This window comes from Labrus mixtus, chromosome 4 (genome assembly GCF_963584025.1).
Source record: "Labrus mixtus chromosome 4, fLabMix1.1, whole genome shotgun sequence".
NCBI classification, from domain to species: domain Eukaryota; kingdom Metazoa; phylum Chordata; class Actinopteri; order Labriformes; family Labridae; genus Labrus; species Labrus mixtus.
The window spans coordinates 14,577,581-14,649,669 of record NC_083615.1 but is presented as its reverse complement, the minus strand read 5'-3'; the positions used below and the strand labels follow the sequence as shown (position 1 = coordinate 14,649,669).

At 38.7% G+C, this 72,089-nt stretch overlaps 1 protein-coding gene across 1 annotated transcript; it reads right to left on the bottom strand.

The window, feature by feature from the left end:
• Positions 1-38,842: 38,842 nt before the first annotated feature.
• On the bottom strand, positions 38,843-71,295 carry kitlga (kit ligand a). The gene is made up of 10 exons (XM_061035980.1): positions 70,887-71,295; positions 50,474-50,584; positions 49,372-49,428; positions 49,092-49,244; positions 47,966-48,146; positions 44,944-44,997; positions 44,003-44,100; positions 43,729-43,838; positions 42,211-42,275; positions 38,843-42,107 (listed from the first exon to the last, which is right to left on the bottom strand). The coding sequence occupies exons 1-9, from the start codon at positions 70,899-70,901 to the stop codon at positions 42,245-42,247; spliced, it is 810 nt and encodes a 269-aa protein (XP_060891963.1). The 5' UTR covers positions 70,902-71,295; the 3' UTR covers positions 38,843-42,107; positions 42,211-42,244.
• Between the last annotated feature and the right edge of the window lie 794 nt (positions 71,296-72,089).

Sequence of the window (72,089 nt, the reverse complement as noted above, 5' to 3'; positions counted from 1 at the left end):
ATATGCAATGGCAAGTAAATGAGGCAGAGCATTCAGCTGTGAGCATCCTTGTCGTTGACAGTCAGCATCAATGTAGGAAAAATGCACATACAATTTTAAGTACATTTTTAAATATTCAATCTTCTCTGAGCTGCTTTACTTTAAATGTTGTGGTTCGTTTCTCTCTCTCCTGTGATCTTATCATCAAGAGAATTCTTTTGGGAGGCAACTGACTTATATTGCTATCACACTCGCACAAATCTCCTGAAAACATCCTGCAATTTTAAGTCAGGGTAAGCTGTTGAGTGAACGCAGCACGAAATACTCATGAAAATTCAACATGAGAGAGCAGGATGGGTTGATGATGTTTATATCCTGTAACCGGACCACAGACAGTATGTACAGTACGTGTCCGATGCGATCTTCAATCGGTCTTTGTCAGACACGTGATTTTTTAGTTGGTGACGTCACGTCGGTGCCATATTAGCGGCAGGTTGCGGTAGCAACAAAACCAAGACACAACAGAGAGCGAGAGAGAGAGAGAGAGAGAGAGAGACAAATAACGTTGGACAGTAAATGTATTCAATCGACCCACTTAATTGTCAAACTGGAGAAGAAGAAAGCATTGTGAGGAGATACCAGACCATATTTGGAGAATTTAGCGTCAATCAACGATATTGATCCTTACGACCTGGCCGCAAGATGTTTGAATACTGACCCGGCATTGTTCCCTCCGTCCTTGTACCTGGGCATTACAAATTACCTTGTGTATGGTATAAGTATGTATACTTTTGACCAGTTCAAGAACTATAAATCCCTTGAGGCCCACGGACATTTTACGAATAGGACGCAATGACTTTAATTACCAAATAATGTTATGTGTGTATAATAAGGGCCTGCTTATGGTTTGTTTGCTTTGTTTATTTAGCATGCACCAGCCAAAGATGACAGCTGGGTGTGTTCTTGCTCTTCAAACTAGCATAACATATATGCTTACTCACTATTTATATTATGTTACTGTTAACTGAACTATTCAAAACGACACACTACACACAGCTTGTAGCAGATAACCAAACGCAGATTGTGCACTTTGTTTATGTTTAGCTGTTCTCCAGTGTTGCTGCTATTTCTAAATAAAATAATCTTCAGCATCTTTTGGATCCCTTGTGACATTTATGGAGGGCAGGGTTCATGTATGAAAAGAATACATGGCTTAACAAATAAATAAAATGCTGGTAATGAAAGTGAAGATAATAAAATACCTATTAAACTTGGTAACCGATTACATTTTAAAATGTGTAAATACTGTTAAAAAAATCATGGATAACTAATAAGAACAACACATATACAGAAATGTCTTTATGTATACTTTATTATGTAACAAGATAAAAGAGCAAGGGCTATGTCTGGTGTTGTGAGTGTTTTCCTGGCCACTTTCTCCAGGGTCGCCCTCTTTGGTGCCCACTTTCCACATCTGAGCAAAGTTCTCAGTCTGAAGTTGGTCCCTTCTTCCAGCTTCATGTGCTTCCTCCTCATTGTGAGGCTGATTTCTTCAGCCTGGTAGGCATCCATCTCAGCTGTTTGCAGGCTGTTTCTCTTTTGCTGCTGGCGTTTACCCTGCCTGGCAAAGCGCGCAGGGTTGTTTGTCTGCGTAATGTCTGTGTGGCCCAGATGTAGAGATGGTGCCCAGTCTGGATCAGTCTCCATAATTTCTTAAGCAGGTTGGCCTGTAATGACACATAGTTTTTAAAAATATAGCACATGAGGATTCCCTGTCATTTTAAGATCTTAATTAGACCTGATGATCTGAAATCTGTTGTCTACTAGCTTGGCTAAACTAGGCATGACTCTGAAGTTAATTTAGCCAATTCTTAGGCTGATAAATAACTAATCAAGCAACATTATAAACAAAACAGAAACGATGTAACTTACCCTTACGCAAGTGTCGAGATCGAACATACATGAACGGAGATATCGTAGCGAACGTGATGTTTTTGCATCTCACCGCTGCAACCCAGGTCATCCGACGCCTCTTTGATATGTCCTCTACCTGCGGTCCAAAGCCCCTTTTCCAGGTGGGAAACTTTAAAAAACGTGCCTCGTTGTGACCTTTGTCTGCGAAAAGCGCTATATAAATAAACTTTATTATTATTATTATTATTATTATTTTTATTATTATTATTATTATTCATGCCTATTAGCTTTTTTTGTGTGTGAATTAATCTGAAAGCAGTTGACAGTGTAAGCACAATTAACTTATAATATCTGCTTATCTAGTGAAAAAAGAACAACTAATAGGATGTGGATTAAAGAGGGATTATGATAATGGAAAATAAACTCTAGTTTTGTTGTGGTTAGGGTTTGAGGAAACTGAACACTTAGCTCAAAAACAAACACTCATTATTGGTCTATAAAAGTACACATAAAGGCACTCTCTTTCCTGCTTTGGTGCTGAAGATTAGTATGAGCATGTACACCTTAAGGTGCAGTTTCATGCAATATGAAAGTAATTTATTTGGTTTTTAGGCTGTACGAGTCACAAACAGCTGGGGAATTTTTACTTTATTGACCTGGTACAAAGGCATTTCCATTATGTGGCTGGAAAGGGACTTCAAGCATGCAGATGAAAGTGCATTGTTGACTTAATTATTTTTGTTTGGTACATCTGTGAGATTTTTGAGCACAATGAAGTCCAAACCATCAGAAAGAGAAGATTTCTAAGGAAGTGTTTCCATAATTTCAAAAGCCTAAAACTGTTATGTTATGTACATCTGGTTATTTCATTAGTCCGGTATTGTGATTTTACTTTTATAATATAATTTATTTTTTTTTATTTATTTTTTTAATTTTACCCTTATTTTACCAGGTAGTCTCATTGAGATTTTGGAATCTCTTTTTCAAGAGAGACCTGGGTACATCAGTGGCAAATAAAATAATAAAAAGATTGAAGTAACAGACATCAAAAACACAAAGTCGATGCATGGCCAATACACACAAAAACATCATACAAACACATTAAAAGTCAAGTCAGGTGTACAATGCAGGGCTATAAACATTGTACATAAATGTAAATCAACTCCCAATTGATTTAAATTTGTGCTCTTTCAACATCCGTTTAAATTCCACTAGAGTGACCAGATCACTCAGACGCAAGTCAGCCTGTAGTGTGTTCCAAGAAGAGGGGGCAGAGTACCTAAAGGCCATCTTACCTAATTCTGTGCGGACCTTAGGTACAGATATTAATAACAGGTCAGACAAGCGTAGGCTATGCCTACCGATGTTGCGTGAAATTAGAGCGCATAGATAGGAGGGGAGTAGACCAAGAATGGACTTATAAATAAATGTGAGCCAATGGGTGTGCCTCCGCATAGCCAGAGAGGGCCAACCAGCCTTGGTGTACAAGGTACAGCAATGTGTCAAAGCTTTGCAGCCAGTCACGAACCTCAATACGCAATGATACACAGCATCAAGGGGTTTCAAGGTGGTGGGAGTGGCATGCATGTATACAATGTCACTGTAATCAAAAACAGGCATAATTGTAGATTGCACAATGGTTTTCCTACTGGCAGTGGAGAAGCAGGATTTGTTTCTGTTTAAGAATCCTATTTTTATTCTAATATTTTTAGACAGTTGTTCCACATGGGTGCGGAAAGAGAGCCTATTGTCCAGCCAAATCCCTAGGTATTTATAGGATTCTACTGTCTCAATTTGGGAACCCTGAAGTGTGTGAATACCAATAGGAACCTTGTTCACATAGGACCTTGAAAATGAAACACATTTTGTTTTATCAGAATTTAAGATAAGCTTGTGATTAATGAGAGCTATCTGAAAGGCATCAAAAGCTGACTGCAAAGTTTTAATAGCTAATTCACAAGAGGTGCTGGTGGCATACAGGATTGTGTTGTCTGCATAAAAATGTAAATCACAATGTGGGGAAGAGAGCACCATGTTATTTATATACAAAGAAAAGAAAGTGGACCTAAAATAACTTGTGGGACACCTTTGTTAATTTCAAGAGAGCTCGATCTGATACCTTCAGCAACAACAGCTTGAGTTCTCCCTGAGAGATAATCATAAAACCAATTAACAGAGAGCTTATCAAATCCTATTGAAGATAGCTTATTTATTAAAATGCTGTGGTCGACAGTATCAAAGGCTTTGGATAAATCAATAAAAAGAGCAGCACAATGTTGACGGTTCTCAAGATGATTAACAATATTGTTTATTACAAGTGTTGCTGCTGTGATTGTGCTATACCCTGTTCTGAAACCTGACTGCTGAGTTTGCAATATGTTGTTGGCCCCCAAGAAGCCCCTTAACTGAGAATTAACTAAAGATTCAAGGATTTTGGCTAAGCAGCTTAATTTTGATATAGGGCGATAATTATTTAAGTCACTAGGGTCACCCCCTTTATGTAAAGGAACAACTTGAGCTGCCTTCCATACCTTTGGGATTTTACCAGAACTAAATGTAAGGTTGAAAATATGAGTAAGCGGTGCAGTAATTATATGAGCACTAAGACGCAGGAGGCAGGGGTCAAGATCATCCTCGCCCTTGGACTTCTTTGTGTTTAAGCCTACAAGTTCATTGTAGACTTCATTGTAACTTACTGGTCTAATTGAAAATGTTTTGTTTGAGTGATAAGAATTGGATGAGTTCTCTGGACCAAGATCAGGATCTGGAATACGGTTAATTGCGATCATATCTGCAGAATGTCTATCAAATAAATGGCCAGAGGATATGAAGTGCTGGTTAAAAGCATTGCACATGTCTGTCTTGTTTGAAATTAAGTCATTTTCACTACCGATCCGAGAAGGTAGAGAGGAGGTAGGTTTGTTTTTTAGAGATTTCATGATTCTCCAGAAGTTGGTTGCAGCCCCATCGGAGTTTGCAAAAGAGGACAAGTAATGATCAGATTTTACCAGAGGCAATAATAGGCTTATTGGAATAAGCCTATCAGGTGAATCATCGTGACGTCACCAATATAATGAACGTCATTACCAAGCAATAACTAGCCAATAAAACATTTTTTTCAATAATTAGTGGACTCCTGCTACGTCTCTTGGGCCACACACACGTAATGCAGAAAATTAAATAAATATATTATTTTAATAGTAATTTAATACATTCTTGGTGTCATTTTACATAAAACAAAAACTATTTCACCATAAATTGTGGCATAAAATAAAAAGGAATACAGGAAATAAAGGGTTTGACACTCAACTTTTTCTGGGAGAGATTAAAAAATGAGAGATGGTTATGTAACCAATTGCAGTTAATCAACTGTAAAATTATTGATTATGAACATACAATCAATTTCCATTAAAGAAAAGTTCCAAAAATAATTTGTTTAATTGTCAAAAACAATGCTTTAAGGAGCACAATCGGAATTGGCCAAAATGGGGATCTGCAAGTCACACAATGAAAAAATCTGTAATCATAATCCAAGATATAGCAATCCGTGCAGCTCTGTCGCCTTGGCAACAGTGACAGACTAATTCAAAGGATTTAGAAATTGTCAATCTTGTCGCTGATGATAACTAGCTAAAAACTCTTCCCTGGAGCGCTAAAGTAAGGTTTTATAGGAATGAAAAGCACAGCCTGGTCAGTGAAGTGTAGAAAGGCACATTGCAAGTGAGGGTGAGCTGTTAAATAATTTTTACAACCTTACAAAATCAATCTTTCACGCACCTACAGGCACACATTTGGCTGAAATAACCCAATAAAATTATAATAATAAGACAAACAACGGCTACTATAAAATTGCATGTGTAAATAAAATAGTTTTACGAACACAATGAAACCATACATTTTGGCTTTAACTGAGCAGTCCCATGATTTTAATTACATACATACCAGCTGGATACACGCCAAGTACAGTTGGTATTATATAGAGCCTATAACAATGTTTAAGGCCAGGGGAGGGCAGGCCGTGTCCTGGTAGGACAGCCAATGAAAACCGCTCAACCTGTCAATGTAGAGGCTTGAAGCGTCAAAGTTAAAGTTTAGCAGAACTCTTGTGTGTTTAGCAGAACAAGCCATTTAGCACACTCTGCTAAATTCTCCTGGGATTAATCCAACATTTGTTTACCTCATGAGCTGAAACTTCCGCTTTAATATCGCTATCTAGCATTGTCTTACTAAAGGTGAATTATAAAATGGGGATCAGCATTACAGGTCAACTTTTGGAGAACTAAGATCTCTCCTGAGGTGCTCCTCATAGGTTTGTTCCCCGAGGCGAAATGCTTGACATGTCCTGTTAGTTAGATGTTTGCTCTTGCATGTTTCTGGGTGCCTTGGAAGTGTCCTTAAGAGAACCAGATCTCTCCTGACAAAATCAGAAATAAAATTGATGGGCTCTTCATAGGGGTACATTATATCACAATGCAAATACACCAGTAATCACAAACAACTGCTCTCTTAATTATAACAGAATTGATTTAAACAAAGCAACATCAATCCAAAATCAATGAACTTAATCAAACAAATAACTGTCATAAACTAATCTAAGCAACAAACATTATCAAGCAAGGCTTGTGGAAGAGGTGTATATGTGTGTGTGTGTGTGTGTGTGTGTGTGAATGAAAGAGAGAGAGGAGGGGGAAAAGGGGGAGATTGCTTCTTCCCACGTGGCGCACACCTAACAAAGACCTAGTGGTCTTACTGTCTAAAAGAGACCGAGTTCAGCCCGGCACGATCGGTGTCTCTGAGGCGCCTGGATGGCTGTGAGTGTACAGATCTCTATGTGTGTGTGTGTGTGTGTAGCCTATGTGCGTAATGGCGCGGTGGTGGAGTTAGTCTCCAGATGTGCGTCTACACTGGAATATGTGTGTGTGTGTGTGTGTGTGTGTGTGTGTCCCTTACGGCAAGAGCGGCTTTGTTGGTTCTCCGTTGAGTGGAAAGATGTCCGTTGATGTCCTTACGTTGCAGGACGGAATAAGACCGTTATCTTTCTGATAATCTGTTATAGTCTGATGCTCTCCGAGAAACTGAAATGCGTTCACTGGACAATCCGAGCTCGGAATTCAGAACACCAGGCCGCGGATTACCTGCGCGCCAAAACTTAGAACAAAGGAAGATGGTTGCAGAAAACAGGAGGTGAGCTTGTGTCTCCGAACACTTGAAGTCGGCGCATGGAAAGAGAGAGAGCAATGGAAGTCTTGGGGGGGATTTTGTCATGGGGGGTCTACCTCAGGTCCCCTCCAATGAGGAGAGAGAGGTTCCAGTCCCCCCTTACTTCACGCGCAGGTGTGAAGTACTGCAGGGGATTCTGGGATTAAGAGTCCTTTTAGGCCTCTTTGTGATCTCAGTGAATAACTCAAATGAGGCTTCTCACAGAGGTGCAGGCCCAAGTCCATTGTTTGACTGTCCTAAACCTGCGTGGCCCAACACATACATTTTGGCTTTAACTGAGCAGTCCCATGATTTTAATTACATACATACCAGCTGGATACACGCCAAGTACAGTCGGTATTATAAAGAGCCTATAACAATGTTTAAGGCCAATATAGAATATATTCATTAACTCTTAACAGTGCCAAACAGTGATATTATACTCTTGTATAATTAAATATTACAAAAACTCTTTCAATTTGCTAGACAACAGTTATCCAGTCCATAAAGTGGTTCACACAATGGTTGGAAAGATACTGACAATCTAGTTGTTGTGTCAGACGACGTACATTGTTGTCATGGATGCTTTCAAAAGCAACTCTGAGCGAGGAAACTTTAATCTTATGTCAGGAGGTTAGGGTTGACCTCTTTGCTAGGTATGGCACATTCTTTTAAAAGCTGTGATTGGCTGATCCAAAAAAGAGAAGATATATTTTGTCAGTTCGGTAGGGATGTAATAATATCAAGACCTCACGATGCGATAACATCACGATAACAAGTCCATGGTAAAGTATTAATTTTATTCTGTTTATAAGAAGTGGGCACATCCTTTAGAACACAAAAACAAAGTCAGGGCTTAAATACCTGTGAATCTGCATTCTTTCTAATTGTCACCCTGTTGGTTGCCAGAAGAAGTCTTATTGTTTAGAAACAGATGAGAAAATAACCCCACGTTCCTTATGACTTTAAGGTTGATACTAACATCTGAGTGCCATCTGGTTTTACACTCTGTTACTAAGAGACATGCTACTGATACACGTAGGCAAGATATACACACATGCACAAAATGACCTAAAGATATGCATTAATGAAGAGATAACAGAGTGAGGGGGCTGCACACATGAGGCACTCCTGAGCTATTGAAGGGGCAGTGTCTTGAACAAGGACACCTTGGCAGTACTCTGGAAGTGAATCAACACCTCTCCAGCAACCACACCAATTTCCATACTTTGTTCAGTACCAACACTTAAACTGGCAACCCTCTGGTTCCCAACACAAGTCCCTATGGAATGAGCTTCTTCCTCCCTTTACATGTCATTTGTAAAAGTACAGTTTTAGTTGGACTAGCATAATAAATCAGCTAATTTTAACAACATGTGTATGTACTGACTAACAAATGAGCGACTTTGGCAGATAGCTAGAATTCATCATGTTAATTTCTCAATCAAATGCATTCACTTCTCTGCTCTAAAATGTAAAATTCTATGCGTTTCCTCAGTTTCCTCAAAATATAATTATGTAATTATCTTGCTGATTGTTCCAAAACCAATTCAGCGTTATTGAGACGTCAAGGATCTTATTTTATTACAGACATTAAGTTCCATTTGTCCTTTTCAATTATGCAGGCTTATCAATATTCCTAAGACAAATGCTACAAATATAGTCATGTGAATCCCATCTTCATTTAAGATCAAAGCCTACTTAAAATGTCCTACTTTAAATCTAAACAGAGTACAAGCATATCATGAATACAAATATGTAAAGGAAAGCATGCTTTTCTTAAAGTGCAAGAACAGAGTGTAAACCAATAAAAATGTTTTACAACAGTTATTTTTAATTCTGCTTCAGAAAATCCCCTCATTCTGATGATCTGGATGGACTACTATTGATTTATACTTTAAGCCGGGGGTAGGGAGAAAGCTTGTCGAAATTGACAATAAATAGAGAGTTAATAAGCGTGTCTTGAAAGAAGCAGTCTTTGCTTTAGGCTCTATCTCTTCCGTTGTTTGTTAGGATTTATAAGTCTCATTAGGAAATGCTTTTACAGCTATAAAATCTGATGTGACTCCCAGCAGAAGCAACGTCAGTCGCTGTTGTAATTCTTGGGAAGTTGTCTGACTTCTGAAACGGTGACAAGGGTCCTTCACTGAACACAATCAGATGACGATATGTGATTAGATTCATAGCGCTCCCTATTGGTGACTGGAAATGTCATGTTGGTACTGTATTTTATTTTCAATTTTTGGAAAATGCAGAAACTGTTTTTTGTAGTATCGCATACGACTCACACAAGGTTGAACATATTCTCCTCAAATTTGTTCAGTAGCATCCTGAGATTAGTAGAAATCGACTTTATGAAGCTCAATGGCCTGCATTTAATATTGTTGCAACATGAGTAAAGTGGAGAATTTAGATGATTGATGTGGGTTTTGTCAGTTGGCATGGCAAAATGTCTGAGTGGCTCTCCCACAACGTTTCAAAAATTCTGCACCCCGATATCTGCCAAACCCATAGTTTGCCAAAACTCTGACATCTGCAAAGATACGAGGGCCCATTCAGTTCTGCTTGCAGCCCTAGTATTTGATTCTAAAATTTAGAAGGTGGTAGAATTAGTTTCTCCTTGAATTTGACTCCTACTTGTGTTTATTGTCGACAAAAGAAGCTCACAGCATCGATTAATTTCTTTCCAAGGCAAGGGTACAAAGAAAATTCTCGTCGACAGACCAAAGTCTCAAGTTTATTAGGGTACACTTCTTGTACAAACGCTAGTCTTCTTTTTGTGAAGACGAAATCATCAGTAAACAATTTCTTGACAAAGGGTAGAGGTAGAGTATTTGATTTTAAAGATTTCATTTTCTGCTCGATTTCACATAGTAGCCAAGAGGCCTGCCAGTTTGAAAACTGCTACTGATAATGTTAATGAGTTCTGAAGTAACCTTTTTTTCAGGTCAAAAGATAATGCCACATCACTCACCAGTTCAATCAATCACTTGATGTTAAGATGTTCTCGGTATGCTCTTGCGTGCTGGATGAATCCTCAGAACTGTCCTTAACGAAATCAAAGCTCAGATCTCTTGACGTATTCAGAGATAAGACGTATATGGGTTCCCCATATATTGGTTCCTGAGGTGAACTGTTTGACATGTGTACCGTGTTACACAAGGTGAAAAACTCAGTATACCACGTGGTTGCTCACAGAACACTGCGGGGAACAGCCAGGTGAAGACAAGGAACAAAAACAAACACTGGCTTCTGCCTGAAGGTGCTCGCTCAAACACTGAACAATAGCGGTTTAATTGACCACACATGGATTCGCTAGATTTTATCTCTGGAGGCATCAAGTCTGCTGCCAAAGACACAACCTACATAAAAGTTAGCAGAGCATCCTGTAACTATGTAGCAGACCAGACACGACTAGCCTATATGACTTAAAAAATGGAGAGAAAATAAAAGATAGATGTGTCTGGCAGACTAGACTCCGTTATAGCTATCAGGGGATGGAGAGTGGGTTGAGGGCTTTAACCAGAATATTGACTTAGCAGGGTCAAGGGGCATAGTGACCCAAGGGGATACTGTTTTGTAGAAAAGCCCAAATGATATGGCCTGTGGCTCTATTTAATTACAAGATTCAAACCTATACACTGATCATAAATAATGCTTTTGTTCATATTTGAAGTTTGCCTTCACAAATGTAAACATGTATTGTTATGAGGACATCTAGGCAACCTGTGCCTTTTAAACCCGCCCTGTCTGTAGAATTCTCCTACAATTTAAAACAAGTATATTCCTGTCTGATCACACCCCCTGTAAATACCAATAATTAGGCTAGTGATTCACAAAGTAGGGCCCGGGACCCCTGGGGGGGGGGGGGGGGGGGATTAGCAAAAGAATTGCACACAGTTTTTCTCTGCTAGCAGAGTATGGCAAATGCGGCAATTGTTTGAGGAATATGTCGATATAGGTTGATGTGTATGCAGTTTGGGAACAACTGCATTAGGCACATGCTACTAGGGCTGGGCATCTTTGAGTGTTTCACGATTTGATTTCGATTTTGATTCTTGGGGTCACGATTCGATTGAGAATCTAGTTTAGATTCAAAATGATTCTGGGTTCATGTTTCAAACTCTACTTTGAATTAGTACATATACTTCAGGATCTACTCTTCCAGTCATCTTTGAGACTGGCTGAACATACTACTACTTTCTGAGTATCACCAGCTGTTCCTGGATCGGTACTAAGCGCCTCTCCTATTTTCTAGCAAACATCGGCACAATAACTAGCTTACATAACCCACTTAACCTTTTATTTTAACAATAAATTAAAGCCTCAAGGCCTCTTTTGTTTTTTTACATTTGAATCGCTACTAGGGATGGGTACGAGTGCTCGGGCACTCGTTGACGTTATGACTAACGTTTCATAACTAGCCCACCAGTGCTTGGTTGCTATCAACTGCATTACTTCAACTTAGTTAGCATTACATGTATAACTTATAATTCTAACTTAACTTCTATTACTATACTTCAAGGAGTAAGGATCATTATGAAAACAACATAGCCCTAAAAGGTGAGTTTTACTTACCCATAGTCTACTATATCATGCATTTCAGGTAATTAGTAGCTCATTCATTAGTTAAAGGGATACTTCACCCGTTGAAACATTCATCTGTATTGACATTGGGTCATATATGTAGTAGAAATGTGAAATACATTTTGAAGTTGGTGCCTTCTTGGCCGAGAAAAGGCAGAAAGTGTCTTTTTGGCTCATGTGGATGAAAGACACCAAATCCCAGAATGCACAGCACCGCAGGCCACTCCCACTAAGGTCCGGATCAGAATCAGAAATACTTTATTAATCCCAGAGGGAAATTCGATCGTTACAGTTTCTCCAAAAAATACAATAAAGCAGTAGAAATATAGTAATAAAAACATTTACAGACATATTTACTTCAACACATACGGCCGTTTCCTCAACTGATTCAGAGATTTCTTCCAGAAGGAATTGTTATCTTGGAAATTCCTGGCAGAAAACAGACTCTATGTCTGTGTCTATAGGCAAACAGTGAGACACTACCAGTCCGCCCCAGCTCGAGCCGGCCCGGGATCCTCGTCCTCACCGCGGCCAGCAATATAGCAATACAGCCGCGAGATGGTTGTTGCCGACAGGCCGGTCTTGTGTCCCGGCGAGCGGCCAGCAGCTGCCCTGGCGAGCGGCCAGCAGCGGTACCGGTGAGCGGCCAGGGAAGTGGCCGACATGTCACTCCGCTATTCATCTCCTTACACTGATTCCCAGTTACTGCTCGCATCAAATTTAAAACTCTGCTGCTCGCTTACAAAACAGCGACAGAAACGGCTCCTCCTTACTTTAACTCTCTCATCCAGGTCTACACTCCCTCCCGCCCACTACACTCTGCCAATGAAAGGCGTCTGATCCAACCTTCACAACAGGGTCCTAAGACGCTGACTAGACTCTTCTCCTCTGTTGCCCCCCGGTGGTGGAATGAACTTCCAAACTCCATTGGATCTGCAGAGTCCCTCTGCACCTTTAAGAAAAAGCTAAAGACCCAGCTCTTTCATGAATACCTTCTAACTTAATGATGATGGTCTCAATATTATTGATGAGGATGATGGTAGCGACGATGGTTTTTGTTTGATAACGACGACTTATAAGATGGTTTCTATACTGATTAGAGCTCTCAAGAACTGCCGTCAATGTTGTGCTTTGCCTCTGTGCAATGCCTGTTAGCACCTGTGTGTCCAATCGGACTCAAAGATGATCGTTTGCTCTTACTGACATTGTTCCTTTTTTTTTCTAGATCCTTGCTTGTGTTGTACTTACTCTCTGATGTACGTCGCTTTGGATAAAAGCATCTGCTAAGTGAATTGTAGTAGAATTGTAGACCTGTCTTGTCGCTAACCACAATCTCCTGTTGTTCTATGTGGTGAGTGAACTTTTTATTTTCTCAATTTTTTTCAAAATTATTTTCATGTATGCAAGTAAACTAAACAGAGAAAAAAAAGGGAAAACTGCATATAAAAAGATTTCCACACAGATTAGGGCCCAATCACATCAAGTGCAACAACAAAGTAAGACCCAAATCAATTCAAGGCATCAGAATAAGATGACTTCCTTGAGAACCAAAGGTAAATTTGATGCATTGACATTATGTTTAGTGGCAAATAAAGAACAATTTTAGAGATGCATCAATTTTAATTTCTCGGTCCCATTCCGATCTTTACCCGGTCTGACCTGCCGACTGTCTTTAAAGCTCTATTATTGACTGCAAAAACAAACAATTTTTGGAAACTGTATTTGATAATTTTTTTGTTTATAATAAAAACAGACTGTTAAGTAACTTTTTGTTCCAAAAACCTTACACACAGCCGCAGGTTACATGACCATGATCTCCACTAGAACATTTTGTTCCGAGAAACAAACTATAGTACAACAATCACAGTGACTCTTTGTACTCGTCAAAATAGAATAAAGATGACTTAATCAATAGCTATCTAGGCAGATTCAGATTTAAGCTAAAGTGATCAGATTAAGTCATACCCTCGATTCTACGCTGCTGTGATTGGCTGAATAGGAAGGAGAGGAAGGCTACAGACAATTCCCTGCTGAAAAAAATGCATTTGTGAATCGAACCACAGCAGGGGAGTCTAAAAAATCCCACACACAAATTCAGTAGGGTTCACACAAGACAAACAGTTTGCAAATGCAGACTGAACATTTTTGATATAAATGTAACAAGATCCAAATTAGTTTTTGATGAAAACTGCAAATACTTTAAATTATATATATATATACATATAAATATACATATATGTCATATATTTGTTGATTTCTATTACATTTATATACAATGATAAATATTTGTGTGTGCATTTGAACAATATTTTTTTGGATAGTCATTTATTTATAAATCACAAAATACATTTGTGAATTGTGTGCATGAATATTGAGACTGATCTAACTCCAAAGGGAAGTGCCTTCATTAATTCATGCCAAAGGCACAGGCACTAAAACTTTCCTCTCTCTCAGATCAAACGCAGATAAAAAAAAGCATTGTGGGTGTTGAAAGAAACACCTAGGTTATTCCCACAATTCCCTTATGCCTCTGGCAATTAGGCATTACTGTCATAGTCGAGCTGCTATCAGAAATATTTATGATCTTCGTAAGAAAGCTATTTGCATTGTAGGTTGATCTCGGATGATAATATTTAATTTATCAAACAACAGTAGCTTTGACAGCTTTGTCTTTAAAAATTACAGTAGCTTTCCTTTTAAAAAAATATTTGGAAAACCAGCCCACTGCAAATGCAAAAAGTGTGGATTGAAAAACTGAGTTCATTACATTTTTCACTTTCTTTGAGGATTGCATGAAATATGTGACATGACCCTGGAAGGAAATAATTTCCCTATGGAGGGACCAGGATAGATCACATGATGACAGATTCAACAGGCAATTCAGTTTGTTATGTGTGCATGTGTCCACACCATTTCCCAGTGCCTACTTGTGTTAATGGCGGTAGTTTATACTGACAAGTGGAAAGGATAAGGAGCTCTTTACAGCTAATTTAAGCTTTGCCTTTGGACAACCCATAAAGAAACACATATATATTATTTTAAATGCATGTTCACTGAAAGTGTGATTTTGCCCTGCAGGAGTTATACACATGGTTTTTGTTACACTTTGATTTGGACAGGGAAGGTTGGAGGCCATTCAGTAGATAATGAAAGTGTCATGCTTTGTCAGTGCCACAGGCTGAAGACTAGATCAGGTCAAAGAAGAGAGGCTGGGATTTTATTTCAAAGACAGGGGGCAGGGTAGTTAAAAGCTTTATGCTAATGCTTCACACATTCATCTGTGATCTTTTCACTAAGATGAGGCATGTGTATTCTTGACAATGCCCTGTTCAATATAATTAAAAGTAAGGAGTAGCGTTATTTTTCTTTTATTCATGTAACGCCAAATGACATCAAAGTTATATCATGATGCTTTAGAAATAGAGCAGATATACCGTAAAATCCAGTGTATAAGACTTATATTTTTTCGTCTTAAAAGTTAGCTGCGTCTTATACACCGGTGCGACCAATATACCAGTATAAAATACTGAAACACAGCAGGGCAGCAGCCACTATTACTGCAACCTGAGGAGATTGAAAACCCATCCCCATTCCCCGTGTATTGAAAACTGAGTGCACGCTGTGCTGGGGAAGACAGCGACGCAGACCAGGCTGGCAGCACTACTTTTTCACATCCTTTCTCCCTCACGAGGGCAAAATCATGAATTTACAGAAAACGGTGGGAAATCTTTCTGTAAATAAACCTTGTCGAGTGTTCTTTTGACTAAAATAGTTTAACTAGTCAAACTAATCCACCCATAGATACAATCAATTATCTCTTTTGATTCTCAACATCATGAAAATCAAAACAAATCACTTTTCAGCTGTCTTCAGACCGTAAGTGGATGCTACATTGGAGCGGTACTAGTGGGGTTTGCCCAGTTTACTTCAACATACCAAGACTGGAAACCAGCCCACCATACTGCAAAATAACCAACGACTGGCTGTCATACTACTACTGTTGAACGCAGTAGGCGGTTTTGAAAATAGCCCATGACTTAAAAACTAAGGTACATATTTTATCATGAACTGACTGTATTGTTGTATCCCTAGTAAATATGCATTTGGACAGGTGTGCAGAGAAAAGCAGAGGTGACTGCCAAAAATGCAGTTTTTACAGCCTAAATCAACATGTTTACAACCTGATACAAAAAACTAAATTCAAAAGTTATTGTCATCACTGGCACACACTGTATGGGTGTACATTTTTTAAAAATGACTCCGTTTTGATTTTGAAAACGATACGTGTAACCTACAGTAAGGCGCGTAGCTGACATGATTGACAGGTGGGCGTGATGTAGTGGTTCGTCAATAGGCTTAAAACCCACATGGGTCTGGCTCTCAGCCTGTCGTTGGGTCGACTGAAAGTTAGGCTGAGACGACATTTCCAGCATGGCTGACGTCACTCAGGCTTCATCCATTATGGGAAAAACGCCAAGCAAATAGACCTCTTTCCAAAACTGGGTTGGCTTTCATTCAGCTGAGTTAGTCTGCTTTCTGTTGGACAAGCAAGTGCTAAACACCAGTGGTTTGCGGCTAGCTTTCTAAACTATTTTCTTTTCCATTAAAACAAATGTAAAAGGCTTATTCTCAGGTAACTTGCAGTGTAGCTACAGGCAGTAAACGTACACGCTTAAGTCCTGCAGTGAGTGTGCACCTCTTGTGGTGATTAGCTCAGGAGGAGGGGCCCAGTTTGAATGTTGTCTTTACAAGCTGCACTAAACATTTCTACTGACTCCACCTTTCAATTAAATAACTTCAATGCTGTTTGTGCACTCAAAACAAACATATGTCTAACATTGATGAATTCCAAGATGCACAAGTGATAATAAAGGAGGAGCCATTTGGGAACAGAAGGAATCAGTTTAATTGCTGAGCAGAGCCAAATAATCTGCTTTACTAAAATCAGGTGAAATTCTAGTGATTCTTAAGTGTGGCTACAAAACCTCCCAGCTCAGTGCTTACCTAGAGAAATGTCAGAAAGCACATGCATTGTTGTTTTTGGAAAAGAAGTACTTAGTTTGGTATGGCCATTATATAAGGCTAGCATTTTGTACAAATGACAGCAAGGTCAGTCAGCTATGACCATCTAAGGCACAACAATGATTTTATAAAAAAAAACAGCAATACGACAACTGAATGGCACGCCTGAAAACAGAGGGTTTTGAAAACAGGTGCTAGAGTGCAGACTTTTGAAAAAAGAAACTCTGTTGATTCCTAAAACAGACCTTCGACACATGTCCATTGCAGTTACAGACAGTCCCCGTGCGTGATAAGGCTATTCACACATGCATAAAAGTTCCAATCAATAGCCAGATGTGAGAGGGTGGACTGCAACAACAATGGCAGACCCCCGGCTGTTTGTTCTATTAAGCCGTTTTCACATATGCACTCTGGATTATATCTAGATAACTACAGGAGGACCACTCGTGCGGAAGTAGCACCCGAAGCAACAGAGTCTGCTATACAACGTTATAATGAGAATATTTGCCTTTATATCAATGCTATGTGTAATCCAATGGAATGACAACATCCACAAAAGAGAGGAGAACAACATACTGACGAACAGAAAACATAATGCAGCCGTTTAATAACGTGCACGGAGATCGCAGAGGTCGCGTGCAGACACTTTAGGCAGTCACTGTATATAAACGTCATTCTCTTCCCATTGGCTCGAGTTGAAATCTCCAGAGTATATGCTGCCGCGTTCAGACATCAGCTCACTTGTACTTTCTGTGGAAAAAATACTAGGGGTCTGGCCGGAGAAACTCCGGGTAAAGTCTGCGCTAAAAATGCGGCTGTTTGGGTTCACATATAGCCTAAAGTCCCTCCGGGTAGCCAAATCTCTGGAGTTTTTCAGGAGATTTCCGTATGTGTGAAAAGGGTTTTAGAAAGTCACACTAACTACAGGTCTGGCATGTGTACTTCACAGTTTTCAGCTGTTTTTGCAGAGCCGTGTGCATGGCAGTTGTTATCAAGATGTTGTTTTCTGAAAGCAGAAATTTTTTGTAAAAGATTAGAGACTCAGTTTTCAGAGGATTGATCTTGTGTTAACGTGGCCTAAAGGAACAACCATTACAGTGTTAATGCATGCACACATGAACAAATGGTTGGGATGTTCATCTAATGCATTAATTGCATTGTTGCATCTATAATTTTTTTTAAAGGTCACCTATTCCTGTCCTTTTTAACTTAAATAAGTTTAAATAAGTCTCAGAGCTCCCCAAATCATGTCTGTGAAGTTTCTAGTTCTAAATCCACTCTGATCCTGTTTTTGATCATGCCTATAAACCCCTCTATTTCAGCCCTGCTCAGTTTCTGTGTCTTTAGCTTAGTGTACTTTGCATTATATGTGACCTTTAAAGACACCACATAGGTAACAATAAGCATGGTCTGGTCTCTTTCAGAAAAATGTAGTTAAAAACAACAAAGTGAAAGTGAGACAGGAGGGAGTGCCACTCAAACTCAAACAAGTCAAGTCACACCCAATTTAGATCAACTGATGCAGGTGCAAACTGCACAACTATTGGCATCACTTCATGTTGGGGCAATTAGGAATAATCCATCAAGAGGTGAGAGAGCGATGTTTCTTGGAACATTTTTTCAACAAATGTCAGAATATTACTAGAAGCAAAGACAAAAAAAACAGTGATTGGCAGAACTTAGTGTTATACTCGCTGAGTCAGAAATTGAGGATTGTTGCCTGCGTAGTGTTGCCAGGTTAAATGGAAACGAGGTAAATAATTCACACCCGGGATAGTGTGTGTGTGCAATTATCATCAGGCAGATCCACTTTGCAGCATCACCCCAATTATGATATTTTTTATTTATTATATAGATTTGGTAAACTATCTTCAATGTGACAAATTAAAACGGATTAAAAAAGGATTGTTGCAGCACACATTAAATTAAGAATGTGTTCACAAGTATAACCATACTGCAAATAATGAGAAAATGAGAACAAATAATGCAATTATTCACCATAAAATACCATAATATATGCATGTATTTTATGACATAGTAGCTAAAAACATTTGTGAGAAAAATAACCTTTACTGGAGTTGACTGACGTTTGTAAGTTGCCCAACAGTGCATGCACCCTTAAGTGAACTCTTGAGTTCACAGTCTGCGACATCAATGAGACTTTTTTTTCAATACACTGCTTATTTAATCCACTGCGATGTAATCCCCGTCAGATTAAAGTGCTATGATCTCTTGATGATGGATTTTGTGATATGACATTCTGAGTAGTTCTCGGTCACCGTGCAGTTTGAGGGCGTTTCTATGTTCTAAATTGTTATCAGCTGCTCACTGACTCACCCGCTGACTCACACAGAGACTTGACTTAAAAAAATAAAAGTTTTGTAGCCTGAGGTGACAAAACAGAATGTGTGAATGTGGCTCCCTCGTTTTAACAGCTGCTTTGTTGATCCAGACGGTTAACTCTGCAGCGTCAGAGCTTTAGAGAGGCACGATAAAAGAATGACTGTGTTGCACAAATGAATTGTTTTAAGAGTATGCTCTTCTGTTTACTTAGGAGCTACTCTGTAATAATTTCTCCTTTAATGTCAGGAAATGAAATCTCTTGTTTTGACGTGTGTTTTGTGGCTCCAAATGGTAGACATAGTAACTGGTTCATGCAGTGTCAAGCATGTTCGCTAACAAACAGGTGCTGTGCCTGGAGGTGCAACACATTCTGTGTCCTGTTGCATTATCTTCTTCTAGTCACATTTTTTTTCCTAAAATAGGAAATAAGGATGTAGGGCTGCAACTAACAATTATTTATATTTATTTTTTTCTCGATTAACCTTTTTTATTTCCACCCCCACAAGCATGACATATTTTCTATGAACAATATGTTACGTTGATGTCCCTAAGCAGTTAAATTAACCTGAAATTAAAAATGTAAAAAAAAAAAAAAGGTAACAAACTAAATGTTGACAGGCTTTGCTACATCAAATAGCTTTAAGAGACCAGATACAACCACTACACAATGTGTGTAAAATAATGTTGTGAAATGCAACTCTGAATCTTTTAAGTACTCTGCAGCCCCCCCACTTGTTGATTATTGGGCTGATAATCAACAAGTTAGAGCCGGTTGTAATAACTTTTCAAAATGTGAATGAAAACTTAAATAAGAGGACATAATGTCAGTTGCCGAGAAAAGCCATTGTCCTTTGAAAGCTTTCTGTGGCTCAAAGTCAGAATCCCATGCTGTACCGCTATTTGAATAGATTTCTGTATTAATTATATAACAGGATTAAAAACATTATTTTTCATTTGGGATTCAATTTAGAATCCTTTGTTAATAATTAAAAAAGTAATAGTCAAAATTGCATTTTTTAAAGACATTATCAGTGTCATTTTTCCTATCATTCCATCCACTATCTGTACCACTTTTCCCGTTCAGGGTCACAGGGATCTGGAGCCGATCCCAGCTGTCATTGGACAGCCAACCAGTGATAGAGACAGACAATCAGCCACACTCACATTGACACCTACAGGCAATGTAGAGTCACAAATTAACAAGCATGACTTTGGAATCTGGGAGGTGGTGCCGGAGAGAGAACCGCCCACATGCACTGGGATTTGAACCATGAAAGGGTTGAGGCAACACAGCGAGGAGGATATTTTCTATGTTAACTGTAAGAGAGTTGAAAGTGAATCAGATTTTCATATTTTTAGAAAAATCTGAACATCTTAATAAAATGGTGTCCTGAAACCGGTACAGTGATACGTATCACATTGGCCCTCACTTATCAAACGTACGTACGGCAGAAAAATGGGTGTACGGTCATTTCCACTCAAAGTTCGGCACTTATCAATTTGGACGTGAGCGGAGGGTACGCTCAAATCCCACGCCAGGTGTCAGTTCGTGTACGCACATTTTCAACTCAGTGTGGACTTGCGCTGCAGCGAATCTGTCTGTGTCGGAGAATAATTAGATCACACTATAACAGTGCTTGTTAAGATGGATAGATAGAGGTTCACAGATTTACTGTTAGATAAGATATCTAAAATGTATTTTATATTACGCGCCACCTCAAACGATCTCTGTAGGCTACATTGCTTTTTAAATAATGTTGAGCAGCGCGAGCTGTCAGGTGATTTCTTTAGTTGTGTGTTTTATTTGATTAATTTTTCTTTGTTTAATCGATTTACTTTAAAGATTAAAGATTAGAGAGGCTGCTTTCAGTAAATACATGTTAAACGTTCAGCGCACAGGAATATCACTGCAGAAAATACTGAGACAAATTAAAACAGAAAAACTAAAAACAGTTACTTTAAAAGGACAGACAAACTTCCAGAGGATACTAAATACAACTTTTAGCCTCTGAAATATGAAATATTTAGAAATACAGAACATTAACATTAGATCATAACTAATCGGTATGTCCGGAGATTAAAATAATAAATACGCTGATGTGCCACATGCGTAACTGCGCACAGCAGACGCCCTGAGGCCAGAGACTACATGTGACTTAATAACGAATAAAGAAATCTTGGGGCTGTAAGACTCAGACTTCTTTTATGTAAGTGTTAAATTCTTATATTTGGAAAGTAGGTTAATCGGATGAGAAGTGCACATTGCACAGCGTTTGATCAAACACTTTATTCATGTGATGCAGGACGTTTCAGGTTTCTCTTCTCTTTTAAAGTCTCATAAATGGTGAGCTGCCAGTGCAGTCGACGTTATCCGACACAGATGCAGGTTCGCCTGCACCACTTGTGCCTGATATTGAGGCTGAACCGATGAAGGAAGCCACTCGCTCCACGATCTGGGATAATTTCAGGTGGGGTACGGCTGGCATCCTCCGGTCCGCTCCGGGAGCTACTTCTTTTAAGACCCGCAACACTAGATTACATTGTAGCGATCGTTTGGTCTGACCAGGTTTTTTAAACTAAAAGTATTTTTAAAAATTATATTATAGCCTATATTATGTACGTTACATATCACGGATGTTATATATTTTTTATATTTAAAAACAACGCTGTTGAGATTTCATGCAGGCGCATTTCTTCTGAAGCTCTTTAATCCTACATTTCAGGCTGCCAGACAACATAATGTTATTCCTCTTTACTTTTCTCTGTTATGGTGTCACTCAGGTCATATCTCGTTTCTCTTTTTTTGCCGTATTAAGTATCTCCTTGCCGTAAACTCTGGGGGCGAGGACGGCTGAACCGTGAATATATAGGGGCGTGGTATTTAAATGACGATCGTTTCCAGCCGCCACACTTATCAACACCCGGTCTTGCGTACGATCTTGCTGTGATCAGCCAGATACGCACGTTTCATAGGTCCCACGTGGACTCTGTCGTACGATGATTTCTACACCCAAATCTGCGCTGGTTTCTACACCAGATTGATAAGTGAGGGCCATTGTGAGTAAAATGTATCGTTACATTCGTAGTCAAATCTAAATATATGTAGTGATAACACTAAGCTCTATCACTCGGATTCTTTACAATATTGAATGTTTTTATCTTCTGCCCTTTGTCTTTCTTTCACGTCTCTCTCTGCTCTTTCCCTTATGAATTAACTTCTTGTCCCACAGTTTGTTCTTTACCACACAAACAGTTCCTTGGAATGTTTTTGATTGTTTTGGATCATGGTTTGGTTATCTGGCCTAATCACGGTGTTCTTATCCCATGTTTTGTGAAAAATCCTTGTTGCTTCGTCTGTTAGGCATGGAAAGATGAAAAAAGAACTTCCCATGCTAACCAAGGGTCTGACCTGCATATTTACAAAAACATGTTTGAAAATGTGAAGGAATTTGCTGGGAGGGAACATGTCAGGAGGGTGAGTCTATAATAGGGACTTCTAATCAATCAGTGCAGTCATTTCAGGAGGGTCAAATGAAACTTTGGGCACTGGATATTATCAATATTATCATATTGAAAAACTTAAATAGTTAGGTAGAAGTTTGCTGTCAAGAATTACCTTTCAGTACCACGGCCAGCTTAACGTGTATTTTTCGGTAGCTTTCCCCTGGGTTAATTTATACTTATACTACAGCTGTTCATCCATACATGTTTGAGACTGTCCTCCCCAGAAGAATCCAGAAGTGCCTCAAAAGGACATCGAGTACAAAACTCAGCTGTGGCCATCAGTTATTTCCCCTCTCTCCTCTTATTTTCTGTCATTCCCTGTTTGTCACAGATTGTCACAAATAGTTATGTTTATGTGACAGTGTTTTGTTCCAGACTCAACATGCATGCTTGGTATTGCCAGCAGCCGACCTTTAGACACAAGACAAACATAAGAATAAATCTATCCTGGCATCAACATCTTAAGTGAGATCTGAATGCAACAGAAAGTCCTCTGGCTGGTGCATGATGCAAAGTTTAGAAATCCACAATATACATTTGAAAATAAAGGTTTAATATGCATATGTTTTGAAAGCTGACCAAAAAGAAAACTCATTTAGCAGGCTCATTCATCCTACAGGATGTTAAGTTGTATAAGTTGTATAAAGAGTATTTTGCATGGTTGAAATCATGAAATGGGCAAACAGAATGAAATGTATTAGAACATAAGGGGGTTGCTTGTGTTTTGGTTTTGATGCCCATAGGCCACTTGGAACAGTGGCTTGGCCCTGACCCAGTGAAACAGACTGATTTTATGTCTCGTCACATAAGCTGTTCGATTGTGATAATAAAAACATTCAATTTGAGCATTGTCGTCAAAATCCGTACACTCCTTGTTTGAACTTATATTAGTTATTTTTCCTGGAACTTAATTATATTTTTTCTACAGTTGCCGCTTTTGATTATTTTTTTCCATGGGTCATTATTCTTTAGCTCCAGAGGGTCATCATGTGCTTTGGCCAATGTTATACAAGCATTGGTACGTGCGGTTGTGTGTGTGTGTATGTGTGTCATGGAGCAGAGAAACTCGCCTTGCTACTCAAACGGCAATTCCATTTTTCCAACAACTGCCCCAGAAAGAAAAGTGGGGGCTTACATCTTTAATATAGATCTTGGGGACATTTTAACTATCTTAGTAATTAACCTGTCATGGTACAGCTCTGCACCTCATGATTTACAGTGGGTCTGGAAAGTATTCAGACCCCTTTACATTTTTCACTCTTTGTTTCATTGCAGCCATTTGCTAAAATCAAAAAAGTTCATTTTATTTCTCATTGATGTACACTCAGCACCCCATCTTGACAGAAAAAAAAACAGAAATGTACAAATTTATTAAAAAAGAAAAACTGAAATATCACATGGCACAAGTATTCAGACCCTTTGCTCAGTATTGAGTAGAAGCACCCTTTTGAGCTAGTACAGCCATGAGTCTTCTTGGGAATGATGCAACAAGTTTTTCACACCTGGATTTGGGGATGCCATTCTTCCTTGCAGATCCTCTCCAGTTCTGTCAGGTTGGATGATGAACGTTGGTGGACAGCCATTTTCAGGTCTCTCCAGAGATGCTCAATTGGGTTTAGGTCAGGGCTCTGGCTGGGCCAGTCAAGAATGGTCACAGAGTTGTTCCGAAGCCACTCCTTTGTTATTTTAGCTGTGTGCTTAGGGTCATTGTCTTGTTGGAAGGTGAACCTTCGGCCCAGTCTGAGGTCCTGAGCACTCTGGAAGAGGTTTTCTTCCAGGATATCTCTGTACTTGGCCGCATTCATCTTTCCTTCAATTGCAACCAGTCGTCCTGTCCCTGCAGCTGAAAAACACCCCCATAGCATGATGCTGCCACCACCATGTTTCACTGTTGGGACTGTACTGGGCAGGTGATGAGCAGTGCCTGGTTTTCTCCACACATACCGCTTAGAATTAAAGCCAAAAAGTTCAATCTTGGTCTCATCAGACCAGAGAATCTTCTTTCTCATAGTCTGGGAGTCCTTCATGTGTTTTTTGGCAAACTCTATGCAGGCTTTCATATGTCTTGCACTGAGGAGAGGCTTCCGTCGGGCCACTCTGCCATAAAGCCCCGACTGGTGGAGGGCTGCAGTGATAGTTGACTTTGTGGAACTTTCTCCCATCTCCCTACTGCATCTCTGGAGCTCAGCCACAGTGATCTTTGGGTTCTTCTTTACCTCTCTCACCAAGGCTCTTCTCCCACGATTGCTCAGTTTGGCTGGACGGCCAGGTCTAGGAAGAGTTCTGGTCGTCCCAAACTTCTTCCATTTAAGGATTATGGAGGCCACTGTGCTCTTAGGAACCTTGAGTGCTGCAGAAATTCTTTTGTAACCTTGGCCAGATCTGTGCCTTGCCACAATTCTGTCTCTGAGCTCCTTGGGCAGTTCCTTCGACCTCATGATTCTCATTTGCTCTGACATGCACTGTGAGCTGTAATGTCTTATATAGACAGGTGTGTGCCTTTCCTAATCAAGTCCAATCAGTTTAATTAAACACAGCTGGACTCCAATGAAGGAGCAGAACCATCTCAAGGAGGATCAGAAGAAATGGACAGCATGTGAGTTAAATATGAGTGTCACAGTAAAGGGTCTGAATACTTATGACCATGTGATATTTCAGTTTTTCTTTTTTAATAAATTTGCAAAAATTTCTACATTTCTGTTTTTTTTCTGTCAAGATGGGGTGCTGAGTGTACATTAATGAGAAATAAAATGAACTTTTTTGATTTTAGCAAATGGCTGCAATGAAACAAAGAGTGAAAAATGTAAAGGGGTCTGAATACTTTCCAGACCCACTGTATGTACCATATGCAACAAGGCAGGATGTGTGAGGAGGACGTGAGGCATTGGTCTCAAACCTCTCTAAATATTCTACAGTTTAAGTTAATAAACTTAAAGAGTTAATGTTGCTCTGAATCTAAGCCACCCTTGTTTGTGTGAAATACACTTTTTCTAACCCCAACCTTTTCATAGTTGCCTATTTTACACAACATTTGATGTGAGGATGTTGTCTCTGATCATAGTGTGGGATTTAGACAAAGTCCTCCCAATAGAACTATTAGTATGTCGCATATGTTATTACAACAATGGGTAAGACAGATATGTTAAGGTTAAGAAAGCAAGAAAATAGAAACTGATCCCAAACTGGAACCTGACCCAAAATGTTTTAAGTAGTGTATGTTTTTCAAACCACAACCTCTGACACATATTTTTGTAGAGGTTAGGCATGTGATGTAGATAGTGGAGGTGAGGCTACTTCTCCTGGGAATAAACACAAGTCAACACCATTTCCTTCAAAGTGAAGACAAGTAAAAAGCGGAGAACATTTGCAGACAGCAAGTCTCTCATCATTGTATTTAAAGAACACATGTTAACATGTTTGAATGTGTTATCCCTAAAAACCTGTCTCTTCTGGGAACTAGCCTGGGAAACCAGAGGAATCTTTCACATCATGTTTGTTTGCTCAGATATGTCTCGCCAACCTCCTGTTTACACAAATTTGCAGATTAAATACCAACTAATTTAATATAAGTTGGTTTTGATACATTGATAGCTAAACAGTGTTGATGCATTTCCATAAGCAAACAAGATGGCTGCTGGGATGTGAATGTTATCCCATAAGATAAGTATCAAACACTGGGTGGTATTTCAAGCAAATGGGAAGTTTTAAGTCTGAAGTCATGTAATTCCAAGCTTCTGTGAATAACCATAGAAGATTCAGTTGGATATGTGAACGAGTCACCTTACCTTACAGCCTTCATCACATGTTCTGTTTCTCTGAATGGCCAAAGTGGGGTCCTAAGCAGAACTTCTTTTATTAGGATTGTTAAGACTTGTGCTTCAAAGTTCTGTGTATCAAGGCATGCTTCTTATTTTTTTTTATCTAAGCAGTAGGGCCCGACAGATATAGGATTTTTAGGGCCGGTACTGATATCGATATTAGAAAGAGGAAAAAATCATGTGTGCTCTTTAAACAGGCTAATATAACAGCTACTGCATTTGGGGGGGCGGGCCTCCCTCTGCTGGGGGGCTCATGTGTGCCCGCTGAACATGCCGGGTCCTGCAAGCGACAAGTCCCCTCCTGAGGGTCTGGGGGCTGCTGCTGCAGGACCCGGCCAAAGAAAATAAAAATAATAGCTTCGCCTCTCCCTCAATCCTCCTCTCCAATCAAATCAAATCCTCAAACCAAACCCAAAACCCCGGCTGCAGTCAACTTCCCCTAATACAGAATCATTACACAAACTCTCACCTCTCACACCACAACATTGTTTAACATATTCAACACATACCATACACACTGCTCAACTCCTCAACTCTCTTCTACCTCTCAAGTCCCCCTTACAAAGCACCTTCTCTCCCTCCCCTCTCTTTCTCTCTATCGCTTCTTTCACTTCTTGTATCCTTTATGTATTTCATATAGTTTTGTAGTTTTACTGGTTGTAGTCTGATGTGTGTCTATTGATGTCTTTATTTGTTTTATTTTATTTTTTACTGCATTTTTGAGTCGTTGTCCTGACCTTGTCTGTTTTTTTGTGCCTTGTTTGTTATATATATATCACCAGTTTCTCACTATATTGCACCTAATAAAAAAAACAAAAAAAACAAAGAGAAAAAATCTGATACCAATATAGAAGCCAATTTCTTTCTTTGATCAATGTATATATCACACACACACACACACACACACACACACACACACACACACACATTTATGGCGTTTATCCCTCAAAATACAGTTATCAAACACTTTTGGAAAAGATGTTTAATGAAGACAAGATGGTCCCTCAACTGGAAAGTAACTGCACATGTGTGCATCACCGCTTGACACTGGAGAGTGACAATGCTTGTAATTCAAAAACCACTGGTGAACTAGAACTGCTAGCTTAACGCAATAAATCTCAAATGAAATGGTATTTGACTGGTGAATACATCTAGTAATATCGGCTAATATCTGTTGTAAAATTAGCCGATACCAATGATCACTGGATTTACTAATATCGCCCGATATTATTGGCTTACTGATCAGGCTCTAGTAAGAACCATATGTATTCTCACATCTTTGCCAATCCTTTGTTCTGACAAGTCAACATGGAGAGTTTCATGTCCATCCATACCACAGAGTTGCTCCAACTGTGGGTCGTGTAACATTTCCTATCATTCCCTAAAATCATGAAATATCAACATATGTAGTCAACAAACTCAATTCTGTTAAGTGGTCTTCAGTTAATTAGCAGAAAGCTACTCTTCAAGATGTAGGATGCACTATAGACGTTAGCACCTCAAAGTCAATCTACCAGATGATGTGCTTATCTACAGTATTCATTACACATTTTTTGTGCCACATCTGAGAAAGAACAGGTGTCTTTCATGTCATAATACTAAAAGAGGGAGAAAGCTTTTGTGTGCATTTTTTGTCAGCTGGCTTTCAGTGTTATCATGTTTCCCCTTTGAATTGAGTCAAAAGGGGGACTGAAAGGGAAGCGGCGCGTTATTTAAGTCAAGATAATATGGCTACACCCATCCAACTCCTTTTATCGATGCATTTGCAAATAAAGTGTCTCTGGGGAGACATTTGGCTTTGATAGAACCATTTAATTACTCTTAAAATGTTGACATCTGTACAAACAGGAATGATTTCATTCGGGTTAATTTACTGAGTTGAAGACATTTCAAGGATACAGAATAATCAAATGTTTGGGTAACTTAACAAAATGTGCCTGAGATGCTTGTATTTGTGTCATTGTAGAGCAATACAGTATGCTGTATACCTCTGTAATTCCATATACAAGGGTTTGACACAAGAGAGCCAGTACAAAGCATACAGTATTGTACAACAGTATGTGGTTCACTTATCTGACTCTGATTAAAATAAAAGCTCCGATCAAACCTACGGGAGCCCTCGTGTGGGGGCGAGGCGCTGACCACTGTTCCCTTCGGAGCGGAACCTCGGCTGCATAGAAACGGGATCCTCTCCAGAAATAAAAGGCTGAAGTTAAGTGATTCATCCTCATGTAGAGCTGAAGAGGCCTGAAAGCAGTATTCAGGAGCCACTGAGTCACACTGTGGAGCGGTGACCTTAGATCAGATGACGGGGGCTGGAATCGTCGCGCACTCTCGCTCTGCACCGAGGTGACACAGAACAAGAGCTCTCAAGGCCCCCTTGTCTGACCAATTCATCCCCACACCTCCTCCCCCCTCGGTCGCTTCCTCCCACACATCCATCTCCCTTTATCACTGTCTGTCCGTCTTTCTGTGTCGACAGTTTTTTGTTCCGTCTCCCACTCGCTCTGCTTAACCATTACATTTACTCTGGCTACTGTATATTTCTGATCCTCATGTGTTGGTATTTGTCTTATTTGTATTTTGTGATGCCTATGGTTATAGAGCAGTATTCATTATTACTTACATTTTTTTTTTTTTCTGATTTATACACAATAACATTACAAATGCACAAAAAACCACACATAAAACAGACCCTAAAGGACCCCCACTATCCATCTCACAAACTGTTTCCCCTCCTACCATCAGACAAGAGGTACTGGAGCTTTTAACAGTTTTTTTTCTCCACAGGCTGTCAGGATCATGAACAAACGGTGCCCCTCTCCTGTCAAACTGATCTGTATCAGATGGACCTGAGCTGCACTTAGCACTATAACTGCACAAATAACTTGAATGACTGTGGCGCTAAATGTATGCTGCTGTTTTCTTTTAATTGTTTAGTGTTCTTTGAGAAGCAATTCAATTCCTCAGTAGGTTTTCTTAGGTATATTTAAAGGTCAATATGTTACATGTTCTTTTCTCTCACACTGCTTGGTGCTGGGAGAATAGCATTTTGTCCTTGTGCAGACACAAGGATCTGAAAGTTATCACTTTGAGGGTCAGAGTCTATAAATGCTTCCCACTGTTATTCAATACATCAAACTACTTTTTATCCCTGAAGAAAAATAGAATAAATTTAATACAGTTAAGATAAGATCATATTGCAATATGACGCCTCTTAAAGTCAAAGTTCCCTGAAATCACCGTGACAAATTAATCTCATCACTATTAGCCAACTAGCTTTACGAGTTACGTTAACCTTAATTTATATATAACATGTTGAATGTTTTTGATTCCAGATTTCCTTTACGAGAAATATTCACATTAGCTCTTGTATTTATAATTTAAAGTTGCACGTTATTCTTCCGAGCAACACAACATTTTGCCTTAAGTTAAATTTCCAGCTCAACTGATAACCATATTTTAATCTTGAACTTGATTGAGGCAACCCTTATCTTCAAAGTAAACTATATGTCAGGGTGATTTATCCAGTTAAACTTAATCTAAATACTTCATCTATTTGGATAATCTAGTGAATCTGTACCCCATTGGCATCATGTGTTAAACTGTGGTAATGCAAATTTTCCCTCGGGTACCGATAAAATATATTTATTTTTCTTCCATGTGTGCAGATTGTTCTGATACTACTTTCAGTAAAGCCATGCTCAGACTATATGATAATCATGACGATTTGAGGTCTGAATCCCCCTTCCCAACCATCGCTGTGGTGATTATCTGCCCAGATAATTTTTTTGTTTGTGTGGTACAAAGATCCAATCTTAACCTGGATGCAAACCTCCTGTCCACCCCTGCAGGACCAACCTTCGGTCCTGGGGGGACAGGGCCTTCTCCATTGCCGCTCCCACCCTCTGGAACTCTCTCCCTAAAAACATCAGAGACTCCCCCACACTCACTTCCTACAAGAAATCCCTAAAAACTCACCTTTTCATCACCACCTACAACCACTGACTCTCATCCTCTTCCCTCGACACTACTTCTATGTTGTATTGTTTTCTATGTTTTTGCTTTGTTTTTTGTTGTTTCCTGTCAAAGCGTCTTTGAGTATTTAGAAAAGCGCTATATAAATCTAATTTATTATTATTATTATTATTATTATTAACCTCCCTGAGCTGCTCAGAATGATTTCTATCAAACACGTCATGACGGTTACGACATGAAAGAATCTGGCGAAAGTCGGGCATGACTGCTATAACTGCAAGAGACAAGGGGGGATGGTATTCATGGAGATCAGCGGCAAGATAAAACCCGTACGGATGTTCCAGCCACCTGGAATGCATTAGATGGTAAAAATCTTACCTCCAGCTCCTGTTGAATTCCCCCATCCATTTCTTCACCCTCGTTTTTTAAAATGTTTTTTTCCCTTTCTGCACCAAACATTATAAAAAATGTATGAATTATCAAATTTAGCCGCCAGCTGCATTGTTTACGTTAGTTTATGAGAGTTGGTGCGGTCCTCAGCCGGGGCAATCATTTTAATCATAGTTTTTGAATATCTGATTCTCCATATGTGTGAGTTTAAAATACATTTAAATGATAATAATAATAAGGATCCAACTTGGCATTTTTTGGGCACTATAATCTGAAGGGTTAACACTTAAATGTGTTGGTAATATCAGTGTGAAATAGTAAGTGAAGTAAATTAGGCTCGATTCTACTCTGTGGTTTCAATGATAACAAAACTCTTCAAAACAAACAAACAGACATTTTAACTTTTATTCTGTTGAACTGAGGCTCAACAAAGGAACGATTATTACTCCAGGATATTAAACACCAACAAATGACAATGAAAGTGTTTATGTTGATGTTTAAATACAAAGTGGTTCATGCTAACCACTGGCTTTACCAGAACTTGATGTGCATTATTTCCTAGAGACGTGTCGTCTTTCAGACAATGTTAGATGCTGATTTCCGATAGGTTCCAAGATTGTGGTAACAATGACATTCGATCAAAGGAAGTTGAAACATCAGCAGCATTGTCGTTCTAAGTGGAGAAGGTAAAAATGAATTAAAACCACACAGACAGTGTGGTTTGTTTGTTTGAGGTTGTTAATCATAAAAGTAATTACACTTAGTTCATCTACAACCTGTGTTCAGTCTCTAATGGTAGCAGAAAGTAGTTGTGGTTGGCCAAGTGCTTTGTTTACATACATACAAACGAACAAAGCATTAACCCTTTATGGCCTACGGCTGGGTAAACTTAGCTATTCTCTCCTCTTGCTATCTCCACCACTCACCTCTCCTCCCCCCTCTGAACCTTCTATCTCTACCTGTGTCCTCCTCCTGCACAGCTCCTGTGCTTGTGAGGGGGGCCTTCTCGATTTCCCTCCTGCTCAGAAAAATCAATATTGGGAGGCGGCCTGACAGACCTTTCACAGGAGTATTACAGCACAGGCCGGCGCACCGATAAGCCTCCTGTTACGTCCTCTCGGGACGGGGCTGGCCGGCCCCGCACTCCCCACCTGGGGGGGAAAGCATTCTCCTCTGGCCGCAGGGAAGAGCGCCATAAAGGGCAAGACGTGGATCACAAGTCTATTGGTGTGGGCTATTAGTAACCTTAGAGCCCCTGACCTGTGACTAGGGTCCTGTGCTGATTCCCACACACACACTCACCGCTAGAATGGGAGGGGACACAAAAAAAGACAGTTTATGACGAAACAGAGCTTTGTCATGTATTCAAGAGCATGCATAATGCGTTTTTTTGTGTTTGTGTTGCCGATAATGTATGCATCACCACAGGAGAACGGTAAGCAGAGCGTTCATGCTGCCTTGTCACTGCCTTTGCCTGAAATTACTTTGTTGTTGCCTGCCTTCTCACACACACAGTGGGTTGTGCACCTCCACACCTGGACACACCCGAAAAAACTCACACCCACATACCATTCTCACTAGCATGACTCATGAGGACAAAATGTGAGAAAAACGGGCACAAACATCTGGCCAAAATTCAAATCAGTGTGACACATGCTGACACTTGTTGATGCATTGCTTAAAGGATTGTAAACTTACAAAGTTACAAGTGCATGAAAGAAGTTACACACGTCTGATCTGACTCAGTAATAATTCACTCTGTCTTCTGGCAGTTCATAAGTAATTTCCCCAAAGGTATTAGTATATTTTGATGTAAGATACCCAATAACACTTTAAAACCCAATGTCATAGAAGTAAGAAATCACCGTAAACTCTAAACATATTGTGAAATTGAATATGTAAGGGGATCTTGATCAAAGGGTGGTTGGTATCTCAGATACTCTGCCTAAGTTTATGATCCCAGTAAACATGAAAGACACTGGCATTCTTTGGAAAAACACTGGGTTCAAATCCAACTTTATTGTTATGGCTTACGATATCAATATCAAAACTGTTCTCCTCAGAGCACGTAATGCCAGAAACGTGGACTGTTTATTATTCAATGGCATGTCCAAACTTGCAACTCTCGTTAAGTTTTTGGTGAGGTTTTGGCAGAACTCTGATTGACTTGATAAACTTGATGTGGATTGTTGTTAAAGCTCAAGCCTGAGGACAATCTTGAAGATGGAAACAAATCCCTGTGTAAATAAAATTGCCCATTGGGAGCAGAACAGTGTGCGGACCTTTTCCTTTTATTCTATACTGTTTGGAAAATAACATTTATGAAGTGTTTTTTTTTTTTTTTTGCAAACTTAAATTCAAGACAATGAGTGGGCAGCGCGACTCTAGCCATACTGTTGACTTTTTAAGTGTGGGACAGGGATACATTTGGAGGCTGAGAAGTGGGGAGACAGGACACTGCTCTGTATGTGTAAAAGGAAGCCATTTAATAATGCCTGATGTTTTACTATAAAAACTGGTTAACCGTTCTTGGGGTGAATGGACGCAGCATATCATCAGTGCTTTTTTTACATGACAAGCTGTAATCTTCAACCATGGATGTGCAGCTTGGCATGACCATGACAATAAAGGTTGAGCAGGAGCAGAGTAGTTTTGTTGCACTTGATTGGGCGGGACATGCGGGTATGTTTTTATAATTGGTTTGAGATTCATAATGTGATAAATCATAGAGCTTACACAGCCCACTTAACATTCAATGTCTGTAAATGTTCAAAAATGTAATAGTGACACAATTTCATAAGCAAGATGCTTTAGTATATTTAGCAATTTCCACAGATTTAGACTAACGCAACAAGCCTTTATAGGCACCTGAATGCCTGAAGGTGAATTTATTGACTGCAGCTCATCACAGTTGAAACCATTGACGGTTTAAAACATAAAGGTAGTCTCAGTGACATCACCTTTTGGTTTCTGAAGAGGCGTTTTGAAGACTAACGATGGTAGTTGCCATATTGGCTACAACACACCCAGCCATGCCCCATATTATGCAAATGTGTTAGGAACTCTTAGTAAAAATCAAAACAGATGGTTTATTTAAAAAAAACGAATTTACCACTGTACAGTGGGATCCAAAAATGAAATGGCTCTAAACAAGTTTTTTTTCTTTTGTGAAAACGGGACCCTAATTCCTTGGCTTTAGCAGCTCAGATGGACACTCAAGGAACTGTAGTTTTTTTGCACTTCTGCTTTGGCTTAATTTTTCCACACCAGTTTGCCTCTTGGTTTAAACATAGCTTACGCTGCCTCTTTTCCCAAGGATGACACAGGTGATTTTGGTTTCATTCACTGTTTTATAGATATTAGAAAACTATAAAACCATTCAATACCAATGAAAATCACCCTTTTTACTTACATTTTATAAATGAATACTCAAGGAACACAAGGACTGGTCATTTTCTCAGCACAGTCATTGTGTTAACTATATTGTGTTGATTTGTCTGGCTAATACGCTACAGTCACACATGACTTTTTCTGGATCCATAGAGCCCTTTGCAAAATTACTCCAATTGACCTGCAGTTTGTCAGATCTTGCTGTTTTCAGAACAGTCATCTGAACCCAAACTGGTGTAGAAACACTTTGGCACATTTATCTGCGGCAGAGATAAAGCACAACTGAAATTACATTTTTCTAAAATAAAAAACAACCCCCCTTTTTAAAACACACATCTCAGATACATTCATTGTTACATCAGGGACTGATCCATCAAATGCACTCGCCTGATGAGCCAGCACACTGTGGCCCAAGTTCAGCTGGCTTATGTTCGCAAAAAACAAAAAAATCAGTTGTGGTTGCTAAATAAGTGTTGTTGATCTGTTAGTGCAGATCGAGGCCGTCTAAGGGTCAGGCTGGGAAAGCTGAAGCTTGTGACTGTGAGTTAGAAACCAACGAGGTTACGAAAGTTGGTGTCAGGAGAGAGTCCTCTAGGCCATGTTTACGAAAGCAGGAGAACTCCTTCCATCGAGGCTGTCTGGGGACGTAGATAATTTCCTCAGTGTTGAGCTGTGGATATGAAATATCCTGTACAATCCCCAGATCCCTTGGGTGTTGTATTCTGAAAGATTTCTTAATAGTGTTGGAAGTGTTTCTGTTAACAAGGGAAAAATCTTAATTGGCAAGCATGTTTTATTTTCCATCATACAACTGCCCTGACACATCTGTTGCTATGGGTACTACCTCATGACTTGCCTTTTTCGTTTTTTTCTCTTACATATTCTGGTGATATAGCCTACTGTGTCTAACATGTTACCACAAGGCTGAAGTTGTGTTCAGTTGTTGTTGTTGTTTTTTAAATATAAATGCTTGTTGCACTATTTCTTTGCAACTATGACCTTTATTATAACCTCTAGTTACGCTACTTCCTACAGTCACAGGGGGAAAACCTAAGATCCACATTCAAGAGCTTGAAGTTACAGAACTAAACCTGCTACCAGGACAAAACTATTTAAGGGGGAATTAAATCAAACATAGAAGAATAAGTGCGCTTTGCACCAATCATTTTTTCTGGGGGATTCCTTAAACATGCACGGGATGATAAAGGGGACTTGTTTGACCCTGGGAAACAGCTGAGCCACAGTTGTACATATACATGTCCCTGGCTAAAGTTAGTTGACTTGTTTATCTTACGTGTCACATAGCACTTATAAAGCCAAGCCTATTCACAGTCACACAATTGCACATTCATTGTACTGTGTCTATGAACAATGGACATTTCACTGCCTTCCTGTTGTTCCTGATAGCAAAGATGAAATCATAACTGAAGTCAGTGTGATGTACGTCCTTGGCATCAACAAAATGGTTGATAAACACCTTTTGTGGATATCCCACTCAACAGGCCAAGTGAAACAATCGTATGAGTGCCCACACTGTCCACACTGCATCCCATATTGAATTCTCTGCTATGTAAATCTCTTTGCAGAGAATAACATAGTGCTTTTGTACTAAAGGTGGACACATGAAATGTGCTGAAAATAATTTGCTTGGTGTCTCTTTAGCCAAGCCCAGCACAGATTTGCTACTCCTTTCACCGGGTCTACCTGCTGAAGGTGTGCTTCAATGGGAAACTGTTCACTAAAGTGATAAATCAAGTGAGAAGTAGAGTCATTTTCTCATGGACATCCATTCATTTATTATTATTTTTTGCATTCAGTGATATCACTCCTGATGACCATCAAAAACAATTAAGCTAAAGACACTTAAGCTCCGTTTCAAACAAGCGATCTGGTTTGGTTTGGTTTTGGTACAGTAAACCCTGATCTTGCTTCAGTTTCCACAGCCAACAGTTCCCCTACACATTACTAATTCACAGTGGCCAATATATTCAACAAAGAAGAAGAACGCACCAAATTAAACACAAATCAACGATTGCTAGGAAGGTCTGCATCTCAGAGGTGGCCCATGATGCGGAGCTACACGCTGACAATAGTCGCAAAAAAAACAAAATCAGCCCTGAAATGACTCTCTCCAAATCCACAAGATATGGTGCATTTTGTGTTGTCGTTTATTACTGCTGTGGAAGAGGAAGTGAAGATTCCCGGACTGCAGTGTGTCAAGCGCCAACCTTTAGGGTCGGTTCGGTACGCTTGGCACCCCAACAGAAGGGTACCAAAAAGTAGGACGGCATGTGTCAGTTATGTTGTTACCCTGCCCAACTTTTGACATTGGAAATACCAATAAATGTGTACCGAACTGGACCTGAATGCTTGGGGAAAACGTGGCTCCAAGTAGAGGCTTCACTTTCAGCCACAGAGTGTAGGTCCTTCTTAAGTGTAATTGATTGTCCTCGAGAACTTCATGTACCAGTGCGTATGCAGAGGGAAGACCACATCTAAAACTTTAAAATTCAGAATGGAATAACAAATTTGACAGAGCAAATTTAAAAAAAATGAGTCTCAATTCCAATTAATACACTGGCTCTAAAATACAACCTTGTAGTACTTCACACTTAATCAATTTAGTAGAAGACACACTATAAGACATAAAAATAAAGACTTTTTTTGTCAGTTTAATAACCCAAGACCCTTTGACAATCCTTTCATGACCAAGACACTAAAATGTGTCTACATTGGTGCCCTTCAGTAAAGGAGAAGTTATAAACATTACTGTTGTTCAACCTCAAAACTGTGCTGAAAAAATCCCAGCTCTATCAGAAGTTCATTATATGTTATAATTATATCCCCCTGTCCAAATAAATGGGTTTCATGTTGTGGTGATGATGCAAGTTGATGTGCTGATAATTTGGTATTCAGAATCTGTGTAAAAATAGTATAATACAGAGTTATATGACAATTTCTGTGAACTCATCCCTATGATCAAAGTAGGAAGTGTTGTTGCCACAAGCTTTTCCTAGAGAAAATCATCAACATTTCATGGTAGTGGTCTGGAAAAGCCATACTACAACTACATTTTCGCAGTTCTAAAATTGGTAGCAAAAACCCTCGCAACAAGTGGACGGTGTGTTCATTGGGGTTTTGCTAAGATTGATGTTAATGTGATTATCAAATCCAAATAATAAGGTAAAAATGATAGGTAATTGAGTCCACAGACAGTGTTTTTATCTGGTTGACGGAGCTAGACATGTAAGCCTCTTTGGAGCTGAGCTCCGTCCACCAGAAAGTTTAGATCTGAAGAAGCCTTTCGGAGGAGAAGTGAAACATTTTCAAGATCTTTAAACTGTCCAGTTGCCTTTGGAACAAGCTTAAAATTTACCTAGTCTGAAGTGAGGAATTATAGCAGTGTACAGACTTCAAGATTATCAACTACCCAATTTTGGGTAGATGGAATTGTCTAAAATGTATCGCATGCCGCTAAATCAAATCAAAATGGTATTGTGGCAGATTTTGGGATATCAGCCAATATTGTATCATGTCCAAAGAATTAATACATCTTATTGTGATCAAATTGGTGGTTAGAAAACGGCTTCCAATGCTGTCGAAGTAAACTGCCCTTCAACAAAAACATGTACTTTTTTAATAATCTCAAACTATAAAAACCCATTGATACCAATCAGTTTGTTTACGCTGAATATGTTTAATGTTGTCTTAAAGCAATATACTCTTGGCTGTGCTTAAATGTGTGATATTGACACCATTGAGAAGTGTGCAGAAAGATGTGGGTTAAAATACTCCCTGAGGGGTTATTGCTTCATTAAAACATAGTCTTGATGGATCTAATAGGGCCTGAATTTTATGGTTACACAAGGATGGGAAAAAAATGGGAGAGGTGGGGAAAAAAACATTCTTCAGAAAACCTTTTTCCAAGTTATCCATTTAGCTAAATCTAATTTAGTGGACAACATTTGATAACTTAATGGTGTTAAATGTGTAAAATGGTGCTAATTTTTCCTCAAAATGAAACCAAGAGCTCTGAATTGTCTTTATAGGACTTTAGCTCACGAATGTTTTTCCAAAGCATCACAACCCTTAAAGATGTGGTGTTGAAAGATAGAAATTCACAAATGCTTCAGGCCACTACTAGTTGAACTGGTTTGCTTTCAAATTGCTACAAACAGTTTGAAACTTGTAGATTTCTTTCCCAGAGGCATTTAGGTAATTACAGTCATCCAACATGTCTGCAGCTAAGATATGTTGTCAAGAGCAAATGTTTGCAAAGTGTGTGTGCCCCAAATTTGACCAAAGACCAACAGAAGTGTGAACAAAAGTCCTGACCAACCAGAACCAATGTTGGAGGCAATGTGGTAAATCATGGCATATCACTTTAATGTATTTTGGGGGTTTATCTCTGGTGCAGCCATTTTGGAAGGAAGTTGTTACTCTTTTATCTCTTTTTTTTTTTACTATACCTTGGCAAAATCCCGGACAATCTCATGTCACACGTTAAGTATATCTATAAAGTCCTTCTGGTTGCAACTAAGAAAGCCATCACATGGTAGTGGCTACAGGTAAACCCGCCATTAAAGGATGATTTGTTGACAATATGTTTTGACTAATATATGGCCCATGTTAGCACTTTTTTCCTTGATTTATTCTGAAAACATCAATAAAAAGAAAGTATCAAAAAACAACACCTGGCCAACAGAAAAGCTCATAAGTAACAGTTGGATACGTGTACTTTATTCATATCTCATATATGTTTTTTTACATTTATACAAAAATACAGAATACAGTAGAGTTTTCACCCAGAATATTAACTGGGCAATAATTACATTTGCTTTTTGGCACCCAGACTTATTTCCTGCCCAGAGCCATTTGATTTACCCACAAAGTGTGATGCATTTGATCACTCAAGCCTGTTCAAGATGATGCTCTGCTCACTCTCAGACCACAACCCACAATGGAACAGTATTGAAGGACGGTCATTCTCTCAACAAATGCATGAAATCACTCCGCTTTAGGTGTCCATGCATCAGATATGATGACTGTTTGTGGCTCTCGCATAGACAGGAAAATGGGAGACCTTGTTTTCCTTTTTTTCACAGCTTAGACCTTGCAGCTCATGACTATGTAAAAAGCAATTTTGACATAGCATCGTTTTGTTGAGTTTGTTTTTGGCTAGACTAGCCTGTGTCTGTCAGAATAGCGGACATAGAGCATAATAGTCTTCATGTAAAGAAGTGAAACGGTAAGATAATTGTATAGAAAGTCTCAGGTCTAAACTGCAATTGATAGTACAGTCCAATGTTCTTCAAAAATGCATTTTTGAATAGAAACAGTCAGCTAAAAGCTTTGAAATAGATTTACTTTACCACACATGTAGTATTTGATATTCAACCTTAAAATATATGAACACCAATGTGGTATAAGTTCTTTTACATAGTCGGGTCTAAACTGCCTAACAGTTTATAGCACAGGGAATGCATAGCTGTAATATAAGGATCTCAAAAATGCATGTTTGAATGATTAAATTATCTCGCAGTTCAACACAACAAACAATACTTAACCACACCAAAGAGTTCCAGCCATTGATGCTGAAAGGTATGGTTGCTCTTAACTATATATGAACACCAATGTGGTATACTTTTTTTTCTCAAACACAGATTCAATTTTGCACATTTTACTCTTGTCTCCTATTAGAAAAATTCCCAACGTTTAGTCCAAAATACACAAGAATCAAGCAGAGTTTAAGTGTTTTCTAAAGATTACAAAGGCTAACATGTAACGTGGACAGAAATGTCACAACCACTGCAGTTTATTCCGCCTATAGGGTTTAAGCACTGCCTTTTTTCAGAAGACTGAAATATAACACGGCACAGGCCAAACTAACTAAACTGTCATGGTTCTGAGTTCCTTTAAAAGGGACAGAGAGAAGGATCCTACATATCCTATCTGTTGGGTTTTTTGTAGTGAGACATTCTAATCTGCAGGCTTTTGACAATTACACACAGAGTCAATCACACTAATCAAACAAGGCACAAAACCAAGCATGGACATGGTATAATGTAAGACCACAGACATGATAAAAAATACTCAAACTAGTTACAGATTTTATGTCCTACCACATTGTCATTGTCAGCTTATTGCAGCACGGCGGCTTGATGGGAAAGGTCACAGCCAGCGTGCCCTGTTACCACTCCTAACTCTTTACAGACTTTCAAATATTCTCCACAATCATCTTAAAACCTGTAATCCATTATTTATCTACCTTGCTTTGAATTGACAAGGCTTTGTGGGAGTTTGCCACTCTTCAGATGGTTTTAATCCCTTTTCTCTTAACAGCATGTGTTATCTCTGGGAGAAGGAGAGCCTCCAGGTACTAATTTACAAGATCTGAGTGCATTGCAGAAAGACTAAACAGGGAGGGGCACATCAGTTTTACAACGGAATGAGTTTTAGGGCTTCTACATGTACTTTAACCATATACCTTTGGTTTAAATATCATCCTGTTTACAGTTTGTATTACGGTGCAACTTTAAGGCAAAGATTGATATTTAGGATGGCAATTTCATGTAGTGACCTTTTTGGACTTTGAACAGACCGATGCATATCTGTACATTTCATGGTGGTATAATCCTTTACAATTGATTAACAATAAAACTTTGATGGATGCACTAATCCAATTGTCCAAATTAATGTTTATTTTGCAAGCGCAACACTGGTGCTGGACAAAGGTCAATACCAGTAAAGACAGAGTGCACAGTCTAAGCTAATGGGGTTCGTTCTGTGAGTACATCAGGTCAGAGTAAACAATCATGAATGAATAGCTCAATTTAAAATTCATTACAATCCCTGCCCCTATTTATTTTTAAGCTTACTCTTTTTTATTTCTTTTTACACAACCGATTTAATTCTTTGTAGAATTTGAGAGATCTCCTTTAATAGGGGAATGGCATTCATAAATCTCTTCTGTAATAGCATTTGCTTTGCAAGCATAAAGTTGAGATAAGTAAAAAAACAAATAAAGGCATTGTTGAGCTAACATTAACTTAAAGAGTTGAACATATGAGTGACACATATGGTCTGAAATAAACGTATTAAAAGACAAATCTTGGATCCACAGAAGTCGTTCCTGTTAGCAGAATGAAGGTTTCAGTGGTTTAAATGTAAGCTAGTCAAAGCAGCATGTTTTGTCTTTAAGTGATTGTTCTTCCATGTAATGCATTACATATAAATCCCCGAGTCATACAAGCCAACATCAACATCATACAAGGAATTGAAACTTGGGCAGGAATGGTTTTTTTAAGGGGGGGTTTATGATGTGTTAGTATAGAGGTTATTATTTAATCCTGACCCATTTGTAAAGGTGCTTGTAAATGTTGATTGAAACATTTCAGTTGTATAGACAACAGCAGCTCAGTGCCACCACCAATAAATAAATACATCATACAGCCCTGCAGATACATGCCTAAACCAGACAAGATGACTATATCTTGGAACTACAATGTCCAACATTTTATTCTTTGGGAAATGGGATGTGGTTAACTTGAGGGTCACCAGAGGTAGTAACTCATGCCTTAGTCCATTCCAAAGATAACTAGTGTCAGTCACTCTTCTTTGTCAATGAAGTTGAACTGGTTGCCCTCCCAAAACACAGGTAGACTGTAGCAACTTGCAGAGCAGGGAGCAACGTTTTCTCAAAAGAGTTCATGAAGCAGCAGGTTCTGATGGTTGTTTCGTGGAAGCCAGAGGATCCATTCGGGGTGTGGTATGGGGAAGTCTCTCGACTAACATCTCACAGTCTTTTGAAAGCATGGGGTAAGCGCAGTCTTACAAGAAAGGCAAGCTTATCCATATGGGAGCAGATGTGGTTTAACCAGAATAATTATGGCATACTGTGAATCTGCCATCTTGAATCAGGATTCAGCTTCGTGTTTGTTGTTCATCACCTTTGTACATCAATAGGAAAAAAAAAGTAGATCCCTGTAAAGAGAAAAATATGTTCAGGCTGGTTTATAGAGCTTGTTACCCTGATATAAGATAAGAGGAATTGTATTTGTCACTAAAATTGAATGAAAAGTCTCACCAACTGTGCTGAAGAACATTGAAGGGTAGGAGGGTTACACTGTTTCAATGACGTTCAACTTGTTCCTGTAAGAAGACAGAGAGAACACATTTAAAACTCTGCCTCTTTCTTTGCAAGCTGACTGATCAGTTAAGACTGACTGGTTTAGTCATTCATTACAGTATAAGTGGACAAAAACAACAAATCAAAGGGAACTCAGGCCAAAAAAAAACCATTAATTTGTTGATGAAGTTGATATAAGAATTCCAGTCCCTGAGGTGTCGGTGGTGTAGTGCTTAATGAGTGCGTCCCATGTACAGAGGCTGTGGTCCTACAGGTGGGCGGCCCGGGTTCGGTTCCAATATGTCATTCCCCACTCTCTCTCTCCCCCATTTCTGACTATATTCACTACCCTGTCTCTAAAATAAAGGCACAAAAAGCCCCAAAATAAATCTTAAAAAAATAAGTCCAGTCCCTTCTTGATTTGATCAGTGGTAAAAGGGACATTGACGAGCATGGCAGTGTAGTCTTGGGTATCAACAACAGGTTCCAACCTTGATGACTGCAGTTTTCCAAAAGTTGTATTGTTTCATAACCGAGGGCGCTATGGGCACAGTGACAAAAATCAGCTGAGGGTGAGGGTGTTTCTGCTCGTAGGACCCTGAGAGCTGAAAAGGCTGAACTGTATTGGTATTAAATATAAAATGGCCACTACTAGCCCAAACAGTGTTAGTGATCATAGGCCACACTGAAAGTGTCACTAAGCAACATAATAATCTAATGGAAAAAAAATCATATAATACTAGTGTGAAACCCGAATGTTGCCAAGCAACCCAAACGTCTTCTTCCCTGCCTTGCTATAGCTTGGTTGATCAAGCTAACTCTGATTGGTTGTTTGATTCAGACCTGATAAGGCACTGACAGACACAGATCAGACTCACATTTATTTCAGGAACATTTCAATTTAATATTATCAGTGACATGAAATTATGAAATATTGTTATTGTAAGCGCAATTTTAATGAATAATATAACATAATTTAAACAGTTTTTAAGTTCTCCCTGAATATTTTAAGGTTAATTTGTATTAATGTTGAAGGAGTTTTAAATTCAGCAGTAAATAAAGTAAACTTTAAAACTTAAAAAAAAAACTTTAGATAAGTTGTATCTGTACTTTTTTTTAGATGTCCTGATTGATTAGAGGAGTTCTTAAAAAACATTCAGCTTTTTTTTCCATCCCACTCATTTCACGTTTCGATTTCTGACTAGAATTTAGTTTGTTAACGATGACATTGTGGTTATATTACATGTCTATTTATTGTGTGGTTTCCATATTAGCTCTTTACTTGTTTCTACCACATCCACAAGGTCTTTTCTTTATTCCTGTGTAGTTTAATGTTTTTTTTGTGTTAAACCAATAAATAAAACTAAACATTAATTGGATATTGAGCCACTCTGCATGGTGTCACAGGTAGTGGAAGAGTTGCCTGTCAAAGTCTTGTACTGACTTGAAATGCATATAAAGTGGTTAAAAACTCACTTTTCTGATATTTCAGCATCTAGTGGAGGCGCAGTCCCTTCTGTTCCTGTGAACTGTCCAACTTCTCCAGGATTCTGTTCAAGATCCTCCCCGTTCCTCCGTGATCGGACCTGTGAAAAAGGTAGGCAATCATATTTTATGCCACAGTTCTCAGTTCCAGCTGAAATCACCATGACTCAGTCTGCTCAGCATCTGCAGTTGAAAGGCTATTTGCCGGCTCTCATAAATTCCATTATCTCTCGACGGCAATGTCTGGGGTCAAAGATCAGCTCACCTTCCACACAAGCAGGAATACCAGAGCTAGGAGTGGAATGAAGAGTAAAGAGAGAAGGCTTCGCTCCACCAGCTCGTTCAGGGAACTCGGTTCATGATCTGGGGCAAAATGAGAGAGAAAAAACATTACTTTCCATTACCAATTCTGTTTCTTGTTAGAAAACAACAACAACAACTGATTACACAAATAAGATGAATGCTTTCTATCATTATTTTTCGGAGAAAGTACTCACTATCAGTAATTTTATTGTAAATATTTGTTTTCTAGCCAGTTCACCACATGGTGCATATTACATTGATTTATCATTTGTGTGTGTGTGTGTGTGTGTGTGTGTGTGTGTGTGTGTGTGTGTGTGTGTGTGTGTGTGTGTGTGTGTGTGTGTGTGTGTGTGTGTGTGTGTGTGTGATCAAATGTTCGTATTTTGAAGGAGGTTAAATTAAATGTCTAAATCATTAGCCCATACATCTCATAAATATCTCCTTTGTTCTCCATAACACAACATAACTATAACTATAACTTAGTTTGGTAGCAGCACTAATTAAGTTCAATTTGGTAAGTACTCTTCTTAATTACGCTCCTTCGAAGTCACAGTGTTTAATATATGACTTAATATATTTCAATGTTGAAATTATACTTTACAATATTTCAATATTTCCTGTCTGTCTTTGATACCTTGAAAAAAAGTAAGGAAAATCTTTCAGACTTGGTTACAACGCTTGTGTTAGTGTTCAAACACCACAGCTTTGACATCGTCATCAGTCGTGATGAGGAATTTGCTCTGCAGAGCATCAATAATGAAGTGACAGCAGCTCCGGGGGAAAGTTTTTGAAAATGTGTCAAAAATTATAGACGGCTAAAGCTGCCACTTTGACACACCAGCTGGACTGGTTTGAAACCTGATCACAGGTTTTTTTCAGAAATAGTAGGAATTGCGAACTTACGTGATTTGCAGCCTGTTGCACACTCTGAGACTTTAGTTCTTGTCGTGGTTGAATCTGTCAGAGGGAGAGACAAAGTAAAAGAAGAGATGTGTTGGTGAGTTTGGGGTTACGAGAGGAGACATGCAGAAAACGGGGGGGGGGGGGGGCAAGGGTGGAAAGTTAGTGCCGCATGATGAAAAAGTTTCTTTGTCAGGTGCTAAAAAGTTAACTCAACGATACCTTTTTTTTTTTTTTTTTTACCCCTCTCACACACATAAAAGCTCTGATCCGACCACTCTGGCAAAGAAAAGCTAGGCGCTTGGGAAGATTGGAAGATTGCTCTGTAATCAACACGTACACAATCAGGTTTCGGCCCTTTTCTTCCTTTTCATATGCGCCGCCTGGGGACATCTTCCCTCAGTCCTGTGACTCAGCCGCGTCTCAATGGGCCGTCTACGCACTGAGACCGTTTTCAGTTTTTATCTCGAAAGTTCTTGTGAAGGAATAATGGTTCCTGGATTAAAAGCTTCTCTAAACAGCCACAAGAGATCTGTCCTAAATACAACCTGTTCACAATAGTCCACAGGGGGTGGTGTGATTTATTTTTTACTGAAAAAAGTGAGCGTGTAACTGGAATGTTGCTGTTTTGGATTGTGTGTGAGGTTTGACCTACATCGTCAATTTCATTAAAAAGATTAAAGTTTCGCTAAACTAATTATAGATAGTTTTCCTATAACACTGGCAGTATTCACTTTGTGGTTTTCCAACCACTAAAAAAAGACTTCTCAACCGTTGAATTTCTCACCAGAAACTGTTTTCTAGTTAAACTACTTTTTCCATTCCAAACAGGTTCTCCAAAAACAAGTTTCAAGGGAGCTGAGATTATACAGTACAGAGAGTATATCAAAAACTGTCAAAGACTTGAGGTAAGTGAGAAAATGTGCATTTTTTTTAAAAAGCACTTCAGTTCCACAATAAATCTTGAAAGTTGAGCAAAAATCATTCAAATCATCTAACGTTTGAAGAGAAAACCCAACCCCGCAAATCACACACACACAGGTTGGCAGCCTCGCAGATGAACTTTTCTCTTTTCTCCTGACAGATTGCTGAAACTCACTGACTTGCACACATGATCATGAAAGCCTGAGTTAAAAATTGCTATCTTCATTGTAACAAATTAGAGTTGTGAGATTAAATGAAAATTCTGCAGTTTTTCCTTAGAGTGGGACTCAATTCCTATCCAAATGGTTGACACCCTGCACATTGTTCCCCCGATAAAAGGTTAAACACCACATGAAGACACAAATCTAAACTTAAAAGTGTGACATCCTGGGGTGCTGATAGCCTAGTGGGTAGTGAGCGCACCCTGTTAGGAAACAGTAAGGTTCTTCTTCTTCATCCTTATCTGTCTGTTTTGTTAATTACTTTGGACTGGTTTTCATGGGGAGAATAGAGAATGGGTTTAAGCTGTGTTCCCTGGTTTGTCCGATAGTCTTGAGGTGCGCTCAGAGTGGTGCTCTGTCGCTTTAAATTACGTAATAAGACAGGTGAAGTGGCAGCTGACGGGGGACCCGTATGGACGCCAAATTGGAAGCTGTCGGACCTGACAGATGACCCACTCCCGTGAACTTGTTGTAGAAACCAGCCGCATCTTATGTGATCCAACTACCACAAACAAAACTGAACTCAAAGACGAAGCTTGGGCTTGTCGCTCTAAAAGCCGTCCGGTGCGATCAGGCCGCCCGGTGCCCCAGCAGACCCGCGTATAGCTGAGCTGACCTAACCTTATGTTTTCCCTGTGTGAGAATCAGTCCTTTCCGTACCTGTCATCTCTTGACCTCTCTGTCACACTTCAGGTTAGTGCTAGCTCGTAACACGCACAATGTGCGGAGGCTGCAGTCCTCCAAGCAGTCACATGTTCAAATCACACATGTAGCTCCTTTCCCGCATGTCATTACCCACAAACAGAAGTTAAAACATCTGCTCTGTCCAGGTAAAGCTTGACTGACTGACAGATCTCTTGCCAGTCTTGTCATTTTGTTTCAGAATCAATCCCCCAGATGGGATGAGTTCTCAGCATGTGTGGATGTTAAAAATTTAAGCACTCAAATGTCAGTTCAAACTGTTATGTAGAAGCTTTTCTCCAAAAGATGTAAAATCACAGCTGTGTGTGGATTTAGTTTTTACTGTACTGAAAGTATTTCTTTTGGTGTCTGTGAGTGCACAGGGTTTTCTCAGACGAAGGCTTTACCTCATAAATCTGTTAAAATCAACCACCAATTTAACTGCTGATTCGGCAAAGAAATTTACCAACGGTGACAAAACAAGAGGAAACAAGATACATAAAAACAAATCCCTGTAAAATTTCAACATTTCAACAAAGTTTTTCCACATGCTGATTTAAAGTGTGCAAAACATCCTTAGAATAATATGAGCTGAGGAAATGATCTGCAGCGGCTCCTTCCTTCAATCCACTTTTAACACTGATGAATCAGGATAGCAAAAAGTGTGACCTCTCTTCGCTGCACCCACATTCATCTGCAGACTAATATACATAAATGTAGCAAGCTTTTGTTTAATGCTTCCTTGAACACTACATTAATATTTTCTTTTTTAACATGATAAAATCTTATCTATTTACTGAATATTTGAGGACTATAAAGTATTGTTTAGAACACTTAATTTAAGAATTATGATATGCCTGATTATCATTTGCTTGTAAAAAGACAGAAAATTAAAAAAAACGTTTAAAAAGATGACCATAAGACTTCCATTGTTCTCTCTTCTAAAAGAGTTTATAGTTGTATTCGTTGATAACTGTGCAACAGTGGAAGTGATAATTATAGATAACTGAGTTCAGACACGTACCAAGAGATAAAAAAACCCTGCTCTCTACCACTGATGTCATGTGACTCCTGTAAATCCAGGTGACTGTCTTCAATATGTATTGTCAATAAAGTTCCACCAACAGGCGTCATTATCAAATGAAAAAAACAGTTAAAAAGCAGTCAACAAAGAACATTATATATAAAAGAACATTCACCTGTTAAATATGTTTTTGTGGTTTCTGTGTATGGTGTGGTGGGACAGGTGGGAGGCTCACAGTCATCTGAATCTTCTCTATTCTGTGCGGCTAGAAGAAATTCTTTGACAAAGTCAAAGTATCGCGCTGTCTGCCACCTCTCTTCCCTGAAGTGGCACTCAAAGTCATACATGATCGGATCCTGCACAAACCACACAAAAAAACACAGTTCAGGGAGATTAAGTGTCGTCTTTGAGATCAGTTCAATTATTAACTTTTTATTTGAGCTTTAAATCTCTACAGGAAATACTGACACAGTGTGTTTGAAAAGCCGGCCAGGGTAAAAGGTAAGGCAAGGCACTCATAAAAACAAACAAACTCATAATATACAAGGCAGCCATGTGTGCAGTGTAGTAAAGGCCTGTGTCCACTAATGGCGTTTTTTATGCTAGAAATGTCCACAACCTTAACTTCAAAACACTTTTCAAAGGCGCCTACTGTTGCTAGGTTACAAACATTGGCTAGTGGCATTTCCCCTTGCCTTGATACTGAATGTTAAGTCAGTTTAAAATTACTCTGTATGTTTATTCAGAATAATCCACCAAGAAAACATTTTTAAAAAAAAAGTGCAACCATGAATCATGTTCTGGCATAGGCAACAGCTCTACACCTGGAAATTGTACCCTCCAAAAGACATGTAAGATGAGTTTCTAATCCACCTTTGTTGTCAACAAGTTGGTAGCAGAAGTCCAACCCCTTCTTTTTTGTTCTGATAAGTCGTTGTTGGAGTAGTTACATCAACAATCGGCAGTGTTTGAGCTATTTTCCACCTAGAGTGCTGCGAGCATCGCAAAAAAACATTTTTAAAAAACAGCTGATTCTTAAGATGTATTTGAGCTCAGGATGATGAGCGCTGACAACACTGAAGTACATCAAAAAGCTAGTGCAAAAAACGTCGATAGTGGATACAGGCCCCAAAGGTTTCCAAAAATGTGGTGTTTTTCATGCAAGCTAGTAGTATTGGCAGTGAAATTTCAGATTTCATACAGGCATGTTCAGTGTGATGGCTGTGTGAAGACAAGGTTGTGTTTGTTCTGTGTATGTAATTGGACACATTCAATACATTTATTGTACTGCACTGACTTACCACAGACCCCAAATTGAGCCGCAGTTCTTGGAGCATTTGGATGAATATGCTAATATCCTTTCTGTTGGATGAAATGTTTCCAAATTTATGTGCTAAATCTTGTAAACTCTCCTCCAAGTAGAAGACATTTAATTTTACCCAACACATCCCAGCCTAGAAGGAGAGAAAAGACAGAAACATGGTTTAAAAAGTTCAGTTGTCATTAATGTAGGATAATAAAGTACATTGTATGCAAATCAGATTTATTAGTTTGCAGTGAACAGATACCAAAATATCTTACCTCTTCTCTTGAAACGTAATGTACAGGAATTTTGTAATCTTTAGGAATATTTTGTCTCTGTAAAAAAAAAAAGAGAAAAGAGTAGAAACACATTTAATTGCAGACATTTTGCAGATAAATTAATAGTCTGGCTGCAATGACTAAAGGTGAATGCATTCAATCAAAGTTTTAAAGCTTGTTTTTGTCGCAGAAATGTTTTTTGTTAAGAAATGACCATACTTTACTGTTTATTTATCCTTTTAAAGGCACCAAACTACATGTACAAAGACAGTAGTTTACCTTTCAGAACATGGGGGCTGCTTGTTTACCGCTCTACTGATCAGCTTTTTTTGTTTGTGTTATTGTTAGGCTTTGGCGTTTCTAAATGGTTAGCTCAGTGCAAACACATTACCTACATAAGACTAACCCGGCAAGGCAGTAGTAGAAGAGCAACTCCTATTGTCTTGGAGTATATTTACAATTGTATTCAAAGGAGTCTATTGATTTTTAGGGAAGCTGTTAATTGGTTCAAAAAGCTAGTTGAAGTAGTTATCTTTGACACACTGTTTTTAGACTGTGAAAAAAAACTGTGGTCATACTTCAGGGCTAATCAGGCTCGACTGCTCAAAAGGATTACATTGTAGCGATTACAGACTATTTTGCAGCAACTGATACAGTGGAGCAGTTTCAACACTTTAGGTAATAATTAACCATTAAGAACTGAAAATGTCTGACCAGTTTTAAAATAATGACAATTCTCCTTTATGACTCCAGTGAGAGCTTGAGAGCTTTGTACTGTTTAAGTTCAGTTGGCCTAGGTTACTGGACAGGATATAATTATAACATTATCATTACCTAATGTGAATGGAAATTATGTAACACAGTCATACCTCTGTATGACCAGTCGGCCATTGGGTCTACCATAGTAAAATATGATTGCTTAATTTCAATGCTTGCAGAATGAATGTAGTGAAAGGGCTGCATAAACCAGGACTGTGTCTATTGAATATTCTATTTTTTAAAGTAATGTTTAGCCAGTGATATTAACTGTAACTGATGTATGATGGTTATTTACATAACAGTTAAATAATAGACTGTTACAACAATCGATTGTTGTCCTTACCAAAATCAAGAGTCTAGAGATGTCATCTGTCACTGGGTTGACGTCAAATCTACTTGAATGTACCCCAAGCGTGATGAACAGCAGTAAATGGACACAAATGCGTATCCAAATCTGTAAGTCAAAAGACACAACAGTTAGTTATGACACAAAGTCACATATCTTATATACAATATAAAATAACTCCCATTTCATAAAATGAATATTTAACAACCGAAAACTTAATATGTTGAAAAAGGAAGCCAATAAGTAAGTGCAAAAAATTGTCCTTCCAGGATTGTCCATTGGCGTCTGGCTCAAAAAGCCCCAGAAGTCCCATTAACGGCATGTTAAAATGCTCACCTTTACTGCAGAAATAACCATGTTTATAGTCTGATTAAATAAAATATATTTTGATATGTGTAGCTCGTGTTGTAGTTTATTTTTAGACACTGTGGGGAGGGGAGGGTTACATTTGTAATTACTCTTCGGTTTTGATTTTATGAGGCTAAGAGTTTACATTTGGGGCGTGGTTGAGCTGAGTGACAGCTGGTTGCATTGAGGCTGTTTGCCAGTAGGCCTTAGGCCATCTTCAGCTCCACCTCTTTGCCTGTTTCTAGGTGGGCAGAGAGTGCAATATGCTGTGACCACCATCATTGGGCTTTGAACCCCACTTCAGAAACCAATGGGTGACATCACTGAGCCTACGTCCATGTTTTAAATCACTCTGCGGTATTTTTCAGTTCAAAGATATTGATGATCATTATTTATTTTTCTTAGTCGCAAAATACCTGGATTACTCATTACATAACTTTCCAACCAGCTAACACATTTACAGACTGAATTACAAGTTCCAAGAAAATATGAAATCATTGAGACTTCATTTCCAGTGCTTTTAGTGCAACTGTTTGGCTTAGCCTGCAATAAAGTGTTGAGTAGAGTCTGAGTTAAGTTACTAAGTTACTGCTTATAGTTTCTGAGGAAGACACCGGACAATGATTTTTCAAGGACAAAGATTGATGTCACATCAGATATCACAACAGCATTGCATAGAGTGGTAATCAGTGTTGTCTAGGTTGTAGATTAACCCTCAGATATAGGCCATCACTGTCTTAAAAAATAGTCTGAAGTTGAAATCTGATAGCATGATGAACACACAACAAAATGCACATTTGGTTGTCAGCTTTCTCCATAAAAGGCTGTCAACTCTGGAACACATAACCCAGATTTTTAAAATTAATCCCAGATATAAATCCTTCTCAACAGTGTATTCAACAAATCCTCCATAAAGCAGCAGGTATTTTGGCTTCTCATTGACATTTTATCTATTGCATTGTTCTGTTTACACGCTCGTAAAGCTAACTGCTTTTCATCCTCTCTAATCCAACAATGTAATGCTCTTGCCATGATTTGGTCTTATTTAGTTTTGTATTTCAGTGTTTAGTGTTTCTTTATGGTCTAGTGTGTTTTGTTCATTCTTGAGTTCTGTGTGTCTTTAGTGTTTCATGATTTAGTTTTGTGGTTGTCCTCAGTGTTTCTTGTATTGTATTCCTGCCTCTGTGTGTTTCCCTCCATGTTGTTTGCCCTGATTGTCCTCACCTGTGTCTTGTTAGTCTCACATGTGTCTGATTACCCTGTGTCTATTTAGTCTCTGTGTTTCTTCCGCTCTGTGTCAGTTCATTGTCGTTTGTCGGTGCGTATGTTGTATGTCAGTTTATCCGTGGCTCCTTGTTTTCTACTGTTGGATTTTTGAAGTAAGTTTGTTGTTTGCCTTTTTAGTTTAAAGAATAAATAGTTTTTGTTAATTCTGCATCTGGGTCCTCCTCTTAGTTTTCTCGATCCGTAACAGCTCTAAAAGTTTTGTCATTTCTGAATTTCACAGCAGACAAAAACACAAGTGTAAATTGAATCATAAACAATAGTTTCTGTCATTTAAGGCCCTCAAGCAGGGGCTAGCTGGCTCTCTGTCCATTGTGGACAGATGGCTTTAATATACAATAACACTGAAACATTAGCATCCAAATGATAGGCAGCCATCACTCATTTTACTTATTTCACCAGCGCTTTCTTGAAGTGGCTTGTCAAAAAGTATTTAATGAAATGAGAATAAAAGACCTAAATCAGAAATGGGTTGGGTAGCAAGGAGTGCTGACTGCATTTTCTCTGGGCTTGGATCCACTGGGAAAGTTTTTTTTTGGGCAGTAATGTGGTCTCAACATTTTTGGGTTGGTTCAAATAAAACAGCTATACATCTTAAGATCATCAGAAAAAGAAAGACTTAATAGATTAGTGGCTTAATGATGTCAAATAAACACACAGATCCTTTCAGTAAACACACAGATCATTTCATACAGATTGCAGAAGCAGCCTGAAATGGACAAACCAACAGTTTTAACTGGCCAAACCAGCATATTTCAGACCACCATTGAGCTGACTTTGGCTGCTGACACGCAGCTGGCTCTCTGCCCACTCTCAGGGCTGTGAGAAATGTAATGCTAGAGCAGCTGATGCTGTGACTTGCAGGCTTTTGTTCTAAAACTATCAAATATTTGTGTTTACACAAGATGTAAAGCGATCGTTCTGACAGTTGGAATAAATATAAAAAAACATAATCATAACCTGGAAGTCAACGTGTGTACGTGTAGCATCTCGTATTCTGTTTACCAGTAAACAGCTCAGTCAAGGAAAACTAAGTTTATCAACAGCTCATCATGTTGTCTTTGTAAGGCCACTACCAGTTTGAAAATAGTAAAATGACAATTATTTTGTTGAGTTCCAGGTCTTTAATAACTTATTGTATTTATGTAATATAGATTAATTCTCAAAATATGTGTAAATGTTTGAATAATGCAAACACCGAACTGCTACATTATAACTACAAATGATGACTCAGGCAGTGACATTTGTCCCATAGAACTTTAGACCACTAACCGTACAATGGAGCAGTCATCCATGTGCACCGGGGAAAAAAATAGAAAAAACACATGGACTTCCTGTCGGTAACTTCAAGCCATTTTTTGGATTGACAGTTGGTGATGACAATAAGCCAACAAAGGAAGTACTGCGCCAACAAAAGGCAGGGAAGAAGACTGCAGAGCAAATATTAAGGGCTGTAAACAATGAACAAATCAAAAAATAGTTTATAATTGTGACTTTGCAAATGTTCCAGGGAGGAAGGATGACAATGCAGTCAATATTTTTCTAAAGATGGCGCACAATATCTTTTGGTAATGAACACTGATTTTAAGGATACTTTCCTTTGTTTACAAGAAAACTCCCCAAGGTGTCTTTGAGAGTCATTTGGGAATTAAGGAACTATTTGGTGTAGAAGGTTTTTCCCATGATTGCAGACATTTGATAGAACTGTAGATACATTGTCTTACTCATCAACAGTTGCCCTTTCTTTAGCTAACCTCTCGCCTCTTCTATTAACTATTGTTGCCATATTAAGCAATGGACTAACAACTAACAGTTCTCCAATTTTCCTCTTAACAGAGATTAGCTGGGTCAGAGCCCAACCCAAAACAATTCCACAAGCATGAAAGTGACCTCCAATTTTGCGAATAAAGCACTGAGTGTTTCACAAAAAGCACTCAGTGAAAGGGATAAAAAGATCATAATTTGCTGAGCCACGTCTAATCTCACTGCACTTTAACTAGTACGACAGGATTGTGCTCTATAGTTTATTTAAGATACGGTTTGATGTCCAATGCGCTCTGTTTTGCAGCAGCAATTACACACATTCATACCTCTGCTGCCCACATCTCTAGGAAACATTTTAGTTGAGATTTAGGTCTGTCATTTGCAAATCTCTGAGGCAAAGTCCCACTCCCACGTTCCTGCTGTTGCTATATATTTGTCAAACAGAGCTACAACAGGAAGAGAATGAAACAATGATCCATCAACAGCAGGAAAGACCGAAGGAAAAGCGTCCAAGTAAAGGGCAGATTAGATGTTATTCAATTATTTTTACAGAAACTCATAACTTATCATTTTTACATGATAGGGAGGATAAGAAAGCAATGTCTCAGGAGAGATTTGAAAAAGGCAAATGTGTGCATGAATTTGTAATTCATCATTATTGCGACAACCTTTGCCTGTCGTGAACCACATCAGAGACCCTGATTTAAGTAGTAGTACAAGCTGTTCAACCGTGTACAGCTTGACATTTGCCCCCAAAAATATTTACAAACTTAAATAGATTCTAGTGAAGTATTGTTCGGGAAAGAGTCAGCTCTGGGAGTTGTCTCCTTTTAAGTACACAGCCGAAACGGGGAGCAGAGGGTCTTTTTTTATTCTTGCATGATAACAGTATTTCAACCAGATCCAATATATGATTGGATTCAAATTAAATCATACAAAATGAATTCAAGTTGTGCAATCATTCATTTGTTAGCACACTTATTCTTGTAGTTAGCCCTCTTTCTAAGTCATCAATACGACCGGGTATTCCAATGTTGAAAAGAATTCAAATCTAGCAAATTTGTTTTTTGTAACAATTAAGACAATACACTTTAGTGATCCATAAAAAACATGTGATAGTGTTTGATTTAAGGTTTTCATACTAAATCTACTGTGGAATAATGGTATTCTTGAAATTATAAAGCTTAGTTTGGGAGCAGAAAAAGCCAGATCTTATCACTTAGATGAGCCAAAAGAACTTGCTCACTTTTAAAAGCAAGAATTCCCATCACTAATTGGTCCCACTACTTTCTGATATAAAGTAATATAAAATAAATGATGCACATAAATTAAATATAAGACCACATTAAAAATGGGATGTTCTGAACAACATGGGTTCATTAGTATGGAAGCACTAAACTGACTTGCAACAATACATTTATTGAACTCCTTTTTCCCGGAATTGTGAACTTTTCAGTTATTTTCTCGAGATCTCAATTTATTAATCTAATTTTCCTGTGATAACTAGCTAATGTCTCAAGATCTGGAGAATTTCACGCCTTATCAATGGAAAACCAGCGTTGTTATCCTGAATTAACAAGATGAATAAGCAGAGAGCTCGAGAAGACAGCTGAAATTAACTTGCAATCTCTGAAGAATGGAGAAAATAAAATGTATTACCATACCATATTCCTGCTTATGTTTTCCATGCATTTAAGCAAAGACGTGTTTTTATATAAATAGACATTGCAAAAGTCAGAAACAATCTCTTGTTATATTCTAACACACAAAGAGATCCTTGGATAAATTCACACTTTAACTTACTGAATGAGAATGAAGCATAATGACCCGCTTTGTGTACTCTGATCCGACACATGGTAGCCGGCCTGTCTCTTAACTGCTCTAGCAGATACTGTTTCATATTGAAGTGAATTACATCAGAAAGCCTGTTACTAATGCTCAGAAGCCTTGAGGAAAAAATTTATCCATATGGTTCCAACATGTGATGTGAAAACATCAGATGTTAGCCCCGCATCTTATGTCTTAATTCAGCAGAAGAGCTGTTTAAATTTGCCTTCAAGCTGCAACAAAGCAGCAGGGCTGATTTCAAAGCTTCAAAGACACTTCCAATTGCTTTCTATGAATGGGAATTTCACTCAACACTTTGTCGGACACTACCCTGTTTTATCCCTGCAAAGTTTGTTTAAACGATGACTCACTAGGTGGTGGCTGCTAATGCCTTCACGTCAAACACCATCACTTGCTGTCATTATTCTTTTTAAACCTTATGGTCATCCCTGTGGTTTTTTATCGTGAGAACAATAAGGGGGCAAGTAAACACAACAGTATACACAGCGGGCTATGATGTGTTGAGTTGGGACATTGATGTCTGTTGCCATTCCCAAAGTCTTTATGAGACAGATTCACAGCCCCTTAAAAACAAGCCAGTTGAATGCCGCTAATGTTAGAGGAGCTGCAAGTTTTCACTACAAGTGAGTTTAAATCTCTCTGGAGCTCTTGGTGCTGACAAGTAGCTTTTCTAAAACTTTTCAACACAACAGATTTCCATTTCACATGGTGGTAAGATTGGCCTTGGGGAACATCACAAGGAATTACATTTTTTCAAGTGCGGTTAGGATTGGACATATCTGCATGTAGATCTTTCCTCTGCACCGAGGGCCTTCCGGTTTTCAAATTATATCATGAGAGTCAAGTTGCAAAATAAAAGTAAATGTTATGCATACAGCTCAGTTGTGTGACTCAATTTATCAAAATTTTATTTAATTGATTTTAAAGCTCAAATTAGGTTTTTATTTCTGGTTATGGAATAGACTGAAATTAACAGTAATGTAATGTTAATGTATTTGATCTACAAAAGGAAACAATACCATCAGTGACATTGGTAACTCTAAGGTTTTTTGTAATACTTGGTGTCAGACAGGAGCTTTAAAATGTTTTTAAATTGATTTTAGACTTGTTTCCATTTTCTTATTTTCTTCATTAAGCAGAATTTCCATTAAGTATTTCACACAAAAACGTATGCCAACTCAGCACCTCCTTGCAAACGTTTGTCTATCTCAGTATTGATCTGTCTAGACTTTTGGACTTTGTCAAACTTTCTCCAGCCGTGGTATTGATTGTATCTGGCATGATGTTTGCCACTCTTAAGTTACTCTTAATGCTACTGCTGATTCTGACCTAAGGTAAAAGTTGTGATCTGACTTAATGTGCAACAAAATTGATTGGTTAAGTGATTGGTTAAAAGCCAATTGAAAAACCAAAGTCAATTTTAACGTAGCTCATGTAGCAAGAACTGAGGAAAACACATAAACGCTCTTCTAAACTTCATTGGAAAAACAGAAAACTGAGAGTAAAAGGAAGGGAAAAAACAGACGGAAGTGTGCACATTTTCACACACATTCCATACACAAACTTAAGAGTTGTTTAACTACATCTTACATCAGTACTCTTGATAAATGGGCTGGTTTTTCAAAATTAGCGAAACAGAAAAAACAGACCCAAGGGTAAATAACAAGGGTCAAAAATGTATTTTGTAATCAGTCAAGCTCCACTGGAAGCTTTTAATGCTGCTACAGGCTAAGTGCAGGCTTATTCACAGCTTTAAATTCTAACTTTGGATTATGTTTAAATATTATGAGGACATTAACAGAAAATAGCCAAAAGTAGAGCTGTTGGGGGAAGCATTATAAAGAGCTGCAGGCATTAGACTATGGCTGTTTAAGCAAAGTCATCATTCATCAAGTTAAGAAGTACTTGTTGCAAAACATTCCTGGACAAATAAAAATCCTTCAAATCAAACCAAAATCATAGCCTTAAAGTAATGGTTGTTTAATTGCTGGGGAATATGATTTGTACATTGATATGCATTACTGTTGCCCTTTTTTAAAAAGTAACAAAGTAAAGTCGACAATTTGGGCATTCACAACTCTAGCTATGATAATGACATATAAGCTAACAGGGTAAACACTGCACGATTAAACAGTGTTGGAGCAACTGACTTTGAGTGATCAACAAGTATAATGTTTTTGAGTTCGATCTCAAACACCTACCAAAATTTGCCTTCTTTTGATTGGCCAAAATTCCATTCTTAATTCTATTCCAAAATAGGAAACTACCCACTCTTGCTACAAGTTACATGGACTGTGGCTTCTGGACATTGGGCCGGTTGTCTACCAAATGAGCTAAATTGGCCCGCCCATTTTGTTTGTTTTGAAAGATGCATTTCACACCTTTTGTAACCTAGTGTGCAGTAATTAACATTATTGTCAATTATTAGCTAGCTGAGGCATGCATAACATCAGCAGCCATGTTTATTGGGTGCCAACGCTGGTATTTGATTATTCCTGCTGATATCATCGTGCATCTCAAGATGAAAGTGTGAGCATTTGTGTAGTTGGTTTCTTGCATGTATGATTGGCAGGGATGGACTAAGAAAACCAACAAGATCTTAGCTAACATACGATGTTGTAACACTAGAGGGGAAATATGTGTCCAGTGTAGTACAACATTACCATCAAGTTTAAATCAGGTTTTGGCAGAATAAATCCGACATGAATAATGTTGTCATTATTCAGTTATGATCGACATTGTACAACATTATAGATCAGTGGTTGTATATTACCTTAAATCTCAGGACTACATTTAGGATAGTTTATTGAAGGTGCTTACACTTCTATTTGGTTTGAAACTATCAGTACTCTGAGACTTCCCTTTGGTCTGAATTGTAGTCTTCTAATCTTACTCTCAGATTTTTCGATATACATTGCTTTCTGTAGTATAACATTATATTAATACTAATCTAATAAAGACAATAGTTATCTAATATAGCCAGGCAGACAAAGTGTAGCTCTTGATAAAATGCTTGTATTAAATGTATTTCAAAAGATTCACCTATTTTCATAATTACAATCAATACTTAATTGTTCTTCAATGCTGTCCACAGAAACTTAATGACTCTGACGAAAATAAAACAAAATGGAAAGAAAATTCCTTTCTTATCGTGAGCTGTGTTGTTTCAACAAGCTAATAGATGAGAAAACATTTCAGTTAAATAATCACCAAGCAAAACACACATCTTGTTCGTACAAGTTCCCAAAAACACTCAGTGACTCCCAACAACACAGCGCAGGCCAAACACATCAATGAAGAAGAGGGCTGCTGTGAGACTAGCCAGATGACTCCGACTCTCTCGTTGTGATGTTTGCAGAACACTTTGAGTGGCCTTATCACGATACAAAAACTTCAATTATTTCACATGCTGCAAACAGTCCCAGTTTCTTTCTGGAGCACAGATAGCAACACTGTTTGTGTCCTTCACAAAGGAAATCCAACCACTTTTATTCTCAACACAGCAGAACCAGCTCGTAGGTGCAACCCTTCAGACTAAAACCCTCTTATGTGTCATTGTCAGGTGCATCACGGCTCTCGAGGCCTGCAAGCCTGCTCTCCCTCATCATATTGATGCTGAGGATGATTACCCCCGTCTCATTTTCCACCACCACTTTGAACAGGAGGTGTCATTAGCTGAACAGGCTCTCCAGACCACCGGCCTAGTGGCCCTCTTAACCACATAATCTCATAAAAGCTGAACACGGGGCCTTGCATGACATTAGCCCTCCATAGCAACATGCTGCTTGTTTTGTCCGAGATGGATATTTCATCCTAATCTTTTGCTGAGATCATTGTTTAGAATTTTGCCATGTGATATTAGTTCCCATGTTTCATAATGAGGATTAAAAAGCAGGACAGATGACCCATAAAAGCTGTGCAAAGAAAATACCAGCCTGCTGTTGGTGTCCAGATGTTCTTTCATCTAAGCTAAGGTTGAGTAAGAGATTTGTCTTTGCCCCTTCATCTGATTTTTTTTGCTGATTTTTTCATTTTTGTGTAAATGTTTAAGAAACAAAATAAGGTATTAAAATGACATTGCTGTGTATTGGAAGATTACTTTTAAAAGTATTGAAATCCCTATCTGCTCCCAGCCTTGATGCTTCCCCAAAAAACATTTTCTACCACTTTATGCTGTTTATGGACTGGGAAATGAAATCATGCTTCTTTCTCACACCATACTGTTAAGAATTAGCGGTTCGCAGGCCATGAGGAAGGACCTTAGCCACATTCACATGTAAATATTTAACATCACAACCAATGAACTGCACAGAAACAGAGGCCTCAATATCCAAAGCAGTCCTCCAACCAACTGAGAAGACTATGGAGAAGCTGTTTCAATATTTTTTATCAAAATGTGTTTTATGTTGAAGTTGCCTTGAGTCAAACCATCACCAGATCCATCAGTGTGATTACTTATTAAAAATATGACTCACTTAATATGTGTACAGACCATCAAACAAAAAAGAAGTAAAGGAGCTTAAAGAACAGAGCCTTGACTCAAAACATACATTTCAGAAACCAGATTCAAAGGAACTAGAGCTCGCTGACCTCATAAATCAAATTAGCATCTGAGAACATTCAGTCTGCTGAGGTATGCTTACAGCTGTTGGCACTAACAAAATACACTTCAAGGTAATGGAGAAGACAATTAGGCTGCATTAGACACTCAGAGGAACTTGAAAGGCTCTGAAGGTTCTGAAAGTTTAAAATTGAACTGTAAAGGCTTTGTTTGCTTTTGAAGGAAGCACTTGTCAACAAAAACAACAATGAATGATTCAAGATAGGCACCAATTTGTAGACAATATGAGCAGGCTCAATTAATGTGCTCTCTTCTTCGTCTTTGCTGCTCGTCTCCTCCTGCTTCACAGAAGAGGGCCAGAGCTTTCTTCTGAACAGTGAGCAGATACACTGTGCATCCAACAAGTAGCGACTTTCACAACTATCTCGGTCTCCTAGCAACTTGCACCGATGATTAACACAATTTGAGCTTGTGCGTGCTCTTCCCCTGCTCTGCGCCCTACCCCGCCTCCTATCTGAAAGCTCTCTTATATTTAAGTTGTTCACCGTTACACTCAAATTCGGCTTTCCAAAGGAAAAAACTTTGGAATATCTCTAACTTCTATGAGGACGTCTGTTCATATCTGAACCTGATTCACTTGGCTTGATGTGTGCTTCCCCGCTGGCAAAGGGCTAAATGTTTGAGAGCTGATGAGGAAGAAGTGGGCAAAAGTATGACAGAGATAAAGACAGTGTTACAGTGTTGAATACCTTACTAAACGACAAATGGAAAATCAAGACATAAATTTCCAAGGGGAAGTGACAGGCGTGCTTGATGGGCAACTAATGACACCTACATAATGACATCATTCAGAAAGATCATCTTGGACACCTACTGAAATTCACTAACAGGATCAGTTGGGCAGACAGAGGCAGACACCCTGGGGCTGATATCACTTAAACCCCATAATGGCAGCAGTGATAATTAGCAAGTTGCTACACATAGCTATAGCTAACGGTACTTTAAAACTCTGGCATCAGAGAATTTTGACGAAAACCATTTTCTTTTTGGGTGAAGTTCTTACTAACAAACAAACCCTTTCAAATGTCCAATTAGTCCAGAACTCACCATGTTTTGTGTTATCAAGGGCTTGTTGCCTTTTAACCAAATATTAGCTTCAGTGGTCTGGAGAGGATTCGAGGTTGTTATTGGGAAATGCAAATAAAATGTTGCTAAGGAAACATTAGAAGAACTAAAAGTGGAAGTGGAATTTATTTCAGAAGGCATAAAGGAGATTCTTCTTTTAAACCAAGTGAATGTCTTTTAGTGCATAGAGGTGATGTTATCTTGTTTTCTTGAAGTTCCCGAGAAGAATTTCTTGTTTGAAAGGGAGAAAAGCTCGGTGCCTATTACTGCAAGCCTCAATGTGTTGTTCAAGAAATAAAATAACGGCCATCACTTTGTCGCCTCACTGGGCGAAAAAATATCTTTTTCACTGTGGTATTTCTCTGTCATTTGAATTGAACTCGTGGGTGAACCCAGACATAAATTAACAAAATAAATCTCTGTTGTCCAGCAGGAAATCGGATCTTGCTACCGAGAGCATATATGAAAGAGGGAGGACAGAGATAAAATGCATGTATGCTCTCTGTTGTTTTCCTTGGAAAGCAAAGGCGCTATTTTATGTCCTCTTTACACTCCCTTTATATATGCACATCACTGTGTCAACAAATAACTGCAGGGACAGATCTGGTTAATATGCACTAACTGCAGGAAGTGGGATTTGGCTCGTACAACAAGGAAGAAATCTGAGTTGTGCAACGGTGCTCTCTTTCATTTTTTTTTATCAGATTTCCTGACGGAAGCTCTGCAAAGTGTTTACCTTCACAAGTTCTCACCCATGGTTCCGTCTTCAACTCGTTTTATTCCAGAATCCTAAAACTGCACTTTCAGTGAAAAAAAAAGAAGTTTTTGATCTTGTGACTCATACAAAGATATGCGTGACTGTGGTGGGAAATAGATGTAGACGAGTGACTCAAATCTGATTAATCTATTATGCTGTTTGCTTGGAACACACAAGATTCAACAATGTGTTCTTGCTTTTATCTAAGTTATGAATGCAACCAATGGTAGAGATGGGGGTAAAAGAAGGAGGTACAGTTAGTAGTGTGCCACGCACTTTATCATAACAAACTTCTCTTCCTGCTTTCTGTTAGGCTTCCTTGTGCTCTGATTTGTACTGATGGAAATGTTCTTAAATGTGTCTAGTTATTTAACCTTAGCAGCTTTTGTGGGACAAAATAGTGTCCGTAGCAAATCAAAGTTGAAAACTGGCACTTTCCTCGCTAACCAATTTGACAAATCTTTTTTTTTCCTGATTAAAATGATAACTTTTACAATAATGGCTGCTTGTTCTTAGTTGAAAGAAACAATTTGAGAACTTTGCCTCCTTTGTTATCTCTGCCTTGAGGGGATCATGTGTTCAGTCCTGTGTGTGCACTGGTGTGTGTCTTGCTGTCCATTTTGATTTACCACTAGACTAATCAAACTTATATTTTCTGTTAACATTTTATTTTACGATGATATATCTTTTTACTGAAAAGTTCAAAAAAATATGGATGAAGTTGTGCAGACAGATTAAACATGAGCTGTACATGTCACAGTGTGATCTGGAGGTGAGTGAAAGGGGATTTTCTTCGGTTGTTGTACTATTATTTTGTTCCACTTTACAACCCACAGAATGTGTGCTTAAAGTCCTTGAGGATCCTCTCCATAACAGGATATCAAATCCTAAGTTTTGAACATGTGTAATACATGTAAAATAGGTGCAGTCAAAATGTTCTACAGAGCAGATTGGAGAAAAATTAAATTAATTCTTAACATACCCAAAAATCATCTTGATTATCTTGTAATGTATACCTACTTAAATCATTGCTGTAATTTAGACTGCTGTGTTTTACTCTTATTTACTCATTATTTGTAACAAATTGCACAATTAATTGTAAAAAAAAAAAAAAAAAAAGAGGGAAATTGGTTTTCTGACTTTTAAAATCTTAGAGGAAGACCCCCAGACCCCTCTCTTGATTTGTAAGGGTATGGTCTCCATTTCTTTATCCACAGAAGGTAGATGGTTGCCCTTTAAAACCCTGGAGCTATTTGTGTTTTCTTTACATTCTACTTTTCCTAACAACGTCTCGCTGATTTGAATTGGGGTAATTCTTTGATCAAAGCCTTTGACAATATTATCCACGGAAGTTGGGTAAAACAAGATGAATAAAATCCCTGTATTCTTTTTATCTTTAACACCATCTGGACTAAAATTGAGCCAGGAGGGGCAATCAAATACGGTACAGCTCTTCTTAGATTTAAAATGAAGAGGGAGATAGAAAGACTTCTGTTGCCCAACCCAAAGATACAACTGTCAAGGATGTACACTTCAAGAAGTGCACTTTTCTTTTAATAAAACAATAAAATCTTCCAAATGAGCTCAATAGATGATGCTGTTTGATGCCACAGCTCCTTAAATCCATGAAAAACATGTTTAGTTGACTGCCCAGCATGCCAAGCATTAAGCAATGTTGCAAAACCCATGTCCACTTTACGTATCTTGAGCAGAAAGGATGACTAACACTGTTTCTAGCTTCCTTAATTGGCCTTCTTGGCCTCTCATCCAGCCCTGAACACCTGATCATGTGGAAACTACAATTTCCTAGCAAGCAGATGCACTGCTGGGCATGAATATTTCTAAGAATGAGGGGACAAATCAAAAGCCATCTCAATGCCTTCCAGCGGCAAACGCTGAGTCAGATGTTCACTAAGATAAGTCAACGCTCCAGAAATAATAAGAGGTCCTGTAACGAGAGATAACTCACCCTTTTGTTAAATATGTGGATGCATTGCAACATGTCATTATATGGTCCTGGGGCGTTTAAAAATAGCCTGATTACACATACAGTTGATAGGGAAAAGGTCATACAACCCATTATGCTACATTTGCTGATGGTTGTGAACTATTTAATATGACCTCCTTTTTAACAAGTGCTTATACTTTGACAACAATAAGCAACAAAACACATGGAAAAAAAATGGTATTAATGGAAATTTGCCATAGTCATGATAGACTATCCCACTAAAAATGGCTAATTAGTTTAGTTGCAATGACATTAAGTTATGATGGTCACATAATTGGTGGTTTGGGAATATTATACTCTGCACGTAACTAGTCTGTTGTTGACTTTGGTTTTCAATTGGGCACTAAATCCAAGCTCCTGTGTGAAAGTCCTGTTTGTTTGACACCAACATATATCAAAACGTTCCAATCTACTATAGCACTACTACAATATACTCACTACTCTGAGTGCGAGAGATGACATTCATTGCTTCATTACCATTTTTTGTAACAGTAATGGTGTCCGTTTAATCTGAAGTTCCCTGATAAAAAGTTTCAAAAATGTTAACTGCTGCTGTGTAAAAACCATGAATACCCAAAATGTCAACTTCTCAGGGACAAACAAAAAGTGGCTTATTTGGCTTCGCTTAATAGCTGTGAATCTCTTAGTTCATCCACTGAATACAAAAAAAGTTTCTCTTGAACAAGAGGCAAGGATGCATGAAAGAGGGAGTGAGGTTCATAATATAGAGGAACTGTGGGTTAAAAGCTGTTTCATATTATGCTGAAGATGTCTCAACATTTTTGTAATTGGTTTCATACATGAGACTACCGCAGAGCAGAATATTGAAATGAACCCACAATGCACCTGCTAAAGTGGCTGCAGCCTGTGCACTAAGTGAGTGAGGTTAAGTTTGTTTTAATTTAAAGACAACATCTAAATAAAAAAAGTGCAATATTTTGACTATGCTTGGGGACTCTAGAGATTGCATATATAATTTAGCTGCTAAATTTTGTTTCTTCAGTATTTTCTGCATGCCACCTGTCCAATAGAACAGCTGTGTTGGAAAACCAATGGGGAATAAAATGGTCCAAGAGCCAACTCTGACCATCAGACCAACGCCCAAAACCCCAAAGATATTTGATTTACAACATCAAACAGAGCAAAACAGGAAATCATATTTGAGATGCTGGAACAAGCTAGTGATTTTATTTCTTGATAAATGTTCAGCCTTGCTGTGCTTTGTAAATGCTATATAAACATATAAAACATATAAATCTCTTTGTTGCTCAGTATTTACAACATTAAGCTAGAAATAATTTAAAGAGAACTCTATATTTAACAATTAACAGGCATATATGACCCTAAGTGAATCGTGCAACACCATGTAAAACATCAAATATATCACTGTGGCCTGTGCACACCATGTAGCTGACAGCTTCCAGGATCCGACAGCTCAAGAGGCAGACCTCAGCTGTAATGGTTAATGGTTCAGAGATCTATAAACATTGTTTTTAAATTCCCAAAGTTCCCTCAGTGTGTTTTCCCACCTCAGGCTGGTTTTATGGCTATCTACCAAAACCTCTTCCACTCTCTGTAAAAAAAACAAATATGCACGTGGGTTCTTTGAGTTCTTTGTAGTCCAAACATTACAGGGGTCAACCACAGCTAAACACCAAGATGTCAAACAGCCATATAATAGAAAGATAAATGTATATTTCCTGAGTTTGCTGACCTAAAGACATGCAAAGGCAGGCTTTAGGTTTGAATAGGCAAGCAGCACAATGACCACAGACAGGCCCTTAATCTGCAGCTGAAGCAGCACAAACACATGTTGATGCTCAGACATAAGGTCTGGGATTTGTGACAAAGGAACATCCTGTAATTAAAAACATGTTTGCTTTGTTTTTTGTATGATTGGTTTGAAGCTTTAAACGTCTTGAAAATATATTTTCTTTTACTTTGTAATACAGGAAAGCCAAAATGTAGGACTGACAGCACAAACCTTTAGAACTAGTTATTTCACTGTTATCCTAAAACCTCAGCAACACTGGAGCTTTACTGGCTATAATACTATACATTTTAGTGTCATTTAAAGGAAGTGCATTGTTGCCCTATGAAACAGCGTTGCATCACAAGAGACCTATTAGTGAAATGTTTTTCTCATCTGCATTACTATCTAAAAAGTCAGTGGAAAATAAGTGTTTTAGTAATTTCCATTTTCATTCCCATAATAACATATAGGGCTACACTTTTTGTTTTGTTTTGTGCAACACCAAACTTTTAAGTCGACCTACTGGGTCTTGTTTTACCCATAGACTATATAATATATGGACGTGGTCTCAGTGACATCTCCCTGAAGTCTGGAGAGGCATTTCTAAACCCAACAATGGCCGCTGTCAAATTGGATATGCTATCTCGACTTAGCTTTCAGAAAATATAGCACCTCTGCATCTGCTTAAAAAGAATGGAGGTTGCAGCTTGGTTTTTCTAGTTAGACTCAAATTTCATTTTTTGAAAGTTTTTGTTCACTGCCAGATGCACAATAAAAGAAATCCAGTTGGCTTCTTGATTTTTCATGTAGCCCTGCTGAAAAATGTTCAATGAAGAATTCCTAATCTAGGGGCGCGGATGACCTAGCAGTTGGGTCATGCCCCATGTACGGCAGCAAAAGTCCTCCAAGCGGGCAGCTTGGGTTCAATTTCACCTAGGGCTCCATTTTCCCCATTTCATTCCCCACTCTCTCTGCCTGATTTGCTATTCTGTCATCTGTGCTATCATATAAAGGCAAGCAGCACACAAAATACATCTTAAAAAAGAAAAGAAAACCTATGCTAAAAACATCGGAGCACATTTACATATGCCAATGGCAGCTCAGCCCTGACTGAGGTCAACCACAGGGCAGTGAAAGGACAATAATTTTCAGCATGACACTGTTGTTTTAAGAGTAATCATAACCTGCTTTGCTGGCTTTGGAGAGAATGACACCTCTGTGGATAATTAGGCTTCCAAGAAAGTAAATTGAATTATGACTACTGAAGGAATCTATCCTGAAATCAAGCTGAACACCTTAGCATATGGTGTTGGCAGTTCTTCTCCAAGCACCTCCTGAGGTCTTTTTTTGGCCAGAGAACTTCAGAGTAACACTAAATGTTTTAACCAATCACTTGATCCTTTGAGACTCAGTTGGGAGTCATTTGTAAAGTCTACAGCCTGCTACTCTGTTTCTCTATGTCCAGTGTCACAGTTTAAAAAAGTCTAAGGTTTGACTCGGGTTGACTGATACAAACTCTCCACTCTTTGACAGCAGCCCTTATGAAACACTGTGGTGGAGCTGCAGTGTGAGTTTTCAGTGTCAAGAAAAGGCTGTTTCTTCAGGGTATCGAGTATGTCCTGTTAGAAACTGGGTGTTGCGAATGGGGAAAGAATCCAGCATCCAAGATCAATCATCACCTTTGTGTGCAAAGCACAGTGAGTCTCTTAATTCTTTTTCTTTGTAACCTAACTAATCTGAAATCTGCTTTTATCTGAAACATCACTGTTGGCTTTCCTCCGTTAAGGATGAGAACAGAGAGAATCTCTGTTAGAGGTAAGGTTTTAGTGGAAGTGTTCAACTTCTTGATTAAAATTCGACATAAACACAGGATAGTATGAATATTGGTTTGTACTGAAAGTCTGTAAGATTTCACAGAAACATGTTTCAACCAAAGAAAGAGTTGTTTTTCTTCACCTCTATCACTAACCCACAGGACTGGTTAGTCCAAGTTGTCTAGACAAATGATGGAGAAGTTTAAATGAAATGTCAAATGAGATTTACAGACTCATATTTGGCTTCACTTGGATACCATAAACGAATAACTTTTGATCGTGGATACTACAGATGTGTTGTGCAAAACTATTATTAGATTTAACATTTCTCGAACTTGACTTTTTAGTTGTTGGTTTCAATCAAAGGACGTAATCATTTGATTCAAAAGCAATTATAGTTTAATATTTCATGTTTTTTTCTTCTCCTATAACATAAATCTCAATGTACTTTAATAAACACTTAACCCTCGTTTAAGAGACTTGTGTATTTTATATAGTGCACTTTAGTAAAACTTCCTCATTCAGCTGTGATTTCTTGAAAGTAAAATTCTCCAGGCCACAACTCCTACTCCTTGTATGCTTGTACAAAACATGTGAGATAATAAATCTGAATGATGCAGACAAAGCGCCAGTCTGTTGATTCAAGCTTTCACGCTTCCGTTTGTGATAATCTGTATCCTTCTAAATCAAAAAAGAAATAAAGGAAGAGTATTTCCTTGAAATCAATAAAAAAAGGATCAGGTTTACTCCGATTTCGCTGCCGTGCAGGTCAGAGGACAAGTCAATAAAGCCGAATCAAACTGAGCCCACGGCATGTGAGGAGTTGGCCTGTGAATTTACAACCAGCGCTGGAGCTCAGCTCCTCTTTAGGATGAGCCATGTGTGTAACTCATCCTGCTACTTAAAATCCTTTTCATCTGCCTGTCCTTCAGCACAGAAATGTGGAACCTGGGAAATTCCTCCAGTTAGAAGCAGACTTTTGAGAAGTAAATAATGCTTAGTGGCTGCATTCAGGAGGGCGCCGCAGATGTGAGATGTCTTTTCTAAACCTCCCATAGCCCCATGACCTGGGTGGCTGCTTGCTCCATGTCTACACAGGCATCAGAAAACTAGCGCTCCCTACTGGTGTCAATTCTTCTGTGAAGGTGTGAAGATGTAGACGAGCTCTTGCAGTGTCTCTCACACAGACACCCTCTCAAACACACACCTCATGGGCTGTAGCATTTCTCAGAACTCTTCTCTTAGTTCTTGTGAAAATGTTCCTTTACTTTTCTGGTTCTAATCTAAACACAAAGTAAAATACTGTAAGTCGTTTGGTGCTATTTAAAATACAAAGTCCAGTAGAACTATGGAAGGAATAAATAGATCAATGCATCCTTTAAGAGAGAGCTCTTTCAGCCTATTTTTTGGACTAAGTCCACACAGCTAACATCATAAACATGACAAAAATCCCTTTCTTTTTTTTCCCACATGTGGTTACGTGACACTGGAAAGCATCACAAGCTGCAGCAAGGACACCAAATAAGAGGATGAAAGGTGTCTTTTAATGCAGCCAGGCAAAGAGCACAACTTATTGTATAACTTCATTAAAAAAAGCATAAAAGGAAACTGCTCGGAATTTGATGAGCAGCAAGGCTGCAGAGACGCCCGCCCTTCCTCCAGGAGACTTCAAAGACTTTCATTCCCTGGTGCACCTACACACACATATACACCCTGTGTATTAATATAGAATATGTTTTACATTTTTTACTCATGTTGTGGTTAAAATGGGCTTAAGTTGCCATGCAGACTGAGGCAGAGATTCAGCAAAAACTTGACGTGCTCAAGGTTCAGTCAAACAGCCTTGGGGATGGAATGCAGGTTTAACCTGCCTTCATTCAAGTGTACACACCTGCGTACACGCACACACGTAAACCAAATAAGATGAATGATTGATTTAATCAAATAAAGAGGTGCGTTAGATTTTGCTCCTCACTAAAATGTGTAATTACTTCCAATACATTCAAAAAGGTTTTTCTTTTTAATAATCTAGTCACTGTGAGACGATCACATGCTGGCACAGATGTGACATACAGGCTGACAAGCCTACAATGACAGCTGTGTAGAACTGCTTTACTTTGCCAAGACCTAATCCATTTATGCTCAAACAGAAGCCTTAAGATTATTTATTTTTATTTCACATTTTATTGTCAGCCATGTGAGAGGATGGCTTGCAGGGAAGGGGGTTAAGCTGGCCCTGCAGCCACTCCATCTTCAAACAGACAGCAGCCTCTGTCACTGTAAAGTAGGCTCATGCATAACCTGAGGGGCAGCCTGAACTGGTGGATGAGAAGGCAGTTAAATTCTCTAAATGGATAATTGTCAGCTAGCTTTGGGCCACTTTACAAACCAGAAACATGGCCAGAAAAGCAAACTGACACTCTGATCCTGATAAATGATCTCTGTCAACCTGGAAAAGTAAAAAAGACTTAGACTTAAATTCAGAACTATTAAGAAAACTGTTCACCTTCCAGAAAGGCGATTAAGTTATATATTGGCTCTGCGTGTAAACAATCTTCTTGTTGTATCTTCCTGATTGTGGCGCAATCTTAAATTACATCCTATGAACTAAACATGAGAATTAAAACACTTTTAGTGACAGTTACGCATGGAGCAAAACGGTCTCATTTGTGGACCCTGTGAAGAGCCAGACTTGCGCCGTTACTATAAACGTATTGATCCGGAGCCATACAGTTGGCTGCCCTGCCAACGGAACACAGAAGGCGTGGATGTGGGTCAACCTAGATAAACTGGACAGGTGGAGTGTTTTGATAAGCGCGAGGTGAGCAGGTCTACAAACAGCGTCGATAAACATGGAAATAAAGGCAATAAATGAAGCGCTGCAGCTTTGATCCTGCAGGCTGGAACATCTGCTCCAACAAAAAATGTGTTAGCCTACTTATTAAGCCGCGTTCATAATACCTTATTCATATTAAATCGTGCAACAGGAAATAGTGATAAAATAAATGAGTAGCGTGAAAATGTGAGAGCTTTCTGGTGACGTGTGAGTGTGTGAAAGGAGCAGGAGAGTGCCCCGCTGCCCTGCGTCACGCAAAATAAGAAACGGTGTATTTCCTCAAGTTAAAAACAAGCAAAGAAGACCACTTACTTTTGACTTCTTCATATGGAACGACAGGAGTAAATCCAGTGTTGTGCGAAAGCCTATTTTATTTTACTTCTACGGGGAGGAAAGGGGTTGTCACCATCCTGTGTGCACATATCCAATGCCTAAGTCAGAAGTATCCAAGCAGAGGAGAAAAAACACCCCAAAACAGCGAGAAGAAGAGGAAAAACGGCGAAATCTGTGGAGTCAAACTCTCAACCTTTGCAACCTGTCGGCTGACGGTGTGTGGCATGAAGCCCATCTATCTATAGCACAGATCCAGACAGTGAGGGCTCGCGGCGGCGGAGCTGGACAGCGCGCGGAGGGAGGGAGTTAAGCATTTATAATGATGTGAAAAGAGCAGCCAAAGAGCCGCCCTCTGACGAGCGGTACTGTGAAGCGCTTCACTCCAAAAGAATTACTGCCAATCTAAACAGAGCGGGAGAGAAACAGGTTCTCTGCGCTGGTTGCTCAACACTGATTTATTGCCAGCTAAGTGGTTTTAGGAGGCAGTTAACCCATGAATGCCCATGGTGAGAAACGGATTACTCGCCTTTATAATTACAATATCATAATTATTGTCAATTACCGACGTTTTAATGCTCCTCTGTATAAAAGGGGAACTATAGGCCACATGCAGCCTATAATAAGTGATTATTCCTGCTATGTTTAAACATTTATTTGTCCTGCCTTGTTGCATAAACTCACTGTTTTCAAACACATTTAAAACATAGATAATCTGAAGAGCTTCAAATTGACAAGAAAATTGGCTATAAAATCAATTAATATATAATATAAAAAAAGAGAGGCTCCAAAATGAGGTATAATTTAATCAAATTATATTTAAAGCGTATTTATAAACTTTTGTTTACCTTGAGTACAACAGAGGAAGTATAAATACTAATATAGTTTTTTGGTTATTATCAATCATACAATCATATACATATTGTTATTGCTAGCATAAATCATATTTGTATGATAAATGTCTTGGCATTGATATTAATCTGTATTATCAGTTTTCATTTTGACATGGTTGTCATCTTTAGCTATATATTTTCACACATGCACTCCAGAAATTTTGAAAAAATGTTAAAGACAGTCTGCTCCTGAAATCTTCCTGAGTTGCACACTCATATCCTTAAGGTTTTGTCTTTGCAGAAATCCAAGATAGCGCCTTTTTTTGTGTGACTTTATACGAATGCTGCCTAT

Coding starts and splice junctions, on each gene's coding strand:
- kitlga (XM_061035980.1), bottom strand. Junction 49,245..49,371: donor ATTACGTTTCAAGAGAAGAG/GTAAGATATTTT, acceptor CTCTCCTTCTAG/GCTGGGATGTGTTGGGTAAA. Junction 44,998..47,965: donor CACAAAAACATATTTAACAG/GTGAATGTTCTT, acceptor TCCCTCTGACAG/ATTCAACCACGACAAGAACT.